The sequence below is a fragment of the Palaemon carinicauda genome, chromosome 7 (genome assembly GCF_036898095.1).
Source record: "Palaemon carinicauda isolate YSFRI2023 chromosome 7, ASM3689809v2, whole genome shotgun sequence".
Classification (NCBI taxonomy): Eukaryota; Metazoa; Arthropoda; class Malacostraca; order Decapoda; family Palaemonidae; genus Palaemon; species Palaemon carinicauda.
In genome coordinates this window covers 3,189,882-3,242,381 of record NC_090731.1, presented here as the reverse complement: position 1 = coordinate 3,242,381, position 52,500 = coordinate 3,189,882, and the positions used below count along the sequence as shown (strand labels likewise).

The window sequence follows — 52,500 nt, the reverse complement described above, 5'->3', positions numbered from 1 at the left end:
ACATAGCCTACATAGCATATGTATGTAAGCAAATAAATGTTTGGCCAAGAGTAAGGTAAATTTCCTTGCTCTACAAAAAAAAGCAATCTCTCTCTCTCTCTCTCTCTCTCTCTCTCTCTCTCTCTCTCTCTCTCTCTCTCTCTCTCTCTCTCTCTCTCCACACACACACATACATATATGTATGTAAGCAAATAAATGTTATGCCAAGCCTAGGGTAAATTTCATTGTATAAAACTCTCTCTCTCTCTCTCTCTCTCTCTCTCTTCTCTCTCTCTCTCTCTCTCTCTCTCTCTCTCTCCACACATACATAGCATATGTATGTACATAAATCTATCCATAAGGAAGGAAGAGAAGACGATGAATCGACGAACTAAGGGAGTTTGTGGGCGTGGACTGGCACAGAAAGATTATAAACAGACACAAATGGAAGGAGAAGTCTGAGGCCTTTGATCTGCAGTGGACTTGTAACGGCTGATGATGATGATGATAATTATTATTATTATTTTCATTATTATTATTATTATTATTATTATTATTATTATTATTATCATCATTATTATTTTTTCTATTATTATTATTATTATTATTATTATTATTATTATTATTATTATTATCATTGTCGTTGTTGTTGTTGTTGTTGTTGTTGTTATTTCTTGCTAAGCTACAACCCTAGTTGGAAAGACATGATGCTAAAAACCCAAGGGCTCCAACAGAGAAAATAGTCCAATGAGGAAAGGAAATAAGGAAATAAACTACAAGAGAAGTTTAAGAACAATACCATTAAAATAAATCTTACATATATAAACTATAAAAACTTCGAAGTTTGATCTGTTGTTTCATATGAAAGCATTCTCTTTCCTCTTCTTAGTCATATTTCTTAAAATTCCCTTAAATTCTAGAGGTATCTTCCCTTAAAATTCCCTAAATTCTGGAGGTATCTTCCCTTAAAATTCCCTAAATTCTGGAGGTATCTTCCTTAAAATTCCCTAAATTCTAGAGGTATCTTCCCTTAAAATTCCATAAATTCTAGAGGTATCTTCCCTTAAAATTCGCTAAATTCTAGAGGTATCTTCCCTTAAAATCCCCTAAATTCTAGAGGTATCTTCCCTTAAAATTCCCTAAATTCTAGAAGTATCTTCCCTTAAACTTCCCTAAATTCTAGAAGTATCTTCCCTTAAAATTCCCTAAATTCTAGAAGTATCTTCCCTTAAAATTCCATAAATTCTAGAGGTACCTTCCCTTAAAATTCCCTAAATTCTAGAGGCATCTTCCCTTAAAATTCCCTAAATTCTAGAGGTATCTTCCCTTAAAATTCTCTAAATTCTAGAAGTATCTTCCCTTAAAATTCCCTAAATTCTAGAGGTGTCTTCCCTTAAAATTCCCTAAATTCTAGAGGTGTCTTCCCTTAAAATTCCCTAAATTCTAGAGGTGTCTTCCCTTAAAATTCCCTAAATTCTAGAGATGTCTTCCCTTAAAATTCCCCAAATTCTAGAAGCATCTTCCCTTAAAATTCCCTAAATTCTAGAGGTATCTTCCCTTAAAATTCCTAAATTCTAGAGGTATCTTCCCTTAATATTCCCTAAATTCTAGAGGTATCTTCCCTTTAATATTCCCTAAATTCTAGAGGAATTTCAACAGCTTCAGCCAAATCATTTGCGCTTATTAGTACATTATTAAAACCATAATAAATACAGCCGAGGTTCCACGCTGCCGACCGCTTGTACGGTGTACATATGTACAATGGATATGTTGTGCATGTGTACATAGATCCATTGTACATGTGTATATAGATCCTGTATGTATTCTTGGTAGCTTTCAGGTTGGCGAAGAATACAATAGACTTTTGGAAATGTCAGAAAGAACAGATGATGATCCAAAGGTAAAAACAGATACAGAATGTTTAGCAGATCAGCTAAAAGACTCAAAATTTCACTTTATTTGAAATTTTGGCAAAATTTATAGGCTTCAAATTTGACTCTGTAAGTACCATACCAAAATTATTATTTGTCGGAAAATAGATTGATATTCATGGTATTCTAATTCATAATATATATATATATATATATATATATATATATATATATATATATATATATATATATATATATATATATATATATATATATATATATATAATAAATTAAAAATGATCAAAAAGGCCCAAATATTCGAAACGGCGTATAGTTAAACACTACCTGTATATTGACTGTTTATTACTTCTATTGTAGTTTATTTATTTTCGTGTTTCCTTTCCTCACTAGGCTATTTTTCCCGGTTGGAGCCTTGAACTCATAGCCTCTTGTTTTTCCAACTAGGGTTATAGCTTAGCTTGTGATAATAATAATAATAATAATAATAATAATAATAATAATAATAATAACATTTTTATTGTTATTATTATTATTATTATTATTTTAATTATTACTATTATTATCAATATAATAATAATAATAATAATAATAATAATAATAATAATAATAATAATAATAATAATAATAATAACAATAATAATTATAATATTATTATTATTATTATCATTATCAGTGTTATTATTATTTTTATTATTATTATTATTATTATTATAATAATAATAATAATAATAATAATAATAATAATAATAGTAGTAATAACAATAACAATAACAACAATAATAATAATAATAATAATAATAATAATGATAGTAATAATAATAATAATATTATTATTATTATTATCAACAACAACAACAACAACAACAACAACAACAATAATAATAATAATAATAATAATAATAATAATAACAATAATAATAATAATAATAATAATAATATTATTATTATTATTATTATTATTATTATTATCAATAATAATAATAATTGTAACAACAACAACAACAACAACAACAATAATAATAATAATAATAATAATAATAATAATAACAACAACAATAACAATAATAACAACAGCATACAGTCTAAAACTAACACACGTGCGGTATCCCCTTACGGCGGTGGGACCCAATTTGATAAAATTGCTCAAATAGACTTGAAATCGTCCCTGATTATGATTGATGTTAGTAGGTTCATGGCATAGGATGCCAAACCTCGTCTAGCCATTTGGATCTTCTCGTTGACAGTGTCTCTTATTTGTGACCCGTTCAAACATTCTGGCTTTCCTTCTGGATTATTATTATTATTATTATTATTGTTAATATTATTATTATTATTATTATTATTGTTGTTTTTGTTGTTGTATTATTATTATTATTATTATTATTATTATTATTATTATTATTATTGTTGTTGTTGTTGTTGTTGTTGTTGTTGTCATCATTATCATCATCCCCATTATTATTATTATTATTATTATCATTATTATTATTATTATTATTATCATTATTATAATTGCTGTTGATATTATTATTATTATTATTATCATTATTATAAGTAGTAGTAGTAGTAGTAGTAGTAGTAGTAGTAGTAGTAGTATCTAAGCTACAACCCTAGTTGGAAAAGCGAGATGCCATAAGCCCAAGGGCTCCAACAGGGAAAATAACCCAGTGAGGAGAGGAAAGAAGGAAATAAATGAACGATGTGGTAATTCCCCATTGAGAAATATTCTCGCTTAATCTCTTCTTCCAGAGAGAGAGAGAGAGAGAGAGAGAGAGAGAGAGAGAGAGAGAGAGGGAGAGAGAGAGGAGAGAGAGGCCTATTTATCTTTGGGAGTTTTAATTCATTCTACATTGTTTTGGAAAATGCATTTGTGTTTGTTCACCAACGTCTGACTTCCATCTTAGATTGTTAAGGGTTGCTGTGGCTTGATTGGTAACGTCTCTGCCTGGTGTTTGCCAGTCAGGGGTTCGAGTCCCGCTCAGACTCGTTAGTGCCATTAGTGTCTGCAACCTTACCATCCTTGTGAGCTAAGGTTGGGGGGTTTGGGGGAGCCTATAGGTCTTTTTGCTGAGTCATCAGCAGCCACTTGCCTGGCCCTCCCTGGCCCTAGCTTGGGTGGAGAGGAGGCTTGGGCGCTGATCATATAATATATGGTCAGTCTCTAGGGTATTGTCCTGATTGCTAGGGCAGTGTCACGGTCCCTTGCCTCTGCCATTCATGCGCGACCTTTAAACCTTTAAACACTAGAGGTCTACAGAATTTCGTACGCCCAGGCTGGATATCAATCTCTGGCACTGTCCTTCAATTAACTCATTGTACTGTATATGGTGCATAGAATATTTCATGATTCTGTCCATCCTTTATTTTCAAAATCTTCCCAGACATGAAATTGACAGTCTTGTCTTTCACCAGAAAGACCTAAATGGTAGACAGTACTCTGAGATCTCTCTTCTTGTTGTGGTCAGAAAAAGTGTGTATCTTTTCACGTAAGTGAATTGGTGTATCTTCTTAAGTAAATCTCGTTGCAAATATGTTTTGTTAAGTAAAAGTGTGTATCTTTTCATGTAAGTGAATTGGTGGGTCTTCTTAAGTAAATCTCGTTGCAAATACTTTTTTTGTTAAGTAAGCTGATATGGGTCTAGGCTCGTGGTCTAGATTCTTTAGTTTTATATTAACATTTTCAGTTTTTTTTGTCTTTTCTCTTAAATAGGTCAATCTATACATATACATACATATATACATACATACATACATATATATATATATATATATATATATATATATATATATATATATATATATATACTGTATATATATATATATATATATATATATATATATATATATATATATATATATATATATATTTATATAAAATATATATATATATATATATATATATATATATATATTCTCTCTCTCTCTCTCTCTCTCTCTCTCTCTCTCTCTCTCTCTCTCTCTCTCTCTCTCTCTCTCTCTCTCTCTCTCTTAGTATGCGGCTTCTCTGTCTGTCCTTCTGCTCTTCCAACTTGACAAGGACTTAGCCAGGATTGGTGACACTCAAGCCATAACCCCCTTAATTGACAATAAAGGATAATGCATATTCATCATCATCATCATCTCCTCCTACGCCTATTGACGCAAAGGGCATCGGCTAAATTTCACCAGTCGTCTGTCTTGAGCTTTTAAATCAATACTTCTTCATTCATCATCTCATATTTCACGCTCCATAGTCTTCAGCCATGTAAGTCTGGGTCTTTCAATTCTTATAGTGCCTTGTGGAACCCAGTTGAAAGTTTGGTGAGCTAATCTCTCTTGGGGAGTGCGAAGAGCATACCAAAACCATATCCATCTACCCCTCGCCATGACTTCTTCCACAATATAAATACAGTAAAGTAAAACACTTGTACCAATATTTATTGCCCTATGGAAACCTTATGGCAAACCATAGAAAATTTCAAGGCCTACATATTGTAAAAATAAAATCAATTAGACATTAAGACTTTCTAGAAGCTTCATATACACTAATATTCCCACTACTATACTTCGATAGTGCCATAGCCTCTGTACCACGGTCTTTCACTATATTGGAGTAAAGTTCTCTAACTTGAGGGTACACTCTGGCACAAATTTCTATCTTTTTTTCTCTTCATCTTGTTTTTTGTAAAGTTTCTATAGTTTATATATGAAAGATATATATCAATGTTGTTATCATTTATAAAATATGTTATATTGTTCATTACTTCCATTGTAGTTTATTCATTGGCTCATTTCCTTTCCTCACTGAACCATTTTCCTTGTTGGAGCCCTTGGGCTTATAGCATCCTGCTTTTCCAACCAGGGTTGTAACTAAGCAAATAATAATAATAATAATAATAATAATAATAATAATAATAATAATAATAATAATAATAATAATAATATTGTAGCCAAGATGCACTTTGCCCATGGGTTCATGAGCTTTCAAAATAAGCGGCCCAAGACTTTACAATAAGCTCCCATTAGACATTCGAAAGACTGAAGATATTAAAGCTTCTAAGAAGAAATAGAAGACTTTCTTGTTTTCTAAGTCCTTCGATAATGTGGATGTGACAATAAACGAGCAATGTGCTGAGTGAAATACTGGTTCCTTTTTCCTAACTGCTCACTTCGCAAAATAAGTTTTCGGGTACTCTATTGCATAATAGATAAGTGCAAAGCTTCTAAGCTTTTAATTATTACTGTAATAAAGCTTTTGTACCATAAACAATATTATTAATGCAAATCTTGATCTTTAATTTTGCTTTTACTTTTTAATGCAATAAAGCGGTTTTGTTTGTACCATAAACAATATCATCAATAAAAATCTTGATTTTTAGTTTTATCCCATTCTATCATGAAATCAGTTGGGACAATATCTTGCTATTAAAAGTTTTTGGCAACCTATACTGTAGTGGTTAGCTTGGGCTTTTTAAATCCTTTCATATGCATTGCCCTACTGATGTATACAGATCCCTGCCAGGATTTTGCAATATACCTACATTTATGTCTTGTTGCACCAACTGTCCTAATTTTGGGCTTCAAAATAAATGTTCTGTATTATCTTCTTTGCATATATCACACCCATCGTCTGTGTATTTTCCCTGAAATTTGCATTTAGCTTGAGTACATTTATTTATGCTAAATATCGAAGAATTATACGATAAACTGAATACGGAAGTCCTGTAGAGAGTAGGATTCCATTGCAATATGGAACGGAAGTTACCCGTAAAGTAATGTAAAATAAAGTATATTGTATAACAACTAAACACCCACTTAATATTAGCAGCAGTAATGGTATAAATACTTTAGGGTTTAATGCATTTTATAGGAAATGCAATGCGATTGTAGACATGATAATCAAAGTGAATTACGTTTTTTGATATTTTATGTACTTAAAGTATGTATACGACAAAAATCTTGTAGGCCCTGCAATAATAATAATAATAATAATAATAATAATAATAATAATAATAATAATAATAATAATAATAATAATAATAATAAAGTAGTAAAGTAGGTAAAAATAGAGATGAACTGTTTCAATTGGATGGGTAGTTTAATAATAATAATAATAATAATAATAATAATAATAATAATAATAATAATAATAATAATAATAATAATAAAAGTAAAATAGGTAAAAGTAAAGTTGAATTGTTTCAATTGGATGGGTAGTTGAACCCATTGTTTATGTTTTGATCTGTTAAGCAGACTCGTCTCTTCTGTGGGGTGGTGAACCGAGTCTGGTTTTCACGGGTTACCGTGAACCTCGGAACTGTCATGAGAGCTTCATCATCAAGCAGGGCTCTGGGTTAAACATGTTGCACTGGAAAATAATCTACTATGCGAGACTGAAGCCAAGGAAACATGATAACCGCGAAGATAATGCGAATTCTAAGAAATAAGGTCTTCCTCACGATTTTGATTCTCCTGGGAGTGGCCTATTGTGGACTGTCTCTTTGGTCGGAGGTAAGATTAAGACGTTTATTTTAGTTATTGCTTATCTTATTTATTGTGATTTAGTCCATGACTTTCCTGTCTTCATAGGGCTTCGGATTTTTTATCTTTAGGTTACGGTTCTATTCATGATTGCTATAATATACCCACTATGTGGTAGGTTAGGCTAGGCTATTATGAGTTGAATCTTTACCCGTGCACCGTCCTTGTTAAGCTTTAAACCATCCCTTTATTTCCTCTCCCTGCAAATAAGTCTGCTGTAAAGTTTGTGTCTGCCTCACCTTAGAACAGAATTGTAAGCCATAATTTAAGATGTTTGTCATATAGGAACGTTTGTAGGAGGGTAGGTCAGAGCTAGGAAAGAGTAAAAGCTTTCTAACCTTACCTTACCTTACTTTACCCTACATACCCTCACCAATAAAGAAATGGTTGTATTATTGTACTGTATTACAGGGTAATGTAACCTAGGGAAAAGACTTTTTTTCTATAGAAAAAGGTCTGAAATAGTTAATATACTCTAATTTGTAGCGAAACTGGATGTTTTAGCATTTTCCTCTATGACTTACGTGAGTTGGGGCATAACAACTTTAATATTGATATACCTTTTCCTATTTCAAGTTAAATGTTTACTTTTGGGGGATTGCGTTGTTTGCAATCACTTTTGGAAGCTTTCTGTTACATGCATATTATAATTAACTGTATTTTTAACCAATAAGAGCTTCCATTGATCCTGAATTTTTTACAAGGGCTATTTATCCCCCTCGTCTTCAGTTCCAGCCGACAACAGTCGGTGGAAGTAGCCTCCCACGAAGTTTAATCTATTTAGAAATTTAGTGGAAAATCATCAATTTACGTTGAAAATACTCAAGTTTACAGAAAGTTCTCGACTTACAAACTTCTTAAAGTTCTAAGAAGCTCTTTGTAATGGTGACAGTGGGAATAAAACTGCACAATAATGTGTAGTACTGATCCTTATGATGAAGGCATGATTGTTAGAATTAACTGCTTACCTAGTACTATGTACAGAATTACAAGAACAGCATATCAATTACAGTTCATTAAATAGCACTCTTCTGTTTTCCCTTTGTTCGTTCACGGGCTTTATTTCTTTTAACATTCGCAGTTCCCTTAATCCTTTGGAAGTAAATTGATCTACATTATGCATTCCAACGTTCATGTTCATTTGTAAACAAATTTCTTTTAACATGACTAAAGTCTATTCCATTTCATCCCAGTATAATGAAATAGTAAATAGTTGTGTGAAATTCTGGCCTAAGATAAGCCTAACCTAACTCCCATAGTTACAATTAGCAGTTACCCCTTTTACCCCCAAAGGATGTACTGGTACGTTTCACAAAACTCATCTCTTTCCCCCCATGGACGTACCGGTACGTCCTTGCAAAAAAATGCTATTTAAAATTTTTTTTTGCATATTTTCGCCCATTTTATTGAGAAAATTCAGGCATTTTCCAAGAGAATGAGACCAACCTGACCTCTCTGACAAAAATTAAGGCTGTTAGAGCAATTTAAAAAAAAATATACTGCTAAATGTGCTTGAAAAAAAAATAATCCCCTGGGGGTTAAGGGTTGGAAATTTCCAAATACCCTGGGGGTTAAAGGGTTACAAGTCAACAAATAGACCTGTTTCTCATGGAATACATATCAGGTTATTGCGAATGTTTTTTGGCTTACTGTATTGAATGATATACTGTAGTTTTATTACAGTATTTCTTTATCTTATTAAGGTATACAAACTGTATTTGTTTGTATCTGAATGTAAGTTGAGGCCCTTTTGTATAGCTGTTGTTGTTCATATGAAAGTATGAAAGGTCCTAGAAATAATGACCCACACAATTCGCGTGTGTATTTCATCCTTGTACCGCTTTCCAGAACAGAGGAATAGTGAGATCATGTTTATTTGTGGAGCGTGATGTGAATCGTAGGTCATGCTAATACTTTAATTGATGAATATACTTTGTATTTCTAGTCAAATACGCAACCCATATAGAGTATTTTCAGTTACTTGGGATCTTATAAAAACAGTGAGGAGACCCTACGGGAAACCAGGATTTTTGTGTGGAATACTATAAAAGGGTGATTTGCAGCAACAATATTGGTTAGAAATTCATAATAAACCCAAGATAACCAGTTGGAAAAATATATGGTTCATGTAGCCTAAGTGGCTTGAAATTTAAGTATACTGTAATTACCTATACTGTACAGGGTAATTCATATCTCGTCTTTCAGGTGGTTTTTGCTCCGCCATAGATCACTCCGTTCGCAAGTAAACTTGATCTCGCTGCTCCTCTGTTCTTGCAAGCGGTACATGGATGAGCTGTGTGTACTAATCATTTCAGTCATAATTTGGGGGTTAATTTTTGACTTGTAGATGAACAATATCTATATACCGAACGGGAGCTTTTTCAATATAGAAATCAGTCACCGAAATCGTTAGTTACACTTAAATTTCGAAATGGACTTTACGATACTTCCTTTTGGAGAATTCTTCTTGTGACAGTAGCCATGAGGAGGGTGGGAAAAAATGGCTGTTGTAGAACAATACTGTATTCAGGAACTTGTATATAGGCTAAATATTTTGAAGCTCTTAATTGTTTAAAAACTCTAGGTAATGATTGTCATACCAAAAAAAAAAAAGCTGGCATGCCTATGCACATTAACAATGAGTGTCCCAAAAGGAAACAATGGTCTTAGACAATGAAGTGGTGTTTGAAATCTAATCAATACGTAAGTTATGCTCCAACCCCATTAGTCGTACCGCTCAGAGAAAAATGCCAAACTAGCCAGCACTCTTCTATTCCTTATAGCAAATTGTCTTGATCCCCCCATTGTAACAGTTATGGGGATCCTGATGGGAAATGGGGTAGTGGTTGGAGAAACACCAAAAAAAAAAAAGGAATTTCTGGCCATAGGAATAGTAAGAAATGCAATAGTAAATAAACGATAAACCAGTGGGAAAAAAATACAGTATGGTAAATATGATATAGTACTTAATTTTCAATATTAATCTTACCCGATAATCATGTAGCTGTCAACTCTGTTGCCGACAGAAATCTACGGTCGGGATACGCCAGCGATCGCTATACAGGTGGGGGTGAACACCACAGCGCCATCTGTGGTCAGGTACTCCAGTACTTCTTGTCAACACCACCTCAATTTTTCCTCTGTCGTGCCTCCGGCTAGACCTACATGGATACGCTGTTGATTCTGGAGTTATTGCTCACGATTTGGTGATGTATTTGCTCTAGAGTTTAGCCTTCGCTATTCAGGAAGCTATATCATTAGCTTAGCAAGTTTTTGGAATTAATTTGATTTAATTTTTTATTTAATTTTGGTACGAAGAGAGTATGAACTCTCTTTCACTTTTAAATGGCCGACCCTTCCCTTAGACGGAAGTGTTGGTGTCGAAGAGAGTATAGACTCTCTTAATTTTGCTTAACAAAGTTATAGATTTATTTTATATCTCTCCGCCTTTTATAGGCCTCTTTGATTAACTTCCTTTTATTATAAACTTATTAAAATTAATTTTTATATTTGTTTATATTCGACCTTTCCTAATAGTAGGCGGTCTTTTCTTGGAACCGAAGTTAATTAACATTGAGCCCGTCATTTCGTTTTTACCTGTTAACATATTATGCTATTTTAATGTTTTTGAAAGAATTTCTTTGATAGTCTTGTACTGTTTTCAAAGTTGAACTAACGTTTTGTTTTGTCTCTGCAGTTGTTGACGTTCAGAACGTTCAACTTGCGCTCTATCGTTACGATAGAGAGAGAGTCTATCACGGTGTCACGTTGCAGTAAGAGTAAACCGATTCTAGCGTTTTGTTCATTCTTTCTTAGCTTAAATGGTTTTAATTCTAATAAAGGAACTTTTTATTTGGGAAATCTTTCAGTTTTTTCCTTTAACAATAATATGTTTTAACGATATATATAATTGGGCTCTTCTCTCAGGTGCTAAGTCAAGAGAGAGAGAGAGAGAGATAGAGACGGAGGGAGAGAGAGGAGGATAAACGTTTCGTTCAAGCGGGTAACGTTGTTATCGTTTTTGCTCTTCTCCCTAGTCTCTTTAGGGGAAGAAGGTAAACGTTTCTAGAGTTTTATTCTTGTTCTCAGGCTTTATGCGGTGAGAGATTTTAAACGTAGTTTATTTGATCTAGTGTTTAGTCTCTTTTCCAGCCACTGAATTATTTATCTTTCATTATGTTTTTCTGTTACATTGTAATACTGTTTTCGCAATTACTAACTTTTAATGAAGGATAGAATTGCGTGTTTCAGGTACAAACCACTTAAAGTTTCGAGTTCAGTGAAATAAGTGCAAACAGAAAATCAAAAGTGATAAAGTGATAAGCGCAAAGTGTTACAGTGTTGCGTTCGAGGGTTCGTCTGTTCGTGCCAGTTGTTCGCCTAGTCTGGGACCTCTTACAAGCTCCCAAGCCCAGGGGAGAAGTAATGTCGAAGGACTTATGGGTTCAGCAGGCCTTGATCGACGAACAGACGTTTCCCTCCGTGGTTTCGGGTGTTACCAACTCACGTAGCCGACGTGATCACCCCACCCACACAAAGACGAGAGAGCCCTTTTATTCCTCGTCTGCGGAAGAGGTTTCTCGCAGAAACCATGGACCAAATCTTGCAGCTTTTAAGTGCAAGTCGGTCCCTTCCGCGCAAGTCCAACTCCTAGGTGGTGCCATTAGCACTGGGTCAGTTCGGACTTGCTGCAGTACGACAACTGCACACCTCCCAGAGAGGCAAGGTGGTATCGCAACAGACAGTAACTCCGTCTGTTGCCGCACCAGCTGTTTTAGACCCTCAGTTTCAACGGACAGTAGCTCCGTTTGTTGTTGTCTTTCTTAAACTCTAGTGGTCTATGCTGCAGACAATGCAGTCTCAGCTTGCGGTGTTGATGCAGGAGTTTCAGGCAGAGAAGGTTAGCACACCTCCTCCTGCGAGCGCTCATGAGGCAGCCGCCTCAACTCCACCTCTGCGCAGTCCACCCTGCCAGACGTATGATGTTGAGGTTCCTCAACCTACCTCCACGCGTGAGCTGCCGCATTGGGAGTTGCCAGATACCAGCGCTGTGCAGCAACCTCCACTTTCCTTGAGGCAGGAGCCTCTTGCTATGCGGCAACCTCCTCAACACTTGAGGCAGGAGCCTTATGCTTTGCAGCAACCTCCTCTACCCTTGAGGCAGGAGCTTCATGTGTTGCGACAACCTCCTCCATCCTCGAGGCAGCAACCTCTTGCGTTGCGGCAACCTCCACCATCCTTGAGGCAGCAACCTCAACTCTTGCGGCAGCCACCTCCACTCTTGAGGCAAGAACCTCAACTCTTGAGGCAAGAGCCTCAACTCTTGAGGAACCTCATGCTATGAGGCAGCCGCCTCAACGCATGCAGCAACCGCATTCTTCACAGCATGAGCCTCTCTCTGCGCAGCTACCTCCTCAACCCTTGAGGCAGACGCAACTCTTGAGGCAGGAACCTCTCAGGAGCCTCATGCTATGCGGCATCCTCCTCAAACCATGAGGCAGGAGCCTCATGCTATGCGGCATCCTCCTCAACCCATGAGGCAGGAGCCTCATGCTATGCGACATCCTCCTCTACCCATGAGGCAGCCTCATGCTATGCGGCATCCTCCTCAACCCATGAGGCAGGAGCCTCATGCTATGCGGCATCCTCCTCAACCCATGAGGCAGGAGTCTCATGCTATGAGGAGCCTCATGCTATGCGGCATCCTCCTCAAACCATGAGGCAGGAGCCTCATGCTATGCGGCAACCGCCTCAACCCATGAGGCAGGAGCCTCATACTATGCGGCATCCTCCTCAACGCATGCGGCATAAGCCTCATCCCTTGCAGCTTGAGCCTCATCCCATGCAGCATGAGTCTCATACCATGCAGCATGAGTCTCATACCATGCAGCATGAGCCTCATCCCATGCAGCATGAGCCTCATCCCATGCAGCATAAGCCGCACGCCATGCAACATGCTCTGCTTACCTTACAGCATGCTCTACATACAGCATGCTCTGCATACCTTACCGCATGCTTCTCAGTCACACATCTTTGGTTGTTGCCAACTCACTAGACTGTCAAGCAGTTTCATAACGTTGCCTTCTAGTCTGCTGCTTTTGCACCAGTGAAACCCTCACTGAGAGAACTTAGCTTTTCTCGGATATGGTTCCTGTAGATGAGAAAGTGCTATTCTCCCTCCTTCTGATTTTCCCTTGAGGACTCTGTCATTTGGAGAGGAGCCTTTAGCTGCTTAGCCTCCTATGGACTTTTATTTAAGCATAGCATGCTTCCAGGGAGGGTAATGGTTCCACTTCAGTCGCTAACCCCGTCTGTTACCACACCTGCTCCCATAGACCTTGAGCTGTGTTGCAAGACATGCAGTCCAAGCTTAGTCCTTGTTAGAGGATTTTTTGTTTACGAAGTCAGTGTGTCACTGGGAAGACGTTCAACAACCAGCAGAAGTGACTTGTTGTGACGCAGTGCGGCAACCTCAGCAACCCGATAAGGAGTTGTCTGTACGACCCAGACAGTCTAGACAGCTTCGGGTTGTCACTGTACTTCCTCGCTTCCCCATGGTTGACAGTTCACAGACTGTGCAGCAGTACCATGATCTTGTGTCCGGCTCCGTCAGACGACTAGCTTTTAAGAGCTCCCACAAGTCGTCGCTGTCTGGAGATTCTCAGATGGACTATGGATCTGACCAAGGAACTGGGCCTCCTGGTCAATTTTGAGGAGTCCCAGCTCGTCCCATCCCAGACCATTGTCTACCTGGGTATGGATCTTCAGAGTCGAGCTTTTCGGGCTTTTCCGTCGGCCCCAAAGATATACTAAGCCCTAGATTGCATCCAGAGCATGCTGAGAAGGAACCGATGCTCAGTCAGGTAGTGGATGAGTCTAACAGGGACACTTTCATCGCTGGCCCTGTTCATCGAGTTAGGGAGACCCCACCTCCCCCCCTTCAGTATCATCTAGCGGCTCACTGGATAAAGGACATGACGCTAGAGACGATCTCAGTTCCTGTTTCCGAAGAGAGGAGGTCTACTCTCACGTGGTGAAAGAACAGCTTTCTTCTCAAGGAAGTCTACCTTTGGCTGTTCAGAAACCCGACCGCCGTCTCTTCTCTGACGCATCAGACACGGGCTGGGGTGCGACTTTGGACGGACAGGAATGCTCGGGAACATGGAATCAGGAGCTAAGGACACTTCACATCTATTGCAAGGAGCTGTTGGCGGTTCATCTGGCCTTGATAAACTTCAAGTCCCTCCAGCTTAACAAGGTGGTGGAGGTGGACTCTGACAACACCACAGCCTTGGCTTACATCTCCAAGCAGGGAGGGACTCATTCGTGGAAGTTGTTCTAGATCGCAAGGGACCTCCTCATCTGGTTAAAAGATCGAAAGCTCACGCTGGTAACGAGGTTCATTCAGGGCGATATGAATGTCATGGCAGATCGCCTTAGCCGAAAGGGTCAGGTCATCCCCACAGAGTGGACCCTTCACAAGAATGTTTGCAGCAGACTTTGGGCCCTGTGGGGTCAGCCAACCATAGATCTGTTCGCTACCTCGATAACCTAGAGGCTCCCGTTGTATTGTTCTCCGATTCCAGACCCAGCAGCAGTTCACGTGGATGCTTTTCTGCTGGATTAGTCCCATCTCGACCTGTATGCATTCCCGCCGTTCAAGATTGTCAACAGGGTACTTCAGAAGTTCGCCTCTCGCAAAGGGACACGGCTGACGTTGGTTGGCTCCGCTCTGGCCCGCGAGAGAATGGTTCATAGAGGTACTGCAATGGCTGGTCGACATTCCCAGGACTCTTCCTCTAGGAGTGGACCTTCTACGTCTACCTCACGTAAAGAAGGTACATCCAAACCTCCACGCTCTTCGTCTGACTGCCTTCAGACTTTCGAAAGACTCTCAAGAGCTAGGGGCTTTTCGAAGGAGGCAGCCAGAGCGATTGCCAGAGCAAGGAGGACATCCACTCTCAGAGTCTATCAGTCTAAAGGGGAAGTCTTCCGAAGCTGGTACAAGGCCAATGCAGTTTCCTCATCCAGTACCACTGTAACCCAGATTGCTGACTTCCTGTTACATCTAAGGAACGTAAGATCCCTTTCAGCTCCTACGATTAAGGGTTACAGAAGTATGTTGGCAGCGGTTTTCCGCCACAGAGGCTTGGATCTTTCCACCAACAAAGATCTACAGGACCTCCTTAGGTCTTTTAAGACCTCAAAGGAACGTCGGTTGTCCACTCCAGGCTGGAATCTAGACGTGGTCCTAAGATTCCTTATGTCATCAAGATTTGAACCTCTCCAATCAGCCTCTTTTAAGGACCTCACATTAAAAACTCTTTTCCTCGTGTGCTTGACAACAGCTAAAAGAGTAAGTGAGATCCACGCCTTCAGCAGGAACATAGTTTTCACATCTTAAACGGCTACATGTTCCTTGCAGCTCGGTTTTTTGCTAAAACGAGCTTCCTTCACGTCCTTGGCCTAAGTCGTTCAAGATCCCAAGCCTGTCCAACTTGGTGGGGGACGAACTGGAGAGAGTACTTTGCCCAGTTAGAGCTCTTAGGTACTATCTAAAAAGGTCATAACCTTTACGAGGACAATCAGAAGCCTTATGGTGTGCTATCAAGAAGCCTTCTCTTCCAAGGTCTAAGAACTCAGTTTCTTACCTATTCAGGCTCCTGATTAGGGAAGCACATTCTCATCTGAAGGAAGAAGACCTTGCTTTGCTGAAGATAAGGACACATGAAGTGAGAGCTGTGGCTACTTCAGTGGCCCTCAAACAGAACCGTTCTCTGCATAGTGTTATGGATGCAACCTATTGGAGAAGCAAGTCAGTGTTCGCATCATTCTATCTCAAAGATGTCCAGTCTCTTTACGAGAACTGCTACACCCTGGGACCATTCGTAGCAACTAATGCAGTAGTAGGCGGGGGCTCAGCCACTACATTCCCATAATCCCATAACCTTTTTAAACTTTCTCTTGAATACTTTTTATGGGTTGTACGGTCGGCTAAGAAGCCTTCCACATCCTTGTTGATTTGGCGGGTGGTCAATTCTTTCTTGAGAAGCGCCGAGGTTAAAGGTTGTGATGAGGTCCTTTAGTATGGGTTGCAGCCCTTTATACTTCAGCACCTAAGAGTCGTTCAGCATCCTAAGAGGACCGCTACGCTCAGTAAGAAAGACGTACTTAATAAAGGCAGAGTAATGGTTCAAGTCGTCTTCCTTACCAGGTACTTATTTATTTTATGTTATTTTTGAATAACTAATAAAATAAAATACGGGATACTTAGCTTCTTTGTTAACATGTATGCTGGTCTCCACCCACCACCCTGGGTGTGAATCAGCTACATGATTATCGGGTAAGATTAATATTGAAAAATGTTATTTTCATTAGTAAAATAAATTTTTGAATATACTTACCCGATAATCATGATTTAATTGACCCACCCTTCCTCCCCATAGAGAACCAGTGGACCGAGGAAAAAATTGAGGTGGTGTTGACAAGAAGTACTGGAGTACCTGACCACAGATGGCGCTGTGGTGTTCACCCCCACCTGTATAGCGATCGCTGGCGTATCCCGACCGTAGATTTCTGTCGGCAACAGAGTTGACAGCTACATGATTATCGGGTAAGTATATTCAAAAATTTATTTTACTAATGAAAATAACATTTTCCAGCCACTTACATGAACCACGTGCAATATTTGTTCCTACATGGATATGTTTCCCAGTCATTTAAATGGGTATGCTTTTGGCCATTTTGTTACGACGAAGAAATCTTGTGGGTATGGCAACGATGTAGGGCTGCACTATGTTCCCACCAGCATCTTAGTGTGATGAGGCTAGTGTAAACGCAGCCACTTAGTTGGTCGCTGTGGCAGCCTAATGTCTATTACTCTCCTTTCATGGTGCTTTGTTTGAAATGATTACTCTGCTTCTCAGAATGAATGTTAAACCAGTGTTTATGATAACCTGTGACATGTAACAGTCTTAAAGGTTGTCCTTGCGGCACATTCATGAGTTATGTTGAAATTAATCCTCGTTCCTTGTGTCCTACATGCAAGAGAAAAAATGTTATTTGAATTCCCCTTGTGATTTTTGCAAGGAATGTAAGTCTTCTCTTTGGGAAAAATATAACATCTGTAGAAAGAAGAAAGGTAAACTATATTGTTCCCCGGCTACAGCTTCCTCGAAAGGAGGGGAGAAGCTAAAGCATTCTTTCTAACCCTGAGCTTACCTTGTCTGATCCTTCATTATCAGTGTTTTCTGGGACGCAGATATCAAAGGAGGATGGCCAGTCCTTTGTTCATGCCCTCGTAAGTGAGGCCGAGAATGCCAAGAGTGATCGTGATTCTCTAGCGTCTGCTGCTTTACAGACTGAGGATAATGCCTCTGTAGAAGTGCCCTTAACTTTGCCGGATTTTGAGAGCCTTGTCCGTTCTCCATCCTCTCAGACGAATGTTTTGATTTACGAGCAGTTGAATATAGATGTGGTGGATCAAGCATACGTCGCGTCGATCTAAAAGTGCCCGAAATATGTCTCCCTATACACCACCTATAATTTAGAAGGCTTCATACTGTTCATCCTTGAGAGCTTCTCAACTTCTCGAGAACAAGCTCTTCCTGTGACCCCAGAGGGCCTTACTAAAAAAAGCGTCCCCCAGGAGGGAGGTAGTGAAACAGGCTTTTCCCAGTAAACTACTAAAATTCCCTGATACCCCACAAGTTTCCACAGGATTGGCTTCTTTAGAGAAGGTAGTAGTCTTTCTCGTAATAAAACATCTAATCAAAGAGATAGAGCAACTATTCTTTACATTGGTTTGTATTGAAGTATCTCTCCCATCCTTCGTACGAGGGAAAGGATAGAGAGAGACTTGCATTCCCATAAATCATATATACGAAAATTACAGGACTTACAATATGGTAGAATTAAGGTTCTCCTAGACCCTCCACTCTCCCTAGTGGAGGCCTAACCTAACACCTCTGACATCTATGCTCAGGTAGGAGGTTGAATAGGAGTCAGGACATTTGCTCCTCTCCAGGACCAAAGTATGGAAGGTCCTCAACTTATATAAACTTAATAGGTTCCAAGAAGCTGTTTGTAAGTAGAATTTTGTTAAATTTTGGACCAGGGGAGGCCTAACCTGACAACCTTGCATGCAACTTCCAGCTACAAAAGTCAACATATAGTCCCATTTAAAGGTCGCTCATGAATGGCAGAGGCAAGGGACAGTGACATTGCCCTGGCAATCAGGACAATGCCCTAGAGACTGACCATATATTATATGATCAGCGCCCAAGCCTCCTCTCCACCCAAGCTAGGACCAGGGAGGGCCAGGCAAGTGGCTGCTGATGACTCAGCAGATAGGCCTATAGGCTCCCCCAACCTTAGCTCACAAGGATGGTAAGGTTGCAGACACTAATGGCACTAAAGAGTCTGAGCGGAACTCGATCCCCCGACTGGCAAACACCAGGCAGAGATGTTACCAATCAGGCCACAACAACCTCATATGAAATAGATATCAGACTTTTGCAAATTTCATTTTGCTTGCTATATTAAGTGATATAATATTGTTTTATGGCAGTATTTTATTATCTTATCACAATATACAAACTTTCTTACATTGGCACTTTATGGGTCAGAGAAACCAGCCAGTTTGGTTCATAGGGACTACTACACCACCTTGGAATGTCTCCTATTAAAGGTCAATGGTTTGTATTATGTATAAGAACAAATCATAAATTATTAGATCTATTTTAACTTGAATAACCCGATTCGACCACCCCGCTAGTCGTAGACAAAATGTCAAAGTGAAGGTTAGCTCTACCTATAAGGCATGCAGGGTTTCTCCCGCCACCTGGCAGCCAGCTGTTTTTACCTTTTTAAGAGCTTAACGGCTGGTTCCAGCTTCGCTGAAGTTATACGCCTATTTAAGGTCTCGAGTTTGTACGCCTATTTAAGATCTCGAGTTTGTATAGATAGGAAAAATACAAATTAAAGAATTTGTGATCATTTTTCAGAGTGGTTACCTTGTGGTTTAAGCCTTTTTTAATATAATTGGTCATGTAGAGGGTTTTTTTTTACTTACTTAATTTGATGGCTGCTTTTCCGGTCCCATACAGCAAGGGAACCCCACTCTCTACAGGACCTCCACTGTCGTTTTACCTTGTTTGTTCACAGTATTTATCTTTTCAAGTCACTTGGTGTTCATTTATTGTTAAATAGTCATTGTCAAAAGACTCGTGGAATAAGTCTTCAGTTTCCTCTTGAAAGCCTTAATGTCTTCAATCATTTGAATGTTTTGTGGGAGCTTGTTATATAGACTCGGGGTCGCATATTTAAAGGCTCTGGAGCCCAAAGTGGACATAACCAGGTTTTTTTTTAAATAAATACAGTAATCCAAAAACAAGGAGTATTCCATCATTAAGTAATGGCAGATATGCCTTAATGGCACCAAAATCAGTTGGAAAAATACAGTAGTTAGTGTCTTTTGGGAAAACTTGGTTTTTGGTTGGGGGAAAACTTAAACAGAGCCAGGTAACTATGATGTGCCCACTTAACCGAGCAAGGGGAACCAGATCATCTTCTGTACTTCGATTTATTTTATCCTAACGACCATCTCTTTCCTAACTTTATCTGCGATGTCATATTGCTTACAAAACCTTTAATAAAAAAGATTGGTGTCATACATTTACTGTACATAATTCCTCTTTGGTGTCATACATTTACTGTACATAATTCCTCTTTGGTGTCATACATTTACTGTACATAATTCCTCTTTGGTGTCATACATTTAATGTACATAATTCCTCTTTGATGTCATACATTTACTGTACATAATTTCTCTTTGGTGTCATACATTTACTGTACATAATTCCTCTTTGGTGTCATACATTTACTGTACATAATTCCTCTTTGGTGTCATACATTTACTGTACATAATTCCTCTTTGGTGTCATACATTTGCTGTACATAATTCCTCTTTGGTGTCATACATTTACTGTACATAATTCCTTACCTTGAGTTTGGGAGGTTTAAGGCTTAGGCTCTTTGTATCGGGGTTACAGGGAGACGTTGGGTCCAATACTGTTATACATGCATATACCAAGGCACTTCCCCCAATTTTGGGGTTAGCCGACATCAACAAATGAAACAACAACATAAAGGGGACCTCTACTCTCTACGTTCCTCCCAGCCTGACAAGGGACTCAACCGAGTTCAGCTGGTACTGCTATAACTATAATTTGGTGACTACATTTTAGCAACTTTGAGCTGGAAGTTTTGGTGCTGCACATGTCGGTAATTAGATTTGCATAACTACCACTGGCAATTAATTTTGTAGATAAATTTTTAAAACCTATTCAGGTGAATGAAGATATGACAAAGGTATGGCTATAATATTGCTCTTTCATTCTGCTATGGAGTAAATTGCTTTGGAGATCCTCTATAACCTGTAAATGTTCGGGGTATGTTGACCTGTAACCTGTATTAGGATGAACAAATAATTTTTGTGAATGAATGAGTAGTGCACAAAACCCTTCACTGAAAATCTCTATAATATCTTTAGGTATCATTGAATTTTTCTTTCCTCCAAAGCGCAGTAAAATGCTTGATTAGTAGTACAAGAGTATAAACATTTCTGGGTGTATTCACAAGTGGAACTAAAAACATTCTTTATTAATTTCTTAATTTTTTCACCAATCAAATACACACCAGACAATGGTTGTCCTCTTGTATTTTGAACTCTCTTTTGACTCCTCCACTTCAACAACTGTACCAAACCCACCAATAGCTGATTAATTTTGGATGTCATTTTCTTTGACTTCTGAACTGACCTCAATTAATCAAGAAGTTGGTCGCATCCTGGTAATATCCTCTTTGAAGACCTTTTGGAGTAAACAATTCATGAAGAGGAGCATTTACTGCACCTCTACATAATCTCTAGTACAACTAGCATTTTTAGGAACTTTAAACTGAACGGTTGCAAGTTTGCAGATTGACTTGCTCTAAAGACACACAGGTCAAGGGGTGACTTGTTGCTATTGTACATAATTATGGTTGTCATATCACTATCTACTTGAAGAAATTGTCAATTTAAATCATTGAGTCAATTCAGTTAAGCATTAATTTTTTTTTGTTAGGCTGGAATGATTTTATTCCATTACAGTATATACAACCAAACTCTTCCAATCAGCTTTGCAAGCATCTAAGAATTTTATCTTGGAGTGGATGAACTATCATAATGATTAATACATTAACCTCACGGCTATTTATCACATTGACAGGTTAATTTGTCATCCTGCTCTCAGATAATTATAATTTTCAATGTGTTTAAAGAAAAAAACACTGATTTACAAAACAACAATTTTTCAATATTTAACTTAGCCGGTGATTATATAGCTGCAACTCTGTTGCCCGACAGACAACTCTACGGTAAAAACTCGCCAGCGATCGCTACACAGGTTGCGGGTGTGCCCAACAGCGCCATCTGTCGTCCAGATACCCAGTACTCAATGTAAACAAAGACTCAATTTTCTCTCTGTCGAGCTATCGACAAGACGTACTTACTCGCTGTTGCTAAACTGGAGTTTTTTCACAACTAATTGGTGAAGTACTTTATTCTAGTTTTGAGCTTTCGCTATGCAGGTGTTTTATCTTCATCTTAAATCTTGAACTCGTTTTGGATAGATTTAATTATGGTGACAAAGAGAGTATGGACTTTCTTTCACTTTTAAATGGCCGACCCTTCCCTTAGACGGAAGTGTGTTTAGGCTTTTAGTAATTGTCTTATCACGTTATAGATTTTCCTCTATATATTTTATATCTCTCCGCCTTTATTAGGCCTCTTCGATTAACTTTCCATTTATTATAAACATATAAAAATAATTTTAATGTTTTGTTTATATAGACCTTTCCTGAGAGTAGGCGGTCCTAACTTGGAAACCGAAGTTAATCAACGTTGAGCCCTTTATATCGTAATTAGCTTTTAAAGAGCTAAGGATTTAAAACTTTTTAAATGTAATATTTTATGAAAGAATTTCTTTGATAGTCTTCGTACTGTTTTCAAAGATGAACTAACGTTTAGTTTATTTATGCTACGCAGTTGTTGACGTTCAGGACGTTCAACATGCGCTCTATCGTTACGATAGAGAGAGAGTGTATCACGGTTTCACTTTGCAATAAGAGTAAATCGATTCTGACGTTTTGTTCATTCTTTCTTAGCTTAAATGTTTTAAATTCTATTTTAAAGGAACTTTTTATTTGAAAAACCTTTCAGTTTTTTCCTTTAGTCAAATAACATGTTTTTTTGACGAAATATAATTGGGCTCTTCTCTTAGGTGCGAAATCAAGAGAGAAAGAGAGAGAGAGAGATAGAGACGGAGGGAGAGAGAGGAGAGAAAACGTTCCGTTCAAGCGGGTAACGTTGTTCTCGAGTTACTCTCGTCCCTAGTCGCTGTACGGGGAGGAAGGATAAAACGTTTTTAGTTTTTTATTCTCGTCCCCAGGCTATGTGCGGTGAGAGATTGAAAACGTAGTTATATGAACTAGTGTTTAGTCTCTTTCCCAGCCACTGATTTTTTTATCTTAAAATATGTTTTCTGTTTTTTGCTGGTATTAATGAGCTTGCATTATACGACTGATTTCGCAATTACTACCTTTTAATGAAGGGTAGAATTGCGTGTTTCAGGTAGAAATCAGTAAAAGTTTCGATTTCAGTGAAATAAGTGCAAAACAGAAAATCGAAGTGATAAAGTGATATGCGCAAAGTGTTACAGTGTTGCGTCCGAGGGTTCGTCTGTTCGTGCCTGTCGTTCAACTAGTCCGGGACCTCTTGCATGCTCCCAAGCCCAGGGGAGAAGTAATGTCAAACGACTTATGGGTTCGAGAGGCCTTGATCAACGAACAGACGTTTTCCCTCTATGGTATCGGGTGTATCTTACCAAGATCTCCCCTACCATAAGACGAGAGAGACGTTGTTTCTCCTCGTCATCCGAAGGCTTTTCGCATAAGAAACCTGTCACAAGGTTTCGAAGCCCTTAAGCGAAAGTCAGTCCTTTCAGGACAGGTCCAGCGTCCTGGTCACAACCATTAGGACAGCTCTGACCCTATGCAGTCATCGGATAACTGCTCGCCGCCTAACAAAAGCGTAACACAGACTCCGAGAGTCTTTTTTTGTTGGCAAAGTGTTGCGGTCACAGACGTTACCCTCGTCTCTTACCACAACCATTTCCGTTGATCCTTAATGGGTTGTATGGCAAGACATGCAATATATGCTTGCCTCCCTTATGGAAGACTATTCTGCCGATTAGTCCGTTGAGTCTAGCCGTTTATCTCATCGATATCCTGGCTTTCAGCCAACCTAACGTTCCTTTGTGCTTACTGTTGACGTTGGCGTAGCTTAGTCACGTCAGTCAGGTTGTTTAGAACCACACTCGATGCGGTCTCGTGTGGTTTTTCAGCCGCATTTGGACGTTAGGCCACTTGCTGATGCTCCTGTTGACGTTCAAGACGTTCACTAACAATCGGAGTTGACTTGTTTTGACGCTGTGCGTCAACCTCCGCATTCTAGAGTTGTTTTGACTGCTCAGTCTAGGCAGTCAAAGCAGTCTCGAGTGGACGCTGTGCGTCCTCACGCACCTGTTGTGGTTGACAGTTCAGTTGTTGACAGTTCACAGACTGTCAAGCAGTTACATGACGTTGCGTTCTGGTCCGCTACTAATGTACCAGTGAGTGTGGACTCTGCTTGTAAAGCAGCATTGCCACCACGGTAGGTCTCTCCCTTGCTTGAGACTCAGCCTTTATTGGACAAGGTTCCTGTAGATGAGGAAGTTGCTGTTCCCCCTCCTACTGATATTCCCTTGAGGACTCTGTCAGATGGAGAGGAGCCTAAAGCTGCTTAGCCTCCTATGGACTTTAATTAAATCATGATGATTTTTTTAAGGATCTTTGTCCGGATCTTTTTGTAACTGCTGCTCCTCGTTCGCCTAAACGTCAGAGCTTACACTAGGCCTAGCTACTTCGAAGCCGTTGTTTTTAAGCTAGTGCTCTCTTGCTCTCCTAGAGAGCTTTACGTTGGCTAGGCGACTGGTTTTTCACCAGGAGGAGTTTGGGGGATACAGCCTTTGCTTTCCCTTCTTTTAAACTGGTTTATAGAGCGAGAGTCTGATATGACACGAGAGAAGTTCTCGGCTTGGGAGTTCATGCCTCTGCCCAGATAGACTTCTCAATTCTCGTAGACTCTCCCTGGCGCCTGGCCAGGAGACGCTCCAAGTTGTTTACAGGTCAACTTCACAGCTGTTTTCGAGCCTTTGAAGTTTTGCTGTACAATTATGTCATGCATAACAAGGCTTTCAGGGATGGTAAACGGTACCGCCTCAGTCGTTAACCCCGTCTGTTGCCACACCTGCTCCCGTAGACCCTAAATGGGCTTTGCTGCAAGACATGCAGTCCAAGCTTGCGTCCTTGATAGAGGACTTTAATGCGGAGAAGGTTGCTACCGAACCTTCTGGCCAACAACCTTCCAACCGGTCGGTTGTGCGCCCTGTTGACGCTGAGGTAACCTACTCGCGTCTGCCAGTTGAGGTGGTTCCACCACCGATGCGACCCAGTGTGGGTTGCCAGCCGCACGTTGACGTTAAGCGACGCTCGGAGGTGGTTGTTGACGTTCAGGACGTTCAACAACCAGCAGAGGTGACTTGTTTTGACGCAGTGCGTCAACCTCAGCAACCCGGTAGGGTGTTGACTGCACAACCCAGACGGTCTAGACAGTCTCGGGTTGACGCTGTTGCGTCCGGCTCCGTCACGCATCCACCAGTGCGACCGGACTCAGCGAGCCAGACGTTGCCCACTCCGTTGCCGTTTCCTCATCAGTTTTCGGATGAGGAACCCTCTGATGAGGACGTTGCTGAACAACAAGACGATCAGCCCCCAGAATAGATCAAGCCCTGCTATCCATCCAGAAGATGCTGAAGAAGGAACGCTGCTCAGTCAGGCTGTGGATGAGTCTGGTAGGGACGCTGTCATCCGTGGAACAATTTGTGTCACTAGGAAGACTACACCTCCGTCCTCTTCAATACCATCTAGCTTTTCACTGGAAAAAGGACAAGACGCTAGAAGCGGTCTCGATCCCGGTTTCCGAAAAGATAAAGTCTTGTCTGACTTGGTGGAAGGACAATATCAACCTAAGAGAGGGTCTTCCCCTGGCTGTTCAGACTCCCAACCACGTTCTCTTCTCGGACGCATCGGACGTGGGCTGGGGCGCGACACTAGACGGTCGGGAATGCTCAGGACTGTGGAACTCGAGTCAGAGGAGCATGCATATCAACTGCAAGGAGCTGTTGGCAGTACATCTGGCCTTGAAAAGCTTCAAGTCTCTCCTTCGAGGCAAAGTGGTGGAAGTTAACTCGGACATCACCACGGCCTTGGCGTACATCTCCAAACAAGGAGGTACCCACTCACTGACGTTGTACGAGATCGCAAGGGACCTGCTTATCTGGTCAAAAGGTCAAGACATCTCCCTAGTAACGAGGTTCATCCAAGGCGACTTGAACGTCATAGCAGATTGTCTCAGTCGGAAAGGGCAAGTAATTCCAACCGAATGGACCCTCCACAAGGATGTGTGCAAGAGACTTTGGGCCACTTGGGGTAAAACCATCCATAGATCTCTTTGCAACCTCGCTGACCAAGAGGCTTCCAATCTATTGCTCTCCAGTCCCGGACCCAGCAGCAATACATATAGATGCTTTCCTCCTAGATTGGTCACATCTGGATCTCTACGCATTCCCACCGTTCAAGATTGTCAACAAGGTACTGCAGAAGTTCGCCTCTCACGAAGGGACAAGGTTGACGTTAGTTGCTTCCCTCTGGCCCGTGAGAGAATGGTTCACCGAGATACTTCGATGGTTAGTAGACGTTCCCAGTAGTCTTCCTCTAAGGGTAGACCTTCTACGTCAGCCACACGTAAAGAAGGTACTCCAAAGCCTCCACGCTCTTCGTCTGACTGCCTTCAGACTATCGAAAGACTCTCGAGAGCTAGAGGCTTTTCGAAGGAAGCAGCCAGTGCGATTGCTAGAGCAAGGAGAGCTTCTTCCATTACAGTCTACCAATCGAAGTGGGAAGTCTTCCGAGACTGGTGCAAGTCAGTTTCTGTATCCTCGACCAGTACCTCTGTAGCCCAAATAGCTGTTTTTCTCTTATACCTGAGAAAAGGACGATCCCTTTCAGCTCCCACTATCAAGGGCTACAGAAGCATGTTTGCATCGGTCTTCCGGCATAGAGGCTTAGATCTTTCCAAACATAAAGATCTGCAAGACCTCCTTAAGTCTTTTGAGACCACCAAGGAGCGTCGTTTGGCTACCCCTGGATGGAATTTAGACGTGGTACTAAGATTCTTCATGTCAGACAGGTTGGAGCCGTTACAATCAGCCTCCCTGAAAGATCTCACTCTTAAGACTTTTCCTGGTATGCTTAGCCTCGGCTAAAAGAGTCAGTGAGATTCATGCCTTCAGCAAGAACATAGGATTTTCGTCAGAAAAAGCCACTTTTTCGCTACAACTTGGTTTTCTAGCCAAAAATGAGCTGCCTTCTCGGCCTTGGCCTAAATCTTTCGATATCCCCAGCTTATCGGAGATCGTAGGCAATGAACTAGAAAGAGTCTTATGCCCTGTTAGAGCTCTTAAGTTCTATTTAAAGCGTACTAAACCTTTACAAGGCCAATCTGAAGCTTTATGGTGTTCAGTTAAGAAACCATCCTTGCCTATGTCAAAGAATGCTTGGTCAGACTTTATCAGATTGTTAATACGAGAAGCTCATTCACATCTGAGTGAGGAAGACCGAACTTTGCTTAAGGTGAAGACGCACGAAGTTAGAGCTGTAACAACTTCCGTGGCCTTTAAGCAAAATATATCTCTGCAAAGTATAATGGACGCAACCTATTGGAGAAGCAAGTCAGTGTTCGCGTCATTTTACTTGAAAGATGTCCAGTCTCTTTACAAGAACTGCTACACACTGGGACCATTCGTAGCAGTGAGTGCAGTAGTGGGTGAGGGCTCAACCACTACAATTCCCTAATTCCATACCCTTTTAATCTTTCTCTTGAAATGTTTTTATTGTTGTTTTCTGGGTTGTCCGGAAGGCTAAGAAGCCTTTCGCATCCTGGTTGATTTGGCGGGTGGTCAAAGTCATTTCTTGAGAGCGCCTAGATTAGGGGTTTTGATGAGGTCCTGTTGTATGGGTTGCAACCCTTGATACTTCAGATCCTAGGGGTCGATCAGCATCCTAAGAGGATCGCGAGGCTCCGTAAGGAAGACGTACTTAAAAGGCAGAGTAATTGTTCAAGTCGACTTCCTTACCAGGTACCTATTTATTTTGTTTTTGTTATTTTGATAACTTCTAAAATGAAATAAAAACTCTTAGCTCATAAAAGTGTAAACATATATTGCTGGTCTCTACCCACCCCCCTGGGTGTGAATCAGCTATATAATCACCGGCTAAGTTAAATATTGAAAAATGTTATTTTGATAATAAAATAAATTTTTGAATATACTTACCCGGTGATTATAAATTAAAGGACCCTCCCTTCCTCCCCAATAGAGACGCAGTGGGACCAGGAGAAAATTGAGTCTTTGTTTACATTGAGTACTGGGTATCTGGACGACAGATGGCGCTGTTGGGCACACCCACAACCTGTGTAGCGATCGCTGGCGAGTTTTTACCATAGAGTTGTCTGTCGGGCAACAGAGTTGCAGCTATATAATCACCGGGTAAGTATATTCAAAAATTTATTTTATTATCAAAATAACATGTTTGTCAATGTCTATGGCAAACTTGAGGAGGAGAGAGGAGACATCCACTCTCTACAAGTCAAAGAGAGAAAGTGACTAGTTCATCACTCTGTGAGCTTGTACTGTGTACAGGTGGCTGGTACCCCTAGCCACCCCGTACTCAATCTCTGGAAAGGGTTGCCACCTCGCACCAAAAAGTGTATTTGGCTACCTTCCAGCTTTGCCAAAAGAATATCCATTTATAAATAACGCAAGATTTGTATTAGTGGAAAATACAAATTATCTACGATTGTCATATTTACAAATTTTAGACATCACTAAAAGAGCCATACAGGTATACTAATAATTTTTTTTTCCCACAGAACTCTAGTGCCGTTAATGATAACGAGGGTGAAGTTGCCGGCAGAGCAGAATTTCGATGGGGTCCAGAAGTAGGAAATGGCACAGGAAGTGATAAAGTGACCACATGCCGAAATTCAATCCAAGGAAAAGTCCTTTTAGCAGATGACCAAGGCAAGTAGTTATTGTGACATAATGTAAGCTGTTCTATGACTTACTGTTATTGTTATTATTATTATTACTAGCTAAGCTATAACCTTAGTGGGAAAAGCAAGGTACTATAAGACCGAGGGCTCCAACAGGGAAATATAGCCTAGTAAGGAAAGGAAATAAGGAAATGAAACGATAATAAAAATTGATAATTAAAAAAGTATTTAAGAAAAAGTAACACCAAAACACATTTTATATATAAACTATAAAGAGACTTGTCCTTCTCTTCAACATAAAAATATTTGTAGGAAATTTTAGCTTTTGTTAGGCCCATGATTGTTGTTTAGTACAAGAATCTATTTCATCTGAATTGATGGCCATTTTTATTGGCTTATCTGTAACTGAATCCATTTTCTAATTTATATTTTTTTTAAGTGTAGCTTGTAATGTTAAAGGATTATATGCCTTCAGGAATGATCTTTAGGAGTGGTTACTTATTGTATTTCTAGAACTGGAGAATACATTGTACTATACATGGAGAGATGTTTGGAATACTGTACTGTAGTATTCAGGAAATATTGAATGATGTTTAATATTTGACATATGATGATTTAACCCTTTTACCCCCAGGCTATTTGGAACTTTCCAACCCTTAACCCCCAGGCATTTTTTTTTTCAAGCACATTTTGCAATATATAATTTTTAACCCTTTTACCCCCAAAGGACGTACTGGCACGTTTCACAAAAGCCATCCCTCTACCCCCATGGACATACCCGTACGTCCTTACAAAAAAATGCTATAAAATTTTTTTTTTTTTTCATATTTTTGATAATTTTTTGAGAAAATTCAGGCATTTTCCACGAGAATGAGACCAACCTGACCTCTCTATGACAAAAATTAAGGCTGTTAGAGCAATTTAAAAAAAATATACTGCTGGGAAAAAAATAACCCCCTGGGGGTTAAGGGTTGGAAATTTCCAAATAGCCTGGGGGTAAAAGGGTTAAATTGCTCTAACAGCCTTAATTTACGTCATAGAGAGGTCAGGTTGGTCTCATTCTTTTGGAAAATGCCTGAAGTTTCTCATAAAGTTATCAAAAATATGCAAAAAAAAATGTAAATAGCAGTTTTTCAATATTAAACTTACCCGATAATCATGTAGCTGTCAACTCCGTTGCCCGACAGAATTCTACGGAAGGGATACGCCAGCGATCACTATACTAGAAGGGGGTGTACTCACCAGCGCCACCTGTGGCCAGGTACTGCAGTACTTCTTGTTGACACCACCTCAATTTTTCCTCTGTCGTGCTTCCGGCAAGACGTTCATGGATACGCTTATAATTTTGGAGTCTTGTTCACGGTTTTTGGTGAAGTATTGCTCTAAGATTTCAGCTTTCGCTATACTGGAAACTTTTCTATTAGCTTAGATAGCTTTTATATTGATTTGATTAATGGTTAACGATCTTTTGCTTTATTTGGAATCCCCCTTGACTAGCTCTTTGATTCAAGATGTCCGACCTTTCTCAAGCCCCTCCCCATAGACGATGTAGGACTTGTAATAGGCGTATTCCGAAGGCCTCGGTTGATCCTCACACCGCTTGTTCCGACTGTAGGGAAAGATCCTGTCAGTTGGAAGATCGATGTGAGGAATGCGCCGGACTTTCGGAACTTGAGTTTGTTCGATTCCTTAAATATACCACTAAGTTAGAGAGAGAGAGAGTTAGGAGGAGTTCTGCTCGCTCTTCGCTTTATTCCTCATGATCCTCAACCTTTTCCTCCCCCTGTAGTGGCTACCCCCGAACCTACTATTTGTGCTCAGCCTGATATGTCCGATGTTTTGCGTGCCATTCAGGCTTTAGGTGACAAAGTGGAATCGGTAGTGAGTGACCACAAGTTCCTCTTGGCGGACGTCAAGGAACTTAAAGTCAAAAGTGCAGTGGGAAGTGGTAGTGCCAGTGCTGTGCCGAGTGCTAGTGTCAGTGCGGTGCCGAGTGCTAGTGTCAGTGTCAGTGTTGTGCGTGAGGGTACTTCTGTGCGTGCCAGTCGTCCTCCCAGTCCGGGACCTCTTGCAAGCTCCCAAGCCCAGGGGAGAAGCAATGTCGAAGGGCAAAAGGGGTCGGCAGGCCTTGATCGGCGCACAGAAGTATCCTCGGTGGTTGCGGGCGTGTCTTACAGAGACCGTCACTCCCACCCGCAGACGATTGAGCCCTTATTTTCCTCGTCTGCAGAAGAAATTTCGGGGAGAAAACGCTGGACTCAGGTCTCAAGACCTCTTAAACGTAAAGTCCAGACCTCAAGAGTTCAACAACCCGGATGCAGTCATTGGGTTAGCTCTGACTCTCCGCAGTCATCAGGTGACTGCACACCTCCTAAGAGAGGTAAGGCGATGCCTCAACAGACCTCATCTTCTGTTAAGGCTTTGCCTCAACAGACCTTATCGTCTGTTGATCCCAAGATGACTTTGCTGCAGTCCATGCAGTCGCAGCTTGCGGTCTTAATGCGTGAGTTTCAGGCAGAGAAGGTTACACCTCCTCCTGCGAGCGCTCCTCCTCACCGCAGTCCAGTCTGCCAGACGTACGAAGTTGAGGTTCCTCAAGCTACCTCCATGCGTGAGCTACCGCGTTGGGAGTTGCCAGTTACCAGCGTTGTGCAGCAACCTCCACCTTCCTTAAGGCAACCTCAACAATGGGAACAGGAGTCTTATGCCTTACATCCTCCTCTTCCTTTGAGGCAAGAGTTTCTTGCAGTTAGACCATCTTCGAGGCAACAACCTCTTGAGGTACGACAACCTCTACCATCCTTGAGGCAGCCACCTCAGCACTCGCAGCTGCCACCTCCACTTTCCTCAAGGCGAGAACCTCAACTCTTGAGGCTAGCACCTCAAGAACCTCAACTCGTGAGACAGGAACTGCGTTCTGCGCAGCCGTTACCTCAACTCTCGCAGCTCACACCTCAAGAACCTCAACTCGTGAGACAGGAACCTGCTACTGCGCATCCACCTCAACCCTTGAAGCAAGCGCAACTCTTGAGACAGGAAACTCATGCTAGGAGTCAACCACCTCAACGCATGCACCTACCTTCTTCTACTCTACTTGACCAGTCTTTGCAGCCTGAACCTCAGGTTTTAATACAGTCGCCTCTCTCCACACTTGCTCCTCAAACCGCCGCAGAACCTCCTTCATCCCAGCCTCTTGACTTTGTCGTTACCAGCCCCTCATCCTCTTCAACAGAGACTTGAGGATGAAACCGCAAGTGTTTATGCACCCGCTTGTCAGGATTCTGCTGTTCAGCACACCGCTGTAACTTTACCTCTCGCTTCGCAACACTCAGGTGATGAGGTTTCTGAGGAGGAAGCTGCGCACCTAGATGATCCCTCTTCGGACGTGGAGGAACCCAAGTCTTCTCCTCCCTCCATTGACTTTCGCAAGGTCCTGGCTCTTTTCAGAGAGGTTTACCCGGATCATTTTGTTTCTGCTACCCCTCGCTCTCCTCCATCTGAGTTTTCTCTAGGCATGCAAACTGTTAAGTCGGCCTATACTAAGCTCGTCTTTGCTAGATCCTCTAAGAGAGCTTTAAGAATGTTAGGGGATTGGTTGCAGTCCAAACAGCAACTAGGGAAGACTTCTTTTATGTTCCCTCCTACTAAGCTGACTTCTAAGGCGGGCGTATGGTATGCCACAGGAGAGGAACCAGGCTTGGGAATCCCTGCCTCTGCCCAGGCTGACTTCTCAAGTTTGGTCGACTCTCCACGTAGATCGGCTATGAGGCGCTCTAAGGTCTGCTGGACCTTTTCCGACTTAGACCACTTCTTAAAGGGTATATTTCGTGCCTTTGAGATTTTCAATTTTCTCGACTGGTGCCTGGGGGCCTTGAGCAAGAAGACTGCCCCTGCTGACAAGGACTCAGCCATGCTTATAATGTCCTGTATGGATAAAGCAATTCGGGATGGGTCCGGCGAACTTGCCTCAATGTTTGTTTCAGGAGTACTCAAGAAAAGGGAACAACTTTGCACTTTTCTTTCTACTGGCATCACCTCTTGTCAAAGGTCTCAGTTACTTTTTGCTCCGCTTTCTAAGTTCCTGTTCCCCGAAGAGCTTATCAAGGATTTGTCTGCGGCCCTTATTCAGAAGGACACTCATGACCTTGTGGCCTCTTCAGCTCGTAAGGCTAAGGTTGCTCCTTCAGTTCCCAGAACTTACCGCACCCCAGTGGCCGATACTCCTGCTACAAGATTTATTCCGCCCTTTCGTGGCAGAGCCCCCAGCCGAGGAAGTACCCGTCCAGACTCTTTCAGGGGCAGGTCTAAGAAAGGTCCCAAGACTTCAAAAGGCAAACACTGACTCTCCTCCTCTCCAGACAGCAGTAGGAGCCAGACTCAAGATCTTCTGGCAAGCTTGGGAAAGAAGAGGTGCAGACGCCCAGTCTGTCAAGTGGCTAAGGGAGGGTTACAGGATACCATTCTGCCGCAATCCCCCTCTGACCACTTCTCCCATCAACCTCTCTCCCAACTACAAGGAAAAGGACAAGAGGCTAGCGTTACACCAGGAGGTGTCGCTCCTGTTACAGAAGAAGGCAGTGGTGATAGTCCGGGACCATCAATCCCCGGGCTTCTACAACCGTCTCTTTCTGGTGGCCAAGAAGACAGGAGGTTGGAGACCGGTGCTGGACGTCAGCGCGCTCAATGCTTATGTCACCAAGCAGACGTTCACTATGGAGACGACGAAGTCGGTCCTAGCAGCGGTCAGGCAGGAGGACTGGATGGTCTCGTTGGATCTGAAAGACGCTTACTTTCACGTTCCTATTCATCCAGACTCCCAACCTTTCCTGAGATTCGTTTTTGGAAAGGTTGTGTACCAATTCCAAGCCCTGTGTTTTGGCCTAAGCACAGCTCCTATGGTGTTTACGCGTCTGATGAGGAATATTGCAAAATTCCTCCACTTAGCGGACATCAGAGCCTCCCTTTATTTAGACGACTGGCTGTTAAGAGCCCCCACAAGTCGTCGCTGTCTGGAGAGTCTCAACTGGACTTTGGACTTGATCAAGGAACTGGGTCTATTGGTCAACTTAGAAAAGTCCCAGCTCATTCCCTCCCAATCCATCGTTTACCTGGGAATGGAGATTCGGAGTCAGGCTTTTCGGGCTTTTCCATCGGCCCCAAGGATAAGCCAAGCCCTAGAATGCATCCTGAGCATGCTGAAGAGGAACAGTTGCTCGGTGAGACAGTGGATGAGTCTAACAGGGACCCTGTCATCGTTAGCCCTGTTCGTCGAGTTAGGGAGACTCCACCTCCGCCCTCTCCAATTCCATCTAGCAGCTCACTGGGACAAGGATTTGACGCTCGAAGCAGTCTCTATTCCTGTCACCAAAGAGATGAAGACTACTCTCTTGTGGTGGAAGACCAACATCCTTCTCAAGGAGGGTCTATCGTTAGCGATTCAGACCCCCAATCTTCATCTCTTTTCGGACGCGTCAGACTCGGGCTGGGGCGCGACCTTGAACGGACAGGAATGCTCGGGAACATGGAACAAGGAACAGGAAACGCTCCACATCAACTGCAAGGAGCTGCTGGCAGTTCATCTGGCCTTAATGAACTTCAAGTCCCTCCTGTTAGACAAGGTGGTGGAGGTGAACTCCGACAACACCACAGCCTTGGCTTACATCTCCAAGCAGGGAGGGACCCATTCGAGGAAGCTGTACGAGATAGCAAGGGACCTCCTCATTTGGTCAAGAAGTCTAAATCTCACTCTGGTAACGAGGTTCATTCAGGGCAACATGAACGTCTCAGCAGATCGCCTCAGCAGAAAAGATCAAGTCATCCCCACGGAATGGACTCTTCACAAGAGCGTGTGCAACAGACTTTGGACCTTGTGGGGTCAGCCTACGATAGATCTGTTCGCCACCTCCATGACCAAGAGGCTTCCTTTGTACTGTTCCCCAGTTCCAGACCCAGCAGCAGTTCACGTGGATGCTTTTCTGCTGAATTGGTCCCATCTCGACCTGTATGCATTCCCGCCGTTCAAGATCATCAACTGAGTCATTCAGAAGTTCGTCTCGCACGAAGGGACACGGCTGACGCTGGTTGCTCCCCTTTGGCCTGCAAGAGAATGGTTCACAGAGGTACTACAATGGCTGGTCGACGTTCCCAGGACTCTCCCTCTAAGAGTGGACCTTCTACGTCAACCTCACGTAAACAAGGTACACCCAAACCTCCACGCTCTTCGTCTGACTGCCTTCAGACTGTCGAAAGATTCGCTAGAGCTAGAGGCTTTTCGAAGGAGGCAGCCAGAGCGATTGCCAGAGCAAGGAGGGTATCCACTCGTAGAGTCTACCAATCCAAGTGGGAAGTCTTCCGAAGCTGGTGCAGAGCCAATGCAGTTTCCTCTACCAATACCTCTGTAACCCAAGTAGCTGACTTCCTATTACATCTAAGGAATGTGAGATCCCTTTCGGCTCCTACGATTAAAGGGTACAGAAGTATGTTGGCTTCAGTTCTCCGCCACAGAGGTTTGGATCTTTCCTCCAACAAGGACCTTCAAGACATCCTTAAATCTTTCGAGACTTCTAAAGAACGTCGTTTATCCACTCCAGGCTGGAATCTAGACGTAGTCTTAAGGTTCCTTATGTCTCCTAGGTTCGAACCTCTCCAGTCAGCTTCCTTCAAAGACCTTACTCTCAAAACTCTTTTCCTCGTCTGCCTTGCAACAGCTAAAAGAGTTAGTGAGGTTCACGCCTTCAGCAAGAACATTGGGTTCACATCCGAATCAGCAACATGTTCTTTACAGCTCGGATTTTTAGCTAAGAATGAACTTCCTTCACGTCCTTGGCCTAGATCGTTCGAAATCCCTAGCCTTTCCAACATGGTGGGTAACGAGCTAGAAAGAGTTCTTTGCCCTGTCAGAGCTCTGAAATACTATCTTAATAGGTCAAAACCTATACGAGGACAGTCAGAAGCCTTATGGTGTGCAATCAAGAAACCTTCGATGCCTATGTCCAAAAACGCAGTTTCGTATTATATAAGGCTTCTGATTAGAGAAGCCCATTCTCACATGAAGGATGAAGACCGTGCTTTGCTGAAGGTAAGGACCCACGAAGTGAGAGCTGTAGCCACTTCGATGGCCTTTAAACAGAACCGTTCTCTGCAGAGCATTATGGATGCAACTTATTGGAGGAGCAAGTCAGTGTTTGCATCATTTTATCTTAAAGATGTCCAGTCTCTTTACGAGAACTGCTACACCCTGGGACCATTCGTAGCAGCGAGTGCAGTAGTAGGTGAGGGCTCAGCCACTACATTCCCTTAATCCCATAACCTTTTTTAACCTTTCTCTTGAATGCTTTTATTGTTGTTTTTTGGGTTGTTACGGTAGGCTAAGAAGCCTTCCGCATCCTTTTTGATTTGGCGGGTGGTCAATTCGTTCTTGAGAAGCGCCTAGGTTAGAGGTTGTGTAGAGGTCCTTTAGTATGGGTTGCAGCCCTGTATACTTCAGCACCTTAGGGTTGTTCAGCCTCCTAAGAGGAACGCTGCGCTCAGTAAGGAAGACGAACTTATTAAAGGCAGAGTAATGGTTCAAGTCGACTTCCTTACCAGGTACTTATAATTTCATTGTTATTTTGAATAACTGATAATATGAAATACGGGATACTTAGCTTACTTATAGTCATGTACACTGGTTTTCACCCACCTCCCTGGGTGTGAATCAGCTACATGATTATCGGGTAAGTTTAATATTGAAAAATGTTATTTTCATTAGTAAAATAAATTTTTGAATATACTTACCCGATAATCATGATTTAATTGACCCACCCTTCCTCCCCATAGAGAACCAGTGGACCGAGGAAAAATTGAGGTGGTGTCAACAAGAAGTACTGCAGTACCTGGCCACAGGTGGCGCTGGTGAGTACACCCCCTTCTAGTATAGTGATCGCTGGCGTATCCCTTCCGTAGAATTCTGTCGGGCAACGGAGTTGACAGCTACATGATTATCGGGTAAGTATATTCAAAAATTTATTTTACTAATGAAAATAACATTTTTTGGAAGGACGTACCAGTATGTCCATGGGGGCAACGGGATGAATTTTGTGAAACGTACCAGTACGTCCATTGGGGGTAAAAGGGTTAAGATCAGTTGTTGTGAATAGCTAGTTATTTACTGCCTTCTATCAGTTTTTTTTATACCTTTGAGAGTATAGATGGTTGTGAAGATTTTCAGCAAGATACACTGTAATATGCAGTATACAGTATGTTCAAGCCACAGAATTATTGATGGCAATGAACTGTATCAGTTGGTAGGAGACTGATGAGAAGAATGGTAGCGTAGACAGTCCTCTTCCAGGCTTCACCAACAATGATTCTCTTTCAGTATTTAGCCACAGCCTCGACAGGTTGCTTCATTTTCTGAGGAAATAAAATTTTGCCAGTCCAGATGACAAATTGAAAGCTCAGGTCTAGAGAAAATTTATTAACAGTAACACAAAGAATTTGATGTACAGGAGGTCCATAACTTAAAGCTAAAGTGGTTCCAAAAAGCTGTTTGTAAGTAGAATTTTATTAAATTTTGTCCGAGTTTAGGCCTAACATGAATCCCATACCTATGATTTTCAGCTATAAAAGTAAGAAAAATAGTCAGGTTTCATATGAAACAGATATCAGGTTATCACAAATGTCTTTTTGCTTACTGTATTAAGTGATATACAGTAATATTGTTTTACAGTATCACAGTATTTCTTTATCTAGTCTTTGTTATTTTCTGTTGGTTTATGTTTGTATCTCCGTATGTTTGTTAGTTGAGGACATTCGGTACTGTAGTTTTATTTTGGTATTTATTATGGTTTTTGAATGATACTTTTCTGTAATTCCCAGGTTATGTGTGTCACAGAGTTGATCGCCTGAGCACAGGATGTTGTAACATTGCCGTTGATACAACTCGTCGATATGTTTGCGATACCTGTAGTGTCCATGGTTGCTGTGCTATTTATGAGTACTGTGTATCTTGCTGCCTGCACCCTGATAAAGTAAGTTCCTAACATTTGATTTTTGTCAATGCGGATACAAACCCTCTATCATTTGTAGGTTAGTTCTGGTGCAGCATTTTTACAACCAGATTGATGAATTATAGGTGGTATGACTGCCTCATGGGCCCACCATGCGGCTCGGTGTGTTGATGCTAGCTTGATGTACTGCTCTTAGTCTCGACGACGTTTGGTCGTCCGTTACTGAGCTCCTCAGCGCTTTTGTTATTGTGGGATTCTTTTACTCTAAATGATCGTTAAACAAATGATTGAGAACTTGCCAAGGCCTTGAAGATTGCCCTTGTGGCACCTTTGTCAGTCGAGACTAATATAAACCCTCATCCCTATGGGCCTCTTGTAAGAGGCATAGATGTGTTGTGAATTTGCCTCGTGATTTTTGCTAGGAGTAGTCGCCCTCCCAGTGGGAGAATTTCAAAAGGCGTGGGAAAAAGAAGACTAAGTAGGGTCTTTCCGCTTCGACTGCTCCTTCCCATGAGGAGGGCAAGTTGAAGTCTTCTTTATCCAACCCTGAACTTCCCTTGTCTGAAACTTCATAACAATATTGGAGTTCCCAAAGACCCTGGCAACAAATGATGGCGACTAATGTTTGTAAGAGGCCGAGAATGCTGCGCAGGATCATGATCCCCTTTATCCAGATGGAAGGTAATTTATCAGTGGAATTATCCCTCTTATCACCAGAGTTTGATAATCCTACGCATTTGTCATCTCTTCAGTGTTTCAAGCTCTTACAGGCAACTTTTTATTGCAGATGCAGGAGACCAAGGTTATTAGAAAATCTCAAAGTTCTGGAACTTCCACTAGCACGGCAGTGCATCCACATGCCTACAAATAATCCCTGCATCTATTTTCCCACAAAACCTCTTAAGGTGCATCTGCCATTGTATCCCCAATATGAGTGTACTACAAGCCCTATTGCGTGTGCACCATCTGAACAAATTGTGCCAGGCGTTCTCCTACTTGTACGCCACATAAACTTGCTGCCATCATTACACATACTCTTGTTAGCATGCCTCTTGAATACACTGCTACCGCTACATGTCCTCCTGCTAAAAGTGCCACCGCCATTATGAGTCCTGCTAAACGTGCCACCGCCATCATTAGTCCTGCTAAAAGTGCCACCGCCATCATGAGTCCTGCTAAAAGTGCCACCGCCATTATGAGTCCTGCTATTTGTACGCCTCCTGTATGCAATGCTACTGACACGCATCCTCCTACTGAACATGACGCTGTTATTACACGTTCTAACTTTATATCCAGTAACTTATCTATGTAGGAACTTTCCTGCTTACAGGACTTTCCCTTCTCCTCCAGTAGCCCCTTTAGAGGAAGGCAGGCCTTCATCACTAACTTATCGGTCAAAATCTTCGGACCATAGTAAAGTTTCTTAAATATTAGAGGCATGACCTTTGGCATGCAGAGCTGCAATCTCTGTTTTTATAGTTATTCCTCCTGGGTCCCATCGTCGTGTTTCACCATCACATAAGAATCGGGACACACTATTCTCCTTTTGACTTTAAAAGATAAAGTAAACACTTAACCTTTTCCTGAATCACTTTTCCTGAATCACCATAAGGTTTGCTGAGATATGCCACTAATTCTGGTCTTCCAACCAGAGCACCAACATCCTCTGTATCTCAATCAAGAGACCACTGTGTGATTTCTTAATGATGGTTGACTGTAGGGGCCAATCCTTTCACATGCTCAAAGATACGATGTTTATCCTTGATGATGGTTTTAGAATGACTAAGGCCTAATGCACGTCATTTATGTTCATATGGGTCTTTCCTATTTGGTAGAATTCTCTTCATGTCCACTTTGATTAATATTGTAATGGCTTTATTCTTCTTGGATGTACCACAATCAGAAGTCTCTCCCTTACGCTTTCCAGACATGATGTAAAGCCAAGAAATGCATAAAAAGGAGTTTTATTAAAGGAAAAACTTATTTTGAGGAAGATCATGTGCAGTCTTCAAGGACTTTTTTTTTTTTTTTTTTTCTTTTTTAGCTAGAACAGGGAATCAAATAACACTTAATTACCAAAGAAATCTTGCTCCATGCTCTAGGGACACTGTATCACGGACTCGGTGAGTATGAAGGAGACTGCAAGTTCAGGCACATCGGAACTTGCCATAGTACCTCTAAAACAGCACGTTGTCTACCACATGTGACGTCATGTACAGCATGTTAGAAAAGAACCATCGTTCCAGCTCTTGCCCACACACCTATCTCGAGGGATAGTGCCCTCACTCTTTTACTCTTTGACAGCATTCCTTCGGCTCCTAGCAGCACTCCCTTTATAGCCTTTTACTACAACTCTGTTCCAGCCTCTTATAACTTTTACTTCAAATAACGTTACAGACTCTCCAGCTCAGGCCTATATACCGCAAAATTCTTAAATCCAGTCCTCGCTCTCTCCAGTCTATTTTGCTCAACTTCAGTTTCTAAACAATGACTCCACTTTAAGTTTCATTTTATTGTATAATATGATTGCCCTTTTTACTGATGGATTCCTAGATTACTTCCCGCTGGGAATATTTTTTAATGACAATGAATAATGGAAGTATGTTCTTTGTGAAATGACACTTCATGTACATTATAAGTGTATTTTCAATATTAAACTTACCCGATAATCATGTAGCTGTCAACTCCGTTGCCCGACAGAATTCTATGGAGGGATACGCCAGCTATCACAATACTAGAAGGGGGTGTACTTACCAGCGCCACCTGTGGCCAGGTACTCAATCATTTGTTGTTTACACCTCCTCAATTATTCCTCTGTCGTGCCTCCGGCTAGACGTTCTGGGATACGCTTATGGTCTTCGAGTTTATTCTCGCTTATTTGGTGATGTATTCTCTTTGATTTACGGCTGTCGCATTACTAGAAACCTTCTGATATTAGCTAGATAGCTTTTATTTAATTCAGTTTAACGGTTAACGAATTTTTGCTTGTTTTTTGGATCTCCCTTTGACTTCTCTTGAAAACAAAATGTCTGACATTTCGCAAGCCCCCTCCCATAGACGATGTAGGTCTTGCAATAGACGTATTCCGAAGGTCTCGGTAGATCCTCACACCGCTTGTTCTGACTGTAGGGACAGACCCTGTCAGTTAGAAAATCGATGTGAGGAATGCGCCGGACTTTCGGAATTGGATTTTGTCCGACTTTTAAAGTATTCTTCTAAGTTAGAGAGAATTAGAGCTAGGAGGAGTTCTTCTCACTCTTCTTTATTTTCCTCATCTCATGATCCCCAACCTGATCCTACCCCTGTAGTGGCTACCCCCGATCCTACTGTGTGCCCTCCGCCTGATATGTCAGTGGTTTTACGCGCTATTCAGGCTTTAGGCGATAAGGTAGAGTCAGTGGTAAGTGACCATAAGTCTCTGATGGCCGAAGTGAAAGAGTTGAAGGCCAAGAGTGCAGTGGGTGAAGTTAGTGCCAGTGCTGTGACGAGTGCTAGTGTCGGTGCAGTGCCTTGTACTAGTGTTAGTGCCAGTGTGGTGCGTGGGGATTTTTCTGTGCGAGCCAGTCGTTCTCCCAGTCCGGGACCTCTTGCAAGCTCCCAAGCCCAGGGGAGAAGCAATGTCGAAGGGCATAAGGGTTCGGCAGGCCTTGTTAGGCGCACAGAATTATCCTCAGTGGTTGCGGGCGTGTCTTCCACAGACCGTCACTCCCACTTGCAGACGATTGAGCCCGTCTTCCGCTCGTCCGCTGATCTTCTCTCGGGGAAGAAACGTTGGTCTCAGGTCTCTAGACCGCTTAAACGCAGAGTCCAGCCCTCGAGTGCTCAGCCAGGTTGCAGTCGTTGGCTCAGCTCTGACTCGCCTCAGTCATCTAGCGACTGTACTCCGCCCAAGAGGAGTAAGGTACAACAGAGCTGCACCGGTGGTGCAACCACTGTTATGGCTTTACCTCAGTCTGCTACTGTCTCTGCTGATCCCAAGTGGTCTATGCTTCAGTCCATGCAAGCTCAGCTTTCGGACCTGATGCGTGAGTGTCGTGCTGAGAGTGTTGCTCCTCCTGCACCTGTGGTGCACCAACCTCCTGCACCCGTTCAGCCTGTGCTGCACCCGCCTGCACCGGTGGTGCACCTACCTCCTGCACCCGTTCAGCCTGTGCTGCACCCGCCTGCACCGGTGGTGCACCAACCTCCTGCACCCGTTCAGCCTGTGCTGCACCCGCCTGCACTCGCTGCACCCAGTCGCAGCTCCATCTGCCAGGCATACGATGTTGAACCTCTTTCTGTGTTCACTGTTCCCAGTGTTGTTCAGCATCAGCCTTCTTTAAGGCAACCTTCGGTTTGGGATCAGGAGGATTACTCCACTCTTCCTCCTCCTCCCCTGGCTGCTCCACCGGCGGTGCAACTCTCGGTGGAGGTACAACAACCTCTTCCACCTGTGAGTCAGTCTCCTCAGTTGCTGCACCGAGCTCTACCCGTGCACCCTGATCCTGCTCCTCAGACATCTCTGCTTGCGGGAACTTTACCTTGTTCTGCACAGCCTCGGTCTCTTCACGCTCCACTCATACCACAGGAACAGGAACGGTCTACTCCGCCTCCGTCCTCCGTTCAGCTGGTGCATTCCTTGGGTGCAACTCTTGCTAGGAGTCAACCTCCTTCACCCTTGCACCTTCCTTCTGCTCCGACTGTTGTTCAACCTATGCAGTCTGAACCTCAGGTTTTCCCTCAAGTTGAGGAAACCTCTGCTGTTGTTCCTACCCATTCTGACTCTGCGGTTCAGCATTCTGGTCCTTTTGCTTCGCTACCTTCTGCTGATGAAGTGTCGGATGATGAGGAGGCACATCTTGATCCCTCATCAGACGTGGAGGAGTCTAAGCCTTCTCCATTGTCTGTTGATTTTAGAAAGGTCTTGGCTCTACTCAGGGAGCTTTACCCTGACCACTTCGTCTCTGCTGTTCCCCGCTCTCCTCCATCTGAGTTTTCGCTAGGCGTGCAACAAGCTAAGTCGTGCTATACTAAGCTTGTCCTAGCTAGATCCTCCAAGAGGGCCTTAAGGATCTTAGGGGATTGGCTTCAGTCTAAACAACACCTGGGCAAGACTTCCTTCATGTTCCCTCCAACGAAGCTCGCATCGAAAGGTTGCGTTTGGTATGCCACAGGGGAAGCACCAGGCTTGGGAGTTCCTGCCTCTGCCCAGGCTGACTTCTCAAGTCTGGTGGACTCGCCTAGGAGGACTGCGATGAGACGCTCGAAGGTTTGTTGGACCTTCTCAGACCTGGATCATCTTCTGAAAGGGTTGTTCAGAGCTTTCGAGATGTTCAATTTTCTCGACTGGTGCCTGGGAGCCCTCAGCAAGAAAACATCTCCTGCGGACAAAGACTCTGCCATCTTAATTATGTCCTGCATGGATAAGGCTATCAGGGATGGATCGGGTGAGCTAGCGTCGTTATTTGTATCAGGGGTGTTGAAGAAAAGAGAACAACTGTGTTCCTTCCTCTCAGCCAGCATTACACCGTGCCAGCGGTCTCAGCTCCTTTTTGCTCCACTCTCTAAGTTCCTCTTTCCAGAGGAGCTAGTTAAGGACTTGTCGGCTGCCCTGATACAGAAGGACACGCACGATCTTGTAGCTTCATCGGCTCGTAAGTCTAAGGTTACCACCTCTGTCCCCAAGACTTATCGCTCTCCAGTGGCTGATACCCCGGCCACTAGGTTCATACCGCCCTTTCGTGGTAGAGCCCCCAGCCGAGGAAGCTCCCGTCCAGACTCTCACAGGGGCAAGTCTAAGAAAGGACCCAGGACATCCAAGGGAAAACACTGACTCTCAGATTCTCCAGACAACAGTAGGTGCCAGGCTCAAGATCTTCTGGCAAGCCTGGGAGAAGAGAGGTGCAGACGCACAGTCTGTCAGTTGGCTGAGGTACGGTTACAGGATTCCATTCTGCCTCAAACCGCCTCTGACCACATCGCCCATCAACCTCTCTCCCAACTACAAAGAAGAGGACAAGAGGCTAGCATTGCATCAGGAGGTGTCGCTACTTGTGCAGAAGAAGGCAGTGGTTATAGTCCGGGACCATCAATCCCCGGGCTTCTACAACCGTCTCTTTCTTGTGGCCAAAAAGACAGGAGGTTGGAGACCGGTGCTGGACGTCAGCTCTCTCAACGAGTATGTCACCAAGCAGACGTTCACAATGGAGACGACCAAGTCGGTCTTAGCAGCGGTCAGACAGGAGGACTGGATGGTCTCATTGGACTTGAAAGATGCATACTTTCACGTTCCCATTCATCCAGACTCCCAACCTTTCCTGAGATTCGTTTTCGGAAAGGTTGTCTATCAGTTCCAAGCCCTGTGTTTTGGCCTAAGCACAGCTCCTATGGTCTTTACTCATCTGATGAGGAATGTAGCGAAATTCCTGCACTTATCGAACATCAGAGCCTCCCTCTACCTAGACGACTGGCTGTTGAGAGCCTCCACGAGTCGTCGTTGTCTGGAGAACCTCTCTTGGACTTTAGATCTAATCAGAGACCTAGGTCTATTAGTCAATTTAGAGAAATCTCAACTCATTCCCTCCCAATCCATTGTGTACCTGGGAATGGAGATTCAGAGTCGGGATTTTCGGGCTTTTCCATCGGCCCCCAGGATAAACCAAGCCCTACAGTGCATCATGAGCATGCTGAAGAGGAGCAATTGCTCAGTGAGACAGTGGATGAGTCTCACAGGGACCCTCTCATCTCTGGCCCTGTTTGTCGAGCTGGGGAGACTCCACCTCCGCCCTCTTCAATTCCATCTTGCAGCTCATTGGGACAAGGGCTCGACTCTAGAAGCAGTCTCTATCCCTATCAACCAAGAGATGAAGACCACTCTCCGGTGGTGGAAGCACAATCTTCTTCTCAAGGAGGGTCTATCATTGGCCATCCAGACCCCCCATCTTCTTCTCTTCTCGGATGCATCGGACTCGGGCTGGGGTGCGACCTTGGACGGACGGGAATGCTCAGGAGTGTGGAACAAGGAACAAGGATTACTCCACATCAATTGCAAGGAACTGTTAGCAGTCCATCTTGCCCTGTTGAACTTCAAGTCCCTCCTGCTAGGCAAAGTGGTGGAGGTGAATTCAGACAACACCACAGCCTTGGCTTACATCTCCAAGCAAGGAGGGACCCATTCGAGGAGCCTTTACGAGATCGCAAGGGACCTCCTCATTTGGTCAAGAGGTCTAAACCTCACTCTGGTCACGAGGTTCATCCAGGGCGATATGAATGTTTCAGCGGATCGCCTCAGCAGAAGGAATCAGGTCATTCCCACGGAATGGACCCTCCACAAGAGTGTGTGCAACAGACTTTGGACGTTGTGGGGTCAACCTACCATAGACCTGTTTGCCACCTCCATCACCAAGAGACTTCCGCTTTATTGTTCCCCTGTTCCAGACCCTGCAGCGGTTCATGTAGATGCTTTCCTTCTGAACTGGTCCCATCTCGACCTGTACGCATTCCCTCCGTTCAAGATTATAAACAAAGTTCTGCAGAAATTCGTCTCGCACGAAGGGACACGGCTGACGCTGGTTGCTCCCCTTTGGCCTGCAAGAGAATGGTACACAGAGGTACGTCAATGGCTAGTCGACTTCCCCAGGACTCTACCTCTAAGAGTGGACCTTCTACGTCAACCACACGTAGACAGGTTGCACCCAAACCTCCACGCTCTTCGACTGACTGCCTTCAGACTGTCGAAAGATTCGCTAGAGCTAGAGGCTTTTCGAAGGAGGCAGCCAGTGCGATTGCCAGAGCTAGAAGAATTTCCACTCGTAGAGTCTACCAGTCTAAGTGGGAGGTCTTCCGAAGCTGGTGTAGAGCCAATTCAATATCCTCTACCAATACCTCTGTGATCCAAATAGCTGACTTCCTTATTCATCTTAGGAATGAGAGATCTCTTTCTACTTCTACAATTAAAGGGTATAGGAGCATGTTGGCCTCAGTCCTCCGCCACAGGGGTTTGGACCTGTCTTCCAACAAGGACCTTCAAGACATTCTCAAGTCTTTTGAGACGTCTAAAGAACGTCGTCTTTCCACTCCAGGCTGGAATCTGGACGTAGTCTTAAGGTTCCTTATGACATCTAGGTTCGAACCTCTCCAGTCAGCTTCCTTCAAGGATCTTACCCTCAAGACTGCTTTTCTCGTTTGCCTTGCAACAGCTAAGAGAGTCAGTGAGGTTCATGCCTTCAGCAAGAACATTGGTTTCACAACCGAATCAGCTACATGTTCTTTTCAGCTTGGATTCCTAGCAAAGAACGAACTTCCTTCACGTCCTTGGCCTAGATCGTTCGAAATACCTAGCCTCTCCAACATGGTAGGTAACGAACTAGAGAGAGTTCTTTGCCCTGTCAGAGCTCTCAAATATTATCTGAAGAGGTCTAAACCTATTCGAGGACAGTCAGAAGCCTTATGGTGTGCCATCAAGAAACCCTCGAGACCCATGTCCAAGAATGGGCTTTCGTACTATATAAGGCTTCTGATCAGAGAAGCACATTCTCACTTAAAGGAGGAAGACCTTGCGTTGCTGAAGGTAAGGACCCACGAAGTAAGAGCTGTTGCTACTTCGTTGGCCTTTAATAAAAACCGTTCTCTGCAGAGCATTATGGATGCAACCTATTGGAGGAGCAAGTCAGTGTTTGCATCATTTTATCTGAAAGATGTCCAGTCTCTTTACGAGAACTGCTACACCCTGGGACCATTCGTAGCAGCGAGTGCAGTAGTAGGTGAGGGCTCAGCCACTACATTCCCATAATCCCATAACCTTTTTTAACCTTTCTCTTGAATACTTTTATTGTTGTTTTTATGGTTGTTACGGTAGGCTAAGAAGCCTTCCGCATCCTTGGATTTGGCGGGTGGTCTATTCATTCTTGAGAAGCGCCTGGGTTAAAGGTTTGGTAGAGGTCCTTTAGTAGGGTTGCAACCCCTTGTACTTTGGCACCTTTGGGTTGATTCAGCCTCCAAGAGGAACGCTGCGCTCAGTAAGGAAGACGAACTTTAAATAAAAGGCAGAGTAACGGTTCTATTCGACTTCCTTACCAGGTACTTATTATTTCATTGTTATTTGAGATAACTGTTATATGAAATTTGGGGATACTTAGCTATCCTTTAATCATGTACACTGGTTTTCACCCACCTCCCTGGGTGTGAATCAGCTACATGATTATCGGGTAAGTTTAATATTGAAAAATGTTATTTTTATTAATAAAATAAATTTTTGAATATACTTACCCGATAATCATGATTTAATCGACCCTCCCTTTCCTCCCCAGAGAGAACCAGTGGACCGAGGAATAATTGAGGAGGTGTAAACAACAAATGATTGAGTACCTGGCCACAGGTGGCGCTGGTAAGTACACCCCCTTCTAGTATTGTGATAGCTGGCGTATCCCTCCATAGAATTCTGTCGGGCAACGGAGTTGACAGCTACATGATTATCGGGTAAGTATATTCAAAAATTTATTTTATTAATAAAAATAAAATTTTTCAGTGAGAAGATTGCACTGCGAGTTTTTAGTGTTACTAATTTAACAGATTTCAAAGGTGTTTTTATTATAATGCCTTTCAAGTATCAAAAGTTGGTTATTGTATTTGCTGATTATTTGTAACTTCAAGTTATATATAATTAATAATCTTGATTAGCTTATCTTTAACAGTTGCTAAATAACTTTTGAACATTGTCTATTTCCAATTATTTAAGGAAAATATTTACTTCACAACTGTACATTTTATACTATTCAAGAGCTGACAATTTTAAGTGTTGTAGTGAAGAAAGTTACTGGTATATAAGGGTATATTTATTTATGCCACTATGCCACCATATGCTGTAGAGGTCACAAACATGAAATTCATGTATGGTTAAGCTCACAAATTGGTTTATATAAAAGTTTGTGTCCTTTTTATCCAGTTTTTGATAAGACCACCTCTTCTGTGTTGTAATTTAGAAATTAGCAATAGTTACAAGTGTCTTATTTCATGAATAATAATGAGTTTTGGTAGCTGTTGGGTGTAACTTTTAATGGGGCTTAGTTCAGTATAATATTCTTTTATAACTGCATAATCTTATTTCATGAATGATAATGAGTTTTGGTAGCTGTTGGGTGTAACTTTTAATGAGGCTTAGTTCAGTATAATGGAGTCTTTTATAACTGCATAATCTTATTTCATGAATGATAATGAGTTTTGGTAGCTGTTGGGTGTAACTTTTAATGAGGCTTAGTTCAGTATAATGGAGTCTTTTATAACTGCATAGTCAGTCATATACTGTATGTAGATTGGTAAGCATTAATGTTCCTTGTGAGGAATCTAAAAATCTTTAATTTCTTCCAGAAAGCATTACTGAAGAAGGTTTTGGGACAAATCAGCGACAACAGTCCGCTATATGCTTCCGTATCGGATCACTTTGAGTTGTGTTTAGTAAAATGCCGCACGTCCAGTCAGTCTGTGCAACATGAAACGCTGTATATAGACCCTAGGGCAAAGCATTGTTATGGGGAAGGACCTCCATCACTTAATAATAATGAAACATGAAATTGTACAAAGATAATGTAGATTTAGTTTCTGTTTTTAATGCCCCTTTTTTTTCCATTTTAGAAAACTAAAAAATGCATTCTTGTGTAATACTTGTTTGAAAAATAGTCTGAATGCAATTTTTTAACATTAATTTTTAAAGGTGGTAGCTTTTTTTCATTTGAATGTCGAATATTACTACAGTATAAAAGTCAGTAACTGTAGTAGTAAGCATTATTTTTTTGGTGGAGTATTTTTGTAATGCTTTTTAAAGATGCAGTGGTATTTTATTACTTTTTTAATTTCCTTAAATTTCTTTTTCTGTATCCTTTACCCAAAGTAATTTTTAATATTCGTGTTTTATTGAAAGATTGACGCCTTAGCAAGAGTTTAAATGTATTTTATCATTGTTGAATCTTAAGGTTGTGTTAAATTTTTATAATGAACATCATTCTAGAAGTAGATGAAACATCTATGTATCCTTACACAATAAAAAACTAGATCCTATTTGCATCTTGTTTTTGTATGCAAAGCGTATCCAGGTAAAATTTCCCTTGAGGTCACTTGTCTATGGTGTAAGAAATTATTGGAAAATAAATGCAATGTGATAATTGCTCTTTTACTGTATAAACTACTCACTTTGACAAATTTTATTTAAAATATTTTTCACCACAGCACAAAAGACTAGTTTTGATAAAGGTATTTGTTACTAAAGAATTTGATTTTGGTTGAACTTGATAAATTAAGGTTTTATGGAGGCTATCAAAGTTCTGGCATTATTAACCCTGTCAAATGTAAGTGATGAATATGCTTGCAAAGGAGTTCTTGTATGGCAGTATGAGACTCTTAGTCTCACCTCTTCTTTTGCAAGGAACAGGTTAGTTTTATTTTCTTTTTTTTTATTTGTAGAATGATCTTATATTGTATATTTGAAGTACTATAGGGTTATGGTTGCTCATTTACAACTACTTGGTCATGTTTCGGAGTTATGGGCTAACTTATTTTGCCAGTTTTAGATGCTTTTGAGTCATATTCCAATTTTATAGCTTATAGGTTAAGACCTTACAGCTTCATCCATCTTAACTAAATAGAACCTTGTGCAGTTATAGATGGTGAAGTTTTTATACAGTTTTTTTTTTTATAATTTTCTACGTATAAAAACCCGGTATCTTTACTACTTTTAGTAGCAAATTACTTGTCCACACAAAGAATTTAAGAGTATGCAGACATTTTCCTTCCACTGATATGTACTGTATACTTTTATACGTCATCATAAGTAATAATAATAAGGCCTTTCATGTTACAATATATTTGACACTAGAGGGTGAATCTTGACACCAGCATTATAATTTTATTGAAACATAGCCGAGGTATAGCTTATGTAGTCTATCATCCTTATCCATGGATTTGATTTTATGCTTTTAGCCTAGTAATACCATATGCAGGAAATAAACTTATACGCAATCGTAAAGCTGGAAACCTTGGGCATTGAACCACTGGTATACTCAATACCATACTCTTGAGTAGGTTGCTTGGTACATACGCATATGGAGTCATCATCAGTGTGGCTAACTTACGGATACTTGCTAGTTATCCCGCGTTGCTTTGTATTTCTTGTGAATGTGTGATAGCGGTATCTATACGTATTAACAAAGTTTATCCCGTGATCATGTACTAGCTGGGAAACCATGGTTTCTCCAGCAAAGTCTGTTGGTTCCTAGTAAAGAAATAAAACTTTTGCAGTAATTAACAGTTTGACTGATAAATTTTATTAAATATTACTTGAAAAATATGGAAATTCCCAAAGAATTTGACATCTGCATACAAAGGCATCATTACCATATACAGTAAAGCAAGATTTAAAGGTAAAAAAAAAGGAAAATACAATTCAAGACTAGGCTTTCAACTTTGATGAATTGATTATTACTTTTTAACTTTTAGCAGAACCTAGTATATCCAGTAAAGCAGTTTCAAAATATGGAACGGTCAACTGACATTAAATTCTTTGTGGTGAGCTACGTAATGCCAGGTATCGTTTATCGCTGTTAAACCTCACTTTGAAGGATGAGAACAAATGGACGCTTTACATTTTCTGGCAACCCTATGCCAAGGCCTGGATCACTGCTGTTCTCTTAAAGCTGTTTTTCTATTAAATTTATGATTCAATGAAGGTTCTTGAGGCGAGAGCATCTTGTGAAGGGCTGCCTTACAAGGTGCTGATTATCAATAATGCTCCTTTACATTTCCAAAACATTGTTCCTACACTACAAACCCTACGTTCTTTGCAATCCAAGAGATCGACACTAGCTGATGTATGGATATACAACTTTCCCATGACCTTTTTTACTTTTTTTTATCTTGGATGTATTTTCCACTGGAAAAGAAATCCTTGGCAGTTTGTTTCCAAGTGCTGCTACTTTATTAGGTATGAAATATCATTCAGTAAATATTATCCAGTATCGTTTTCAAAAACTATTCTCTTTTTATATTTTGTTAAAGTTAAAACTATCACTACATAGTTCCCATATTTTTTAGTGTTACACACACCCGAGTATAATATTGCTAGCTTTTTTTCAAAGATTAACTGTCCAGAATCGTGTATGTGTGCAGGAAAGGACAATTTGACATATACTAATTGAAAAAAAAATATTTTGTCTACATTGCATTTTGAGGGTACTGTTTTTGTTTGTCTTGTAATCATATTCTATCAGAATTGTATCTGAAAAATTTGGCTAAGTGTGTTTAAAGTTTACTATATATTCTATTGCAGAATGTTATCAGTAATATTCAATTAGGAGTAAATGGTAAAAAGTCTGCTAATCTGAGCTTACGAAGTGTGATGCAGTTGGTCGATTTATTTCACAAGATTTTGTTTTGCTTAACAGCATTGGTTTATATTCCATAAGTGATGGAACTGTGTGCTTTTATTTCTGGACAAAATGTCAACCTAGAAAGCAAGATCTGGCAACTATGGTACCACGGGAAGCATAGATCCCGTGAAGTGGTTGATTTAAAGGGACATGATATAAGAATTGTCATAGTGACTTGCTTGTAATTTCAGGTTCTGGAAATAAAGTTGAACAGAAAAAACTAAAATTGTAAAAATGCTTTATTAATAACCGGTATGTATGGTATCAATTTTCAAGCACTCGTTAAGAAATAAATCTAGATACTAGATCTATTGGGCTGATAAACTTATTTCAGTCTCTCGAGTTCAAATAATGTTATTTTCCTGAGACCCCAATGTTGGGCTATGGATATCAAATTCATCAATTTGTGAAAACACACTTTTTGAGAATGTGAGGTAACTGAGTCTATCATAACAATACAGTATAGTCTGATTATATTCAATGACCATATTTGTTTTGGCTAATTTTTCATGGCCAGATGATTTTCCTGCCGCCACCCACTCCCCATTTACTCGGGCTTGGGACCGGCACCAGGTTGAGGCTGGTGTGCCCCCCTCAGAGGAGAGTGATGGAAATGGAGGTACAGGGAACGAGAAGGAGAGGGAGACCAAAGCGAAGGTGGATGGACTGTATCAAAGATGATCTTCGATCAAAGGGATTAACCGTTGATGAAGTGTGGGACAGAGGTAGATGGAGAAAGCTGACCAGAAATATCAACCCCACATAGAAGTGGGAAAAGATGCAGACAAAGAAGAAGACAGTGTAGTCTAATTAGACTTAATCATGAAAAGTTTTTTACCCTTATCACCAAGTATGCTTACAGTAAGCCTGCACTTTTTAACTTTACCTTGACATCAGGGAAGAAATTTACAACCTATGTCAATCAATAGTTTAAGGAAACGTAAACTATGTTAGGTTAGGTTACGTTAATAAATTGAGTGTTGAAAACTGAAAATTTTACTTAAAGACCTAAGTAACAATTGGTTTTGCTAATGCTGTTTTGATTTCTTAACAGTTATATGGTTCTATTTCCTGAAAGAAACAGAAGAAGAAAAAAATAATAGTTTAGAGTGCTTTCAGTCGTGAAACAAAAGAAATTCTGAGTGTGACAGTACTACACTGGATCCTTCTCTCTGGTTGCGGTTTACTTTCCCTTTGCCTATACATACACCAAATGGTCTGGCACATTCTTTACAGATTCTCCTCTGTCCTCATACACCTGACAACACTGAGATTACTAAATAATGATTCTTCACCTGAGGGGTTAACTAAGGCACTGTAATTGTTCAGTGGGTACCTTCCTCTTGATAAGGGTAGAAGAGAGTCTAAAGCAATGGTAAGCAGCTCTTCTAGGAGAAGTACACTCCAAAATCAAACCATTGTTCTCTTGTCTTGGGTAGTGCCATAGCCTATATACCATGGTCTCCCACTGT

General features: G+C 41.5%; 1 protein-coding gene across 1 annotated transcript; it reads left to right on the top strand.

The window, feature by feature from the left end:
* The first annotated feature begins 7,096 nt into the window (after window positions 1–7,096).
* Window positions 7,097–48,667, top strand: LOC137643811 (SREBP regulating gene protein). Its single transcript, XM_068376498.1, has 4 exons — window positions 7,097–7,361; window positions 28,522–28,672; window positions 37,504–37,655; window positions 47,979–48,667. Exons 1-4 carry the CDS (start codon window positions 7,260–7,262, stop codon window positions 48,177–48,179), a joined length of 606 nt encoding a protein of 201 aa, XP_068232599.1. The 5' UTR covers window positions 7,097–7,259; the 3' UTR covers window positions 48,180–48,667.
* Window positions 48,668–52,500: the final 3,833 nt, after the last annotated feature.

Coding starts and splice junctions, on each gene's coding strand:
- LOC137643811 (XM_068376498.1), top strand. CDS start 7,260: ATGATAACCGCGAAGATAATGCGAATTCTAAGAAATAAGGTCTTCCTC. Junction 28,673..37,503: donor CCTTTTAGCAGATGACCAAG/GCAAGTAGTTAT, acceptor TGTAATTCCCAG/GTTATGTGTGTCACAGAGTT. Junction 37,656..47,978: donor GCTGCCTGCACCCTGATAAA/GTAAGTTCCTAA, acceptor AATTTCTTCCAG/AAAGCATTACTGAAGAAGGT.